Here is a 72089-nt window from a genome sequence, read left to right on the forward strand (position 1 = left end):
CTAACTTCTGGGACAACTTGTTTAGTGACTCTTGCAATTGTTCCATGTTTAGTGTAGGGTGTCAACCAAAATTCAGCAATATAATTGTCAAAATATAAGATTTTTTTTTAAAAAAAGAAACAGCCTAGTTTCTAAAAACGAAAAAAGAAAGTTTTTAAAACAAGTTAGGAAAGTTTCTAAAAATAAAAATAAATAAAAAATTAGGAAAGTTTCTAAAGAAAAGCAACCTAGTTTCTAAAAACGAAAAGGGAAAGTTTCTAAAAACAAATTAGGAACATTTCTAAAGAAACAAATTAGGAAAGCTTCTAAAAAAAATAAATTAAAAAAAATTTCTAAAAAAAACAACCTAGTTTCTAAAGAAAAAGAAAAAAGAAAGTTTCTAAAAATAGAAAGTAAGTTAGTTTCTAAAAATAAACTAGTTTCTAAAAATAGAAAAAAGAAAGTAAACTAGTTTCTAAAAAAGAAAAAGGAAAGGAAATTAGTTTCTAAAAACAGGTAAAGAAAGTTTCTAAAAAATTAGTTTATAAAAAAATAGAAAAGGAAAGTTTCTAAACCTAGAAATAGAAAATTAAGTTCTAAAATAATTCAAATAAGGGGATAACAGAAAATTTCAGCAGCTTATGTCAGGGTTTATGGACCTTTAAACAACCATATATGATGAGAATTGATGCGTAATGGACATAAACAACCAAACCCTAAACATGTAATGAATTCCCCTACAAGAACCTTAGGCTTTGATACCAAATTTGATGCAGGATATGAAAATTAAATATGATATGTGAGATTTCAAGCTTAAGATCACGTTAGTTCAGAAACAATTATACAAATTCCATATCCCACATGAAAATCCAAACATTCAATTAAGGAGAATCTATGCGGGTCTAAGCCTACACATGATAGGGCTAGATCAATAAAAATTATGAAGCAAACGATACTCAAAGATAAGAAATAATCATCCACATATGCATAGTAATCAGTCCTTAATCCAAGAGATTCAAAAATTCCAATTCGAGGAATCCTAGGGTGAGAAAAGGGGCATAAAATTGGACATTTGAGTAATTTAGGGTTAGGTTTAGGGATTTTGGGTGAAAGTGGAGTGAAAGAGAAGAGAGAGACAAACCAGAGAAGTACCGCACACGTGAACAACAACAATGGCCCAAACACACATGCGTGTAATCCCGGCCGCACATGTGTAGGGCCCACTATTTAGAAAAAGGCCACCTTGGCCCTAGTCGGCCAAGTATGGACTCCAACACTCCCAAATCTCAACTCGATCTGATGTACGGTTTGTGCGTGGTGCTCCGCCGAAGTTTCAGCCCTCCTATAGGGTCAGATTCTGAAATTCTGATGTGGGGAGGAGAATTGCTGCAATAGTTGATTGATTCTAAGTGTAGATGATGGGGTGAGATGAGAAGAAGGGATGGTAGAAGAAGAGTAGTAAAGATGGCAATGATTGGGGGTGAATCGGGATAGATGTGCCTTCGCACCACGGTAGTTAACCCTTCGATGAAGGGAGGGCTTCGCACCCAATTAGACTTCACAACTCAGAGAGTAGGAAAACGTAAAATTTTTATTAATCTTCAATTAATCAAAAGAACTACAAGGGGTGCCAATTTATAGGGAAAACTTTATACCCCAAAACTCACACCATATGGGCAACCTATTATTTGGCGATGAAGTAAACTAAAATAAAAATCAATCAAAGAAATCTAAAGTATTTACGATGTTCTAAATAACATAAATATGCAAAACCTAAAATATGAAATCAATCTGACTAGTGGGCCATGATCATGAGATCCCATGATGGGCCTTTCTTGGCTATCGGGCTCACTCTCTTGAATCAAAACTCCGCCTTCTAACTAGAAGGCCCTCCCTAGACATCGTCATCGATCCAGATCGACGGTGGGGCCCTCCTTTTGGCATACGTGTGTAGGGGCGGCGTGAGTGCGCATGATGTCCCCATCAAAATCATTCTACAATCTCCCGTCACAGGAGCTTGGTGCCATGATTGTACCCTAGATGAAGCTCTTATAGTTACTTATGTGTATGAAGCATTCAAGTAATCTTTTAGACTATCAGACACATAATGAAGTTGTTCTTCATCAAAAGAGTGGATATAAACTTTTTCATCATCGACATTTGCGCATAGTAGTATGTATCACTCAAGGATAATAAAAGAAAAGCTCCCATCACCCTAATAATTAACAATAAATTAAGCAAACTGGTCAATGTGATCAACTCGCTTGTTTCAAAAGTTTCATGCATAAACATGCATGAGATAAATTAGATTACTTTAAATATTAATAATTTACCTTTATATATTATTCAAATACCTCATTAGTGCTATTACTTATTTCATGCTTACGTGCTACTCAAATCCACTTGCATTTTTAGACTTTCAAACACTTAAAATGATCTTTTAATGTCTCTATATTATTTCTGATTTTATCCGGATTTGGTTATATGTCTATATTATCCTTAAATTCAATTGTAGCGGTTATCATTTCTTTTTTCTTTATATAATTATCCGCTTTATGACTAATCAGATTTGAACTAATAGTAGCTCAATAAGGATTACATCAATCTAAAAAATACAAATAATACATTTGGATCTTTTTTTAAATGTAACATTTTTTCTGTTTTCATCTTCCAATATTATAATAAAAAAATAAGAAAATTAATATTTATGTACCTTTAAATAATTTAATCACATGTAATCACACGAAGCGTGGTTAAGTGAATCATAAACAATATTAGAAAATGCTTGAAACTAAATTCATTTTAAAGAATACATGGGTAAATAAAATAGAAAATTTTAATATATATTATTTAATTATAAATAACCTTTAGCATAAAATTGATATTCCAAGTTGTATTTATAATAAAATAAAATGAAGTTAAGTAGGTGGATGTTCATCACTTTACATTCTCTCAATCATTTTATCTCTCATTCTTATCCAGCCTTCATTTTGTATTTGAGTGTTGTTTAAAGTACTCATTATTGTGATTCATCTTCATTCTCAACTTTATTGACCGATTGAATCATCATCAACGATTTCAAAATCCAGTTCATCATCTCTCATTCTCTGTATAAAGTTATGTAGTATATAACAAGCTAGCTTGTGTCATTATCTTATATGATTGTGATTGGTTTAATATAGGGAAATGTGCCTTCAACACTTCAAAAGATCATTCAATTCCATTGTTTAAAAATGAATGTCGATAACTAAACAGCTCATTTTAGTTTTTGTTCTACTCTTAAGTGGTAATGTACTACACAATAAGGAGTTAAAAAACTAGAAGTGTTTATCTAACTATCATTAATAACATATTATTTTTCTATATCACAAAGCAACCACTTCTTTATGAATGATTATAAACTTTGTAATATTATATAAAATAAATTATACTTTTAACTACTCCTAACTAGTGGAGACATCAAGTTTATTTTCTCTCGTGAGTGTTGATTGCAATACAATTGTTCAATTGTTAAACATTTCCAACCGTTAATCACATAATATAATTTCAAGTTAAAGAAATAAACGTCATTGTATTTGTTAGATAAAACCAACCATACGTTTATGCCTAAACACATTTAGGAACCTCTGCAGACTTTTAATTTCAAACTTCAACACAATTTAGCTGTTAAATATTGAATCTAACAATTTGAGATCATTCAATTAAGATTTATGGATTTAAACTAGTTTCTAAGGATCTGATCACATGTTTAATGGATTATTGAACACCGTTATCCATGGTCAGCCTACAACATAATCCCTAGCGGTCATACATGTATGTGTGTGTGTGAAACCAAGAATGATCCCGTACTTAAACAGTTCCAAGCAGAAACTTCTCTCTACTTCTTCCTCCCTGTAAAAACTAATGCAACCACGATTCGTGGGAACTACCTTAGACAGATCTGGACTAATCATTAAAAACTCTTGGTTGTCCACAGCTCGTGTACGTGTGTAAGTGCATACGAAATCGGATACGCATTCCCCCTGCACGCATTCCCTCGGCATGTGAAAATAGCCAATTTAAAAATAGAAACTGTAGCTTTCCTTCTCTTAGACGGAGAGAGTTTGTCCCTTACAAATTCAAAACAATAAAAAATAATAATTATAGTCCTTTGTATTTGAAATTCCAACTATTCAAGGCAATGCACACAGATCGTTGACTTTTCAACAAGAAAATTCTCATTGCAGGAAACCGATTGGTGTAAACCATTTTAGAAGCCAAGAAGCTCCCAGATTAATCCAGACTGTCCATTCTCCATAGGGGAATCTTCAGACTTCAAGGAGAATCCGCAAGAATGAAAAACAACCAATGGAAAATGCCATTAAAGGTGCACTAGTGTCCGCAAACAAGAGGTTTGAATGTTGGAACTCTTTAAGCTCCCAACTTTAGCCGGTGTACTAGACAATGTCTATTTCTAAATGCTTAGGTACCAAGCTTCATAAGCTACTCCAGCTTTGAATAACTTCTCAAAAAAAATAAAAATTCAATAGATTTTTATTTCTCTTCCAATTGTTTTTCGAGAAGATTTTACCAAATTCATAGATTTCACAAATCTATGCTTGCATATATCGACAAATTTGATGCAAATCCAAATTCTAAATGGGAAAAAGAAATTCCTTCAATGAAATATTATGTACCATTGCAATAAAGATCTTCAAATCTGTGAATCTGTAGCTTAATTCTAGAACTATGAACTTTGAAATGCCAAATCTACATCTTATGCATATCCATACAATATATATACCCAAATTTATTATTTATTTCTTCTCTGCTAAATCTAAATCCTATGCAAATCCATACCTTCCACCACTGTATATTATTGGAATTTGTGTTTTGTTCACATGAGACTTAGTTTTAGAGGACCACATATTGACACTTTGCAAGGATAATTTCATTATTTCATGAATCCACCTTACAACAAATTTCTTACAGCGTGACAATATTTAAGAAAACAACACCCAATAGTTCGTGCAGGTACGAGCCCAAGAACTCTTTTAAGGTACTATTTATCTAGACTCCATGGATACTTTGATCATGCTTGATTCAAGTATTCGAAACAGGGTCCAGATCTAGAATAGGGTATAGGATTATGGTGGAATCAGGTATTCATGTTCAGGCGCATATCCAGATTCAGGTCCATAACATACACATCTTTTGCAAGTTATAAATAAAAATTATAATCACATAATGATAAAACTTAAAGATCATATATTTGGGTAACCTAGCCAGCCCCATTTCTACTAAGATCGGAATCACTGGACCAAAAACTAGCCTGATTATTAGTCAGGCCCAAAATCTGGACCTAAATATGATTAAACCATATCAGATATCCATAGATCCATGTACACATTTGACAGCCTACTCATCAGACTGATGTGTTGGCATTCTGTGAGATACATGAGGACAACATTCTAGACTTCTTGCAGTCAGAGTGACAAATATTGCCAAGATTTTTAAAATAAGCCGTAACATCACAAGAAATACATTTGATGATACGATCACAAGATCTTCAAAATCTTAGCAAATATTAAAATCTTGAGTTTTTATCGTGATAATTATCTTGACGTTGACTCAAAAAATAATAATAAATAAAATAAAATAAAATAAAATAAGAATTTGATATGTAATAGTTTAAAATAAATATTTTTAGATATTTTTCTTTGGAGAGTTTCTTCTTCGAAGATCTTTTTGGAGAGATTTTCCCATTAATATCACAAGAAAACCCTCAAAATTTGAAAAATCTCCCGAGAAATTTCCATGTCAAGAAACGAGATTTGTCATTGTGCTTGAAGTGGCATGCATAGCAATATACAATGGCATGAACTAGATATAACGTATAAAACAAGTATATAACAAAAACAAAACTATTATACAAATAGAGCAAAGTGAACAGCAAGGAATAACAGATGGTCAATATAAAACAAGTATGTAACAAAAACAAACCCATTATACAAATAGAACAAAGTGAACAACCAGGAATAACAGAAGCTATAAATATATATAACCTTCTCCTACAGCAAACAATTTACAAAATACATGAAGAGAGCAAAATAATGAGATGGAAAAACACAGGCACGTGCAAATTAAGAGGACAGCAGGTCTGGTTTTGCATAAGTAATTAAGAGATGAAGGGATTTGAGCTCTGGCTAAGATTCTATTATTTTAGAGAACATCTATGTTATGAGGTAGAAGATTGGAGATTTGTAAAAGGTCATTCATACAGAGAAGCCATTGAGAGTTCTCTGGCCCAATATGTGAGTTTGCCTCTCTTATTACGCCAAGGAGGTGGTCAAGGGATCTAGTTAGCCACAAACTTTGTCTAGTCATTAAGGCTACTTTTGTAATACAATTAAATAGGTTTAGGTTGGGCAGAAGTTCATGGGTGATTTACAAACCTTATTGAGGAGGCAATTGATCCGTGTGGAATTCAATATCAAATACCTAGGCCTCAAATCGTGAGCAGTCCTTCAACAGTCAGGCTACCTTCGCTGAGATGGAGCTGAATGAGGTGGAACTGCTGATAGTAGGTCCGGAGACGGGAGATGGGGTGGCTTATTTTCGTAAGTTTCATTGGGCGAAGGGTTTCTGGAGGGTTTCTAGAGACTTGAGAGAGAGATATGGGGGTGGTCAGAAAAAAGAAGGGTGGTAAGAATGTGAAATCTTCTATCATTCGTACCGTTGTGGGGCCCGAGGACAACCTAACTTTTCTGTCATTTGTACGGAAGTAGATTGACCGGTGTACTATTAACGTCAGCATGGGTCTCATCATGAGTAATGTATTAGATCCAAGCTGACCATCCATTTGAGGAGCTCGTCTTAAGGCTTGAGAAGGAAAATAAGACATATATAACTATCAAGTGGACCACAGTGCAAAAAGAAGTGGGGATTGAACTTTTGCCATTGAAACCCTTTTACAGGTCCCAAAAGTTTTGGATCAATATTACATTTCTTTTTCCTCTTCATCCAGGTCTTTGTGACCTTATGAACGGTTTGGATATAATAAATACATCACTGTGGGGCCTGCATAACTTTGATCTCCTTTGAACCATTCGTGCAACTCGGAGCTCGAGGAGCGTCAACGCTCGTCTATGCACGACACATACCTACACCAGCTATATGGCTGGTGTGTGGTATACCAGCCAATCCACTTCCTGCACCGTTCGTACCTTTACGCTGCTCAATGTCACTGATGTGAAATGCGATCGGAGGCCAATTTCATGCAGAAACAGCTGGTATTTGTGTTTTCCCTTTAACAGTTGGTATTTGTGTTTTCCCTTTACATCAATGAAATGCGATCGATGACTTCAAGGGATGGTGGTAGGGTAAAATTAAGTGATTTAAAAAAGAAAATGTTTATTGACTAATGTATTAAAAAAGAAAATAAGGGTGGTAGGTCGAGGTCAACCTTAACCTAACGAGCTTGGAACAAAGTAATAATTGAGTTAAAGAAGCATATAGGGAAAGAACTCAATCAAATGCAATCGAAGAATTTATGGGATTATCTGAAGGTGTAGTATACTGTGTAGATAAAGTTAATGAGCATTACGAGACATGGGTATAATGCATCGACGGGCCAATTCGATTGGCCCGAAGAGAGATGGGATGAGTACATAAAGATACTTACGAAATTATATTTTATAGATAAATAAGAATTTACCTTACATCGAATTAAGACATACTTTTATGATATTTTTATTGTAGGCAAACAAAAATGCAACCCAATTTTGAAATAGACCACTAGTATTTGAGAATGAATGAGGGCCTTATTTAAGGGTTTTGTTGCATCTGGTGCTCAAGCTTACACGACACATAAGAACGATATTTCTATAGAGTATTTTGGATCATCATCACAAATATCTTTGAATATACATATGAGTGGCAATGAAATCAATTTAGATAGTCATGACGTTGACATAAATTTAGATATTCAAGAATATGAATATGCTCTATTTGTTGATTTAGAAGCTCATCAAGACAAACGACACAAAATAAATAGGAAGAATGATATTAAAAGCAACGTAGATGCGCCCATACATCAGTTGGAAAAGATAAATGCAGACTGAGCCACTGTCAAATAATATTTTGTGAAATTAAGCGGCATATCATTGATAATAAGAACAGATTCATTATTTTTCAAAGCTCTAAAATCGCTTATCCAAAAGCAATAGAATAGAGAAGTGTGGATGCTTTTAGAAGAAGATGATGATATAAAGATCTAGATGGAGACTTTACATTAGTGTGTGGTTTATTTTCAATAATTTTGACATTAGTCTTATTTTTTTCCCATAATGTTTTCACATTAGTTTTGGATAGAGACTTTAGATTGGTGTGTAGTTCATTTTGAATAAAAATTTTTTTATAATTTTGATATTAGTTTTATTTTTTTCACCCATAAATGTCTTTAATTCCGCAGTACTCTTAATTTGTTGTTACATTGACGATTATTATATGGGTCTTATCGATATTTATCATTATGGTCTATTTATGGGATTTGTTAATGCCAATTATCCAATTGTCTATAACGTATGATTAAAGTTTTTACTTGTAATGTTGATAGAACTATAATATTAATAACAAAACAATGGAGGTTATTGAATATTATTATATTAAAGCTCTTATTTAATTATTTTAAGATATTTACCAACAAAGAACAAACAAGTTTTTCTGAGATAGGTGGATTATATTTTGTGAAAGATTTGCTAGAATATGACCATTTTTCTGTGTGCTACGAATTTTTTAGAATAGAAAAATATACATTAATTAGTCTTTATAACTTATTTTCACATTAGATGATGATTGTTAGATAGTAGGTATGTATCACTCGAGGATAATATTGCCATGTTTCTAATGATGATTAGTCATAACCTCCGGAATAGATTTGTAAGAAATCGGTTCCAATATTCAACATAGATGGTGCACAAATACTTTCACGAGGTATTATTTGTTATGGAAAAATTTGTCAAGGAGATGATTGTCACTCTATTTTTTAATCAAAATATAAAAAGAATCAGAATACACCGATTGTGAGACCCGACCCGAGTTTGCTTGTGTGCATGTAGGTGTAAGTATGCATTCCGTCTATCTTCGTCCCGCGGTCCTACCGGTCGAATCCCGGCGACCCGTGACCCTTGGATAGTGTTTGCGGTCATCCGTGAGCTCAGTCGTGAAGACCCGACTCGGATCGAGTTGAGACTTATGCCATTGTGACCGCATCGTCATCGCGGTTCCAACGACGCGTCTTGTGCGTCCATCCGATGTATGGATCATAAGTTGTGTGCGTCTCATTTGTAGCCTTTGAGCATGATCATGTGGCCCACCTAGTGTGGAGGGCACATTTTTCAAGGTGGCCACCCTCTTTTGTGCAAATTTCAATACACAACACCCATACACTACCTAAACCCCCCATATCCTACACCACCCACCACTCACACACTACCCATCCCTACTCTAGCCTAGCAACATAGTTTATATCACCATAGGCTATGATGATTTTTCTCTTATCTAGGAGATAGAGTGATGATTACTCTCCCTCTCTTTCTTTTTTAGCAAAATTTCATACTCTCCCTCTCATTTCTCACTACTCTCTTCTCTCTTGCAAAAAAATCCAGCCCCATTTTTCCTCTTTTTCAGCCCCTTCTCCTCCTTTTTCTCCTCAATCCCTCCATTGAAAACACATCTCAACCCTTCATCTTGCTTCCTTGGATAGTTAGAAGCTTGGAGTGGAGTTTTGATAGAGATCTTAAGGTGGGTGTGCATGCAATTGCAAATTCAGATTTCTTCCATTTCTTACTTGTTCTTTCCTTTTTTTATGTTGAAGCTTGTGAGGCCCATCAAATGATGGTGGTGGCCCCCAAGATTTCATAGATGGGGCTCATAGCCCATCTTACTTTCATGCATGTTCCATGCAATGGGTCATTCTTCATGGAACCCTATATGGCATTTCCTTCTTTGATCAGGAATTTTTGGGTCATCTAGACCCTTGATCCTTGGTGGAGATTGCATCTCCACTATAGATCTCAAGTAGAAATCCTATGATCATGTAGATCTTGTATATCTTGTGATAGTGGAATGTGTGTGCATGAGTGATGAAGGGAAGGGCCTCAATGTGGCGGAGACCCTTCCCTTGTGGCCGAATCCTTATTTTCCTTTGTTGATAACCTTTTGATCATGAGTGTGTGGCCCACTTTGTGAGCCAAAAATATCTAGACCATCCATGGAGGGTGGACGTCCATGATAGTCCACCCTTGGACGTTGGAGCCCCCTAATCCACCTATATGGGGCACATGCAAGGGGTGTTTTGTAATGAGAAGGGTCTGCATGTTTGTGGGGCTCACTAGGGTGGTCCATACCATGATTTGCTAGAATTAAATTCCCTTTTAAATAGTGTTTATATTTATTTATTTTCAGTTATATGTTGCTTTCCAGAACTGTCTAGACAAATTTTTGGGTCATCTTGAGGCCAGATTTTTGGGCATTTGAAGGGGTGTTTGGTCCCATGTAATATATGTTTCTTCAAGTTATGGACCCCACCTATAAGTATGCTAAATTTCAGCCCCAACTGACTCCATTTGGTTATCCAAAAGGGTGGGCCAAGAGGGGTGATCAGCCTGATTTTCTGCTGTGCAGTCCAGCAATGTAGACTATTGTAAACTGAAATTCATAAATTATTTTGATGATGGTGGGTCACCTTTTTGAGTTTCCTCTTATTGTATACATGATGAGAGACCTTAGCCCTCAATTTCCAGAATTTTGGAAGCCCAGGACCCATCCATTGGAATGACCCAAATTCAGCACAGTCATATTCCAGCAATACTCCACCCTGTATAGATTGTATCCTTCAAATTAATTAAAATACTTTTGGGTATCCTAAAATCATGAAAATTTACAAAAAGGTGGTCCACCCATGTTGAGACCCGCCTACCAATTTTTAGGGCCAATGGACCCCTATGGCGAGGGCCGGACTGGCCCACCACGTTGGGTCGTCCAGGTCTGTCCGATTTTTTGGACAGACTATTTTGTTTAAATTAATTAAAATACTTAAGAATATCCAAAAATTCTGAAATTTTTTTGGGGTGTGACCCACCTATGTAAGTATCACTCTGTAAAATTTCAAACCTAACAGATATTTGACCTGGCCGTGGTGCGGCCGGGAGTGGCCAACTAGGTAGGGACGCCTAGGCTGGGGCGTCCAGCCTGTTTCATGGGCCCACCTTGATGTGTTGTATAACCCAGCCGTCCCATCCATGGGTGGCCCACGTAGGGAGGGTCCACCCTACATGTACATCCCCTGTGGGACCCACTATAGTGTACGTGGAGCCTGCTTTGATGTATGTATAGCCAAGCCGTCCAGGCCTTGGACCGCCCAGGCCCATATGGGACGCCCCATGTGGGCTACCCACTGAACTTTGGTCTAGCAGTGTGGCCCACCTACTCCCTTGTGTCGTATGATGTAACCCTATGTGGTGGGGCCCTCTGGCTTGATAGCTGGACCACTTGGGCTGATGTCCTAATCAAATGAAATAATTACTGGACTCCAATAAGCCCATAAACCTGTTAGGTTAAAAATCTATCAACTTGTTTAATTATGCTTGGCCTTTAGGCTGAAATTTTGAGGAGTGGGGCCCACCACATTGTGAAAATCTTAGAGGGAATAATTTATACCTTTGGTTCGTTAAATATTAGGCTTAATAAATGCACTTTTGAGGCCCACCACAGTTGAATTTAATTGGGTCCATCAATGTAGCTAGTTGTTGAACTCTTTAGGCGCAATTGGGCTAGAACTTTCCAGATAGGCCCATTGAACTCTTGGGCCATTTTTACCATACTATTGTGTTGGGTTAGTGGGCCGGATTGCACAAGTAGATGGGCCCTTGGTTGCCCACCAAATCAACTTTAATACTTGAGCCGGGTTGTAAGCCCAACTTACTTGACTAAGAGCATGACATTTGCCCATATGGTTTGAGCAATGGGCTGCCCACTAGGCCACCACAATATATGGGATTAATGGCCTTTATGTTGGGCCCTAACCTTTCCCTTATGGGCCCATAGTGGTATATATAGGTTGGGCTATGTGTGTTTCCCTTGGACCCATGTTTTGGATAGGCCTTGGGCCGCCTTTCTGAAGCCCAACATGAGTGTTTGTGGTATGATTATGGCTGTCCGTTTCTTATTTCTAATGTTGCGTGGGCCTTGGGCCTTGATCCATGATCAATTAGAGATGGGCTACCTCTTGGTGACCAATTGTGGTCGGATGTCCACATTGGTGGCCCTAAGGTAGGCCCATGGGCTTCTATGGGTGGTTAAAGGCCCACCATAGACCCTTGCTAGGCCCGTTTCATCTATTTAGGCCCATACCATTGTTCTCCTTAGTCTCATGGGCTACCCCAGGTATATGGGCCCCCACTAGAGGTTGTATTCCTTATGAGGAATTGGTTAAGTACCTAGACCCTTCATGGTTAGGTAGAGAGTTCATCTTCACCTCATTGGCACCCCTATCATCTTCATGGTCCACTCCCATACGCATCATATGCATGCTTGGTTGAGGTATGATTGGCCATGGTTGTGTCATTATGTAGGATATGTTGGTATCTCCCCGAGAGATGGATGCTTGGGATTGATGCATGAGTGATTGTGTGATTCATGCATCTGACATTGCATAGCTTGTGGATATCCGCCCTTACTTCATCAGGGCCTTACCTCCACAGGGGTATTCGTGGATGGTCGTATGTGTGGACACTGGAATATTAGTTGAGCATACCGAATGCATAGGATGCCCCTGGGTGAAATTTCTAAAACTTCTATGGTACCAAGGATCTGCTCCAACGCCGTGACCGGGTGGAATATATGAGTGCACGAGGGCCTTATACCGTTAGGCCTCGACTCCCACTGTCGTGTGGTCGGTTGGATAGGGGTGTGGCCTTACCTGCCTGGTGTGAGGAGGCATTGCTAGGCTGAGTTTGATCAGCTTGTAAATGGGTCCGCTACCTTCAGGCCTTATTGGTGATTGGTTGTCCACAGGCGGGTAGTGAGGTCTCTTACGCTCGTTTGACTGTGCGAAGTCTGCAGAGCAGCAGTCATTCAGCAGTGTAATGAACCCCAGTGATTTTCTTATGATTGGAATGTACTTGACTTATGGTTTGGATATGAACACTGACATTACTTGCATCGCATTAGCATTGGCTGTACAAGCCCCTTCATGCATTGCCTTGGTATGGCACCCATTACTCATTGCATCATGTTCATGGTAAGCCTTGGTAAGGCTAGTGATATGCTCATTGATCATGCTTCTTTCCTTATACCTCCTACTATTCTTTTGTGCACTATTGACACATACTTTCACCACCCTCTAAGCTTCTATAAGCTTATGCACATTGATGCGTGTAGGAGACTTTAGGTAGGCGCCGTAACAGCAGAGCGCGGAGTAGAGTTGAGCAGTGAGAACTCCAGTGTTACTGATTTCTTTCTCTTTTCCTTTTATTCTCATGTATGTCCTTTTGGACTTATGGATGATTGTAAAAGTTCAAATTTATAGTGGATTTTGCGATATATGCCTTTGTTATTCTCAGATATACTTGCTGTGATCTTGGGTATGCTCATATTGGAATGATTGTACTACTGTTAAAATCCTCCTTCTAGGATCCTAGGATCGGAACCTGTCTCAAGAGCCGAGAATGGGGTACTACAGAGGCTGTTACGGCCAGAACCGGCCATCGGGTTCCATGTAAGTCCGGTTATCGAGTCTGGGGCGTGACACCGATATCTTTGAAAAATATTGAAAGTAAAACTCTATATAAAAATATAAATTTATTTACTTCAAATTTAATTATTCTGCTCAAGGGGTAACCTTTGATGTTTTGGTTATCGTTGGTACGTTAGATGGGACCCTCGTTCCTGCATGCATCCCGACGGATAAACAAGTACTTTACATGGAAAGAGGAAGAGGTGAATGCACTCAGAAGGTTATGACCATCTATGACTTTACTATGATTTTTACATATGTCATAGCTAGATGGGAATGAGTGACACATGATTCAATGGTTCTTATGGATATTGTACTTGATCCAACAAAAAAATAATCCCACTGCCCCTTCTTGAAAATATTTATTATGTTTTTTCATACAACTCGATAAAATTATAACTTAAAATTTGCTAAAAATCTCATTTATTTATATGTAGATAATATTATTTAGTTGATGTTGCTTACACTCACACACAGGGGTTTATGACACCATGCCGCAATGCTCAGTATTGGTTCTATGATTTTTGTGGTGATGGGCGACTTACTAGTAAAGAAAAGATTTTCAATCATGTGCATGTAAAATTGTGGAATGTAATCGAAAAGGCTTTAGCCATATTGTAGATGCACTTTGCAATTTTGAAACGGATGACACCATATTCCTTATCGACACAAAGATATAGTTATTACATACATGACACTACATAACTACATAGTTACTCTTCCAATAATATAATGATGAAAATGGTCTATTAGAGATGAATGTTCAATTAAAAGATAATATGCATAAAGTGGAAAGAGTATTCAGAGACTTCGAACAAATTATTTTGTTCGATATGCAAGAAAAAATTACTGCCAAACTTATATATGCAAATCATTGTTTTATCTTTATTCTTACTCTGTTTTTATGGAAATTAAATTTTTTTAATTTTCTATTAAGTACTTTAATATATTTGAATTAAAGGGATACTAACTTAATGATTTTATTTTTATTTACTTAAAAAATAAACATTTCGAAATGTAAAGCATCTCCAAACAGGAGACGGGCAAATGTGCCAAATTAACAAATTTAAAACATTTCAGACGTTTGTTAAAAAACAAGTTGTTTCAGATTCAACATTTAATTTATAGATTTCAACACTTCTTTTAGACAATTACCAAACATGTTTTCAAACTTCAGATTCATGCTTCATACTTTAAATTTAACAAACGAGACCTAATATGTATTTATAGAAAAGAAGGGTGGAGAAGTTTACCCATCATACTTCTCCCATTTGAAGTCTTCATATTGTAGGTTTTACATTCGTTCTTAATAACTACGTATAGGGACCACAGTTCAAGCATTTCGCCCCAAACCTATCTAATGATCACAACTATAGTGGGGCTCATCGATTCTCTCAATCTAAATAATCTAACACTTAAATCAAAACCAATGATCATGTGTATAGCCCACCTATAATAGTCTTACGTCCTTGACCGCCAAGAAAACCTTGATGCATGCGCTATTGTAAGTGCTAATGTTTTAAGCATACAAGTAGTTGTCAAATTTCGTAGACAAAATATATATGGTGTGGAACTTCAACACACTTTAGTTCTCTTCAACATTTCAAGACAAGAGTGTGACTCAACATATCAAGATTAGAAGGCTTGGAAGGATTTCAAGAGAAGAATCATTTGTATGCCAACCTACAGGTAAAGATGACCTCATAAAAGACCATAAGGTAAAGTGTATCTTTATGATTTTTTAAGACTTAAAGTATGATAATTTTACTTGAAAAATTAGGGGTGTTCGGCCGGCTTAATATTTCTTTTGGCTAGCCAAACCATCTCGGGTCAGCCCGAGATCAGCCTAGGTAAAGTTTCCATTAACAAAAGACTTTATTTCTTATGGAACTTCGGCTAGCCGAACCCAGCTCGAGTCAGCCCGAGAGTGACCTAGGTAGAGCTTACAGCAATGCAAAATTGTTGATTTTCGGATTCTTAAGTTAGTCGAACCCTGTCTTCAACCAGTCGAAGCTTGCTCAGGCTAGCCAAAGTTTGTCTTGGGCCAACCTAAGTTTGGAAAAAATCAAATCCGGCAAAATCTAATAGCTGTTGGAACAGTATTGAGGAACTCCGGCCCGCCGAATTAATTCTTAGGCTGGCCGAATATTCATATATTTTGGTATAAATAGAGATCATTTCTCAATGTTTTAAAGAAAAAAAAAAAAAGATGGGAGAAATTTTCTAAAAACAAAATAGTGAAATTCTATTCTCTTTTAAGCTATTTGCATTGTCATTCTTATATTGCTTTTGTAACTTATTCAATTTTCTTCTCAAGTAGTGATAAATTCAATTAGAGAGTGTCTTATACTCAACTTGAAATTAAATAGTTCAATTTGCAGCCTTTAGAGTTTTATTCTTTGAAAAATTATATATCTCTAAATCCTTCTTGGTTGTGCATACATTGGTTCATACTCATCTAAAAAAATAAGGATCACTGCATTTACTGAATTTTCAACTTTAAAGGCTTCATTGATATCTTCGTTACAACTACGTTTTCAAGAAGATAAGTTTTTAATTTCAGTTTTGGTTTGTTGAGATTGCCTGAAAATCTCATCATATTAAAGAGTAATAAGCCTGTAAAAATCACTTGAGATTTTATTATGATTAGCCTATGAAAATCACATAAATTGTAAGAGGTTATTGAAGTTAACCTATAAAAATTTTGAAAATAATGAAAAGCTAAAATTACATGGATTAATAATTTTGAGAGTAGAGTACGTGTGTGTTAAACACCGAATCACTATAATTCAGCGTATTATGGTGATTGATAATCTTATCGTTGTTTTTATCATTTTGAAATATTAATATAAAGAAAGTTGTGAAATAAGATTGTCCTACTTAAGATTTTAAGTGAAAGTTGTCATATGAGTCAATTAAAATTAAGATTTCAATATTAATTGTTATTGTGAATTTATTTTTTACAATTGATTAAATCCTATTCAACTCCTTCTATAACATATATAGCTCAACTTACAACTATATATTTACATTATCTATCCATTTTGCCAGCTCATTTTAGAGTATGACCCTAATAATAAAGCAAAGCAAATAAAACAAAGCAAATACAAATACAATCTCAGGTGGACCACACCACAAGCAACTAAGGCCAGCAAACGCCCACCATTAAAAACTTCCTAGGATCGGTCCACCTTAGGCAAGGTGGCCATTGCACTCCACCATTACAAACTTCTTAAAGTCCAATGCAATGTTTATTTACCATCCAACTTGTTGATATGCCCACACTAACTTTAACATAGGAAAACACAAATATCAACTTGACTTAAAACTTTTGTGACCCAATCACCACTTTTCCAGTGGTGTGGTCCACCTGAGATTTGGATCTCTTTAATTTTGGGGCCATGTCAAATAAAGAGCGGGCAAAAGACGTGTGTGGACATGCATTAGAGTTGGGCTCACGGTCAGGGACTCTCCTATTAAGCTGTTATCCTACACTCACCTTACTTTTTTTTTAGTGCCCACGTATCAAGTGTCATTTGCTGTTCAGAGTATCAAATGAGTTTTGCCTAATGCCTACACGAATGGGGAAGTAGGAAAAACCCTACGGTGAACGGAGACGCACCAACTTAGACCATTTATTCCATGGGCCCCACTTCTTATGGGACAGGATGTAAATGAATTGCATGATCCCCAACATATGCTTTTCAGCCACCCACAAATCGGATGGTCAATATCATCCAACATTGGCCAATCCCACAATGGCCTGTACTGTATAAACCGTTCACATCATCCACAATGGCAATCTGTACGGTGGAAATCAGTCGGGTCACAACGTGGGTCCCACCACCGGCCGGTTACCTAATTTCAGTCTCCCTTGGGAGTCTGTACTCCAATCAAAACCTGGAGAAAAAGAAAAGATAAAAAACTAAAAAAGAAAAAGAAAAATCAGTCTCTCTCTGTTTTTCACAGGAAATGCGTATATCCATGCCGTTCATTTGTTTTGCCCACTCATTTTAGGTCATGGCCTTGAAAATGAAGTAGAAACAATCTCAGGTGGACCACACCAATAGACAACAATGATTAATGGACGCACACCATTAAAAACTACCTTGGGTCCACCATAATGTTTGTTTGCCATCCAACTTGCTGATGACGTCACACCTACATGGATTAAGGGAAAACACATATATCAGCTTGATCACCACGTGGGTCCCACCACCGGCCTGTTACCTAATAGGAATCAGATTGCGTAAACGCTGTGGGGCCCACCGTGGATTTATATGTCTTATCCATGCCGTCCATTCATTTTTTCAGATCATTTTAGTGCATAAGCCCAAAATTGAACCACATCCAAAGCTAAAGTGGACCACACCACAGGAAAAAGTGGGGATAACATCATCCACCGTTGAAACCTTCCTAGGGCCCACAGTGATGTTTATTTGTCATACAACCTTTTCACAAGGTTACAAAGACATGGATTAAGGGAAAAAACAAATATCAACTTGATTTAAAATTTTTGTGGCTCTCAGGAAGTTTTAAACGGTAGGCATTCAATTTTCACTTTTTCCTCTGGTGTGGTCCAGTTGAGATTTATATATATTTAAAAAATTTTCATTACATCTAAAATGACCTGTTAAAACGGATGGACGGCGTGGATAAGATACATACATCACGGTGCCCACAGAGTCTACTCATTTCGCAATCCGCATCCCATCTAGTATCCGTCGGTTTCAATGAGTCTTTACTCCAATCGGAACGTGGAGAAAAAGAAAAGATAAAAAAGAAAAAGAAAAAGAAAAAAAAAAAAATCTCTCTCTGTCTCTCTCTCTCTCTGTTTTTCACGAGAAGGTCGTCCTCTCTCCATCTCTCTCTCTCTCTGTTTTTTTTTTCAGGAGAAGGTCGTCGTCCCTTCATCTCGAAGATGAACGGCGGCCCATCTGGTTTCCGTACGTATTCCAAGCCCAGAATCAAAACCCATATTCTATATTTTCAAATTTTTTTTTTTCAAAATTTCTCTAATTTTCTGCTTTTAAAAAAAATCCCCCCTTTTTTCTTGCAGACAATGCTCCTGTCACAAGAACCTTCGTTATCGGATCGGCCCTCCTTACGATCTTCGTTGGAATTCGAGGCCGTCCAGCATTCCTCGAATTGTCTTACCAGGTACCCGCTTTTCACTTTTCTTCCTCTTTATCTCATGAATTTCCTCCTTTTTTTTTTTTCATCTGCAATGAATCGATTCCTGTGTATTATCTGTAATCACAAATGGGTTTTTGATTATTATTTTTTGGTCATGGGGGTCGATTGGAATGGAGATTGGAGCTCTAGAACCTGCTTTTTCACTTCAGTTTTAGTTATTTTTATCTCATGAGTTTTCTGCTTTTTGGTGTCTTCTTTTGTGACAGTAATTAATTGATTCCAGTGCATCATCTGTAATTGCTAATGGTTTTTTCATTTCGTGTCATGGGCGTCAATTGGATTGGAGATTGGAGCTCTAGCACCTGTTTTTTCACTGCAATTTTAGTTATTTTTATCTCACGAGTTTTCTGGTTTTTCTGTCTTCTTTTTTGTTGGTAATCGGTTGATTCCAGTGCATCATCTAAAATTGCAAACGGGTTTTTATTTTTCGTCTCGGGTGTCACTTATTGGAGATTGGAGCTCTAGAACCTGGTTTTTTTTTTTTTTTTTTTTCACATCAGTTTTACTTGTGTAAATTTCTTCTATATTTGGGCAGAGAACTATCGACATCAACTAACAATTTGTAAATATTCAAATTTGAATATTAAGAGAAATCAGCCAATGGTCCAACATCTATTTACATGATTGGCCACCTAATGATCAGATTGCCATGATTGTTGGAAATTATAGATATTAATGTATTTCTGTATAATGTGGAAACCGAAAATTGTAAAATAATCTGAAATCAGGACAAGCTGAAGCACGTCTGAAACGCTGTCCTTAAAGCATTATTTGCCCCTACTCAAGTGAATTGAGTATGCTGATAGGTTACAGGCAAACAACTTCTAGGATACGACGAGCCTGGTGTGGGTCTGCGTTCAACAAACACAAAGGCCTACCAAATGGAACTCAATTATACACTTTCTGGCAGTATTACAGTATAAAAGAAAAATCCCAAAAGAAGAAGAAAAGAAGAGAAAAAGTAGTTTCGACTTCTGCACAGGTCAGTTTAATCTTCAGCCACTGGTTCAGTTGAACCATCCTAGACCACACCGCTGGTCTGTTCTTCAAGCTATGGTTTAAGCCATGCTATGTTGCTGGAAACACTATAATATATGAGTGGAGAAGGGCTGGCTGTTTCAGTTCATATGGGTTTGCTGGTGTGAGTTGAGATGGTTTGGAAACCCATCCAGGCCCTCCTTTTATAGGCTATGGTGGCTAGGGGGTTATGGTCCAAAAACTTAAATTTCATTAAGCCATTTCTGGCTGTTGGAAAACTAGCCGTTTTATGGCCGTTTTCTGACTGTTGTGCATGAGCCATTAATCTGCTGCATGCTGACTGTTGTGAGACAACGACTAGCCGTTTTCTAGCTGTTGAGCTAGCCATGCAGCAGTTATAGCTGGACCCTGCACTAATGGCTCAGCTGTTACAGTTGCTGCTGCAACAGCTCTCTTCAGTCCATCTATTTATACTGAGAGATTTCCCTCCTAGTCCTTTAGTCTCTCTGCTAACCAGCCACCTGCCATAGCCACTTAGTCGAACACGTCTCGCTCCGGTTCGCTCAAGGTCTCGAAGGAGCGACCCTCTGCGACACGATGCGGATGTGCGAAGTGCAAAGTGCGCCACTAGCGCCTCTACAGCCACATTGCCTCACATGCCCACGCCCTCGCACCGAGCCCGTGCCCGTGCCCGAGCGCGAGCGCGCGCGCGGAACATGCAAGGTCCATAGTCTACGGACTAGGTAGGTAAATATTATAATACTCCACATCCTTCATATAAACTACAGTTTTTTTTCTTCCCTTTTCCATGTGGGACTATTCCCAAAAACCTACAGAAAGGTGTTTTTCAAAATAACTTTTTATATATTATATATTATTTTATTATTGAAATATATTTTATTAAAATCAATATTTTTTGCAACAATCCCCCACTTGATTTTATAAAATTATTTTCTCGGTTAAACAATACTATCAGAATAATTAGCTTATATGCATAAAGAAAGATATCTTTCGATTTTAATCTTTCCTTAGTGTAAGTATCTCAAAACTCTGTCGAAATCACTGGTAGCTGCAGCTTTGAACCAATTATTCCTAGATAAAAAAATTGAAAATATCACACACATATTCGTTATGTGTTTGTTAGAGTTCCTACAATCTTGTTCAACACAATTAATGGCCATGTGCTTATCCTAATTCGTGAACGATCCCGAGAGAAAACACCTAACTCTCATGAGAGACGGCACCATCTCTTCGTTCATATAGGTGAAATCCTTCCAGTGTCTCCGTTACTATAAGATACTTGTCCTTATAGACTGGATTTCATTAAGAGTTTTAAGACTCAACCCCTTATCGTAACGCTCAGCACTTATCTATTATGGATGAGGTTTTATAATTTAGTACTGAAAACTTTCCACATATCAGTGACTTGTTCTTACCCATTAAACCCAAAATTAGAGATTTTCTGACTTTAGGTTGGGTTACCATCACTGGTAGAACTTTGGTTGAAGAGTTTCAACCCCATCCCTCTAGATGTAGCCTTTACTACCTCTCTCGGTGGAGGTTTAGTGAAAGGATCTGCCAGGTTATTACTTGATTTCACATAAGAAATAGCAATGATTCCATCTCAAATCAATTGTCTGACATAATCATGTCGAAGACTAATATGTCTAGACTTACCATTATAAGTGCCGCTATAGGCTCTAGCTAATGTGGCTTCACTATCACAATGTGGTGACATAGCCGATATAGGCTTTACACAGAAAGGAATTTCTAATAGAAGATCCCTTAGCCACTCAGCCTCTTTGCCTATTGCAGTCAGGGCTATAAATTCAGACTTCATAGTCGAATGCGTTATGCAAGTCTGTTTCTTGGATCCCCAAGATACAGCTGCACCTCCTAGTGTGAATACCCACCCTGTAGTAGATTTGTTGTCCCTTGCACTCGATATCCAACTCGCATCGGTATATCCTTCCAATACGGTAGAAAACTCTGAATAAAATAGTCTTAAGTCTTTGGTTGCTTTTAAGTAACTAAGGACTCTACTTATTGCATTCCAGTGTTCAGTACTGGGGTTACTAGTAAACCTACTAAGTTAACTCACAGCATATGCGATATCAGGTCTAGTGCATTGCATAGCATACATAAGACTCCCTATAGCACTCACATATTCTAATTATGAAACTGTTATTCTAGTATTTTCTTTTAGCTTGATACTTGGATCAAATGGGGTTTTTGCTTCCTTTATATTTAGATGGTTAAACTTGTTTAGTATCTTCTCAATATAATGAGATTGACACAAAGCATAACCCTCACAATGTTTTTTAACTTTGATACCAAGAATGGTATCAACTTGTCCAAGATCCTTCATTTTAAATACGGAAGATAAAAACCTCTTTGTTTCAGTCACACCTTCCATTTTATTACTTATTATTAACATGTCATCAATATACAAACAAATAATAACAATGTAATTACCATCTACTTTAGAATATATGCATTTGTCAGCTACATTATGCATGAAACCATGAGATAGTATTTTTGAATCAAACTTCTCATGCCACTGTTTTAGTGCTTGTTTTAATCTATAAAAAGATTTAACTAATCTACATACTTTGTTTTCATTTCCTGGTAGAACAAATCATTCAAGTTGTTCCATGTATACCTCCCGTTGAGGTCACCATTCATGAATGCGGTCTTTACATCCATTTGGTGGATGTGAAGATGATGTATGGAAGCTAGCGCAAATAATATCCTAATGGATGTTATCCTAGCTACAGGAGAGTATGTGTCAAAGTAATCTATCCCTTCTTTTTGTCTAAAATCCTTAGCTACTAGTCTAGCTTTAAAGGTTTGGATAGTCCCATTAGTGTGATATTTCTTCCTCAATACCCACTTACAACCTATGGGTCTAGAACCTGCAGGTAAGTTAACTAGTTCACACGTTTGATTTGATAGTGTAGATTCCATTTCATCGTTTATAGCTTCTTTCCAGAAAGCTAAGTCTCTAGAGGATACGACCTCTTTATATGTTTTAGGATCATCTTCTATAGTCATTACTATATGTATTTTCCTTATAACATTTTCTCTATCTTCTTCTACAAGATGGAAAATGACACGTTGTGAGTCTATATAGTCATCTCCTAGACTCTTCTCTATTCTTGTCCTTTGACTCCTACAAGGTTCAATAGGAGCTTCTACTATCTGTGGAGCTGTGCTATCTGGTTCTCTATTAGGAGTTTGGATTTCATTATTTTTTGACTCCAAGGATAGTGAGTTTTCAAAGAACTCAACGTCTCTTGATTCTATTATTGAATTAGACTCCATGTGTAGAAGTCTATAAGGTTTACTATTTTGTGCATACCCTACGAAGGCGCACTTAATAGCTCTTGGTCCTAACTTAGTTCTTTTTGGATCAGGGGTTCTGCAATATGCAAGACACCCCCACACTTTTAGATATCCTAGGTTAGGTTTTCTACCTCTCCATGTTTCATATGGAGATATTTTATATTTTTTAGATGGAATTCTGTTTAGTATATGGCATGCTGCAAGCAGTGCCTCACCCCATAGATTTAGTGGCAACTTTGCTCTTATCAGCATTGAGTTGACCATTTCTACTAATGTTCTATTCTTCCTTTCAGCTATTCCGTTTTGTTGAGGTGTGTATGGCGCTGTACATTGATGTATCAGTTCATGTTCTTCACAGAAGTTATCGAATTCATTGGAGAAGTATTCTCCTCCTCTATCGTTACGGAGAATTTTTATCTTCTTATTCAGTTGATTCTCTACTTCTGCTTTGTATATTTTAAACATGTTCAATGCTTTATCTTTGCTTTTTAATAGGTACACATACACATACTTAGAGCAATTATCTATAAAGGTTATGAAGTACCGTTTACCTCCACGAGTAAGAATATCGTTTAACTCACAAATATCATTGTGCACAAGATCCAATACTTGAGACGATCTTTCAACACTTGGAAAAGGTTTCTTTGTCATTTTGGATCTTATGCACACTTCATATTTTCCGGTTTCATTATCTGTGTATGAGATTAAACCATTCTTAGCTATGAACTTCAAGGTATTATACCCTATATAGGCTAGTCTATCATGCCACAGTCCAGCGGATTCAACCATATACGCAGAAGTGCTACTTTCATTCAGAGAAAACTTAACCATTCCGTTAAAAGCATATCCCTTTCCGACAAAATTTTCATTTTTGGACAAAATCAGTTTACCTGACTCATACACTATCCGTATGCCTTGTTTTCCCAGAAGATCCCCAGAAACTAAGTTTCGCCTCATGTCTCGGACGTGCAATACATTAGTTAGAATCAATTTCTTTCCAGAGGTGAATATCAGTTCAACAGTTCCTTTGCCGACGACCTTCGATCGGATTTCATTACCCATTTGGACTTCTTGACCATCGGTCAATTCCTCATAGGTTTTGTAGGCTGATTTGTCGTAGCACACATGTACTGTAGTGGCAGTATCATACCACCAACCTAGAACTTTGCCTTGGATGGTATTCACTTCAGTGATCATAACCACGATATCGCCTTCTTCTACTGCACTTGCCTCCTTTTTAGATTTGCGATAGCGGCATACTCAAGCATAGTGCCCGGTTTTTCCACAGACATGGCATGGGCCCTTGAACTTTCCGTTCTTCTTTTGGGTGTTCTTCTTGAATTTCCTTTTATTAGGTTTCAGGGAATCGTCTTTCTCGGGATGTTTGTTATTAGTATTTTCTATAGCATGTACCTTGGACGAGGTATTCCCGTTATCATTCTTTCTATCGCGGTTACGGGATTCTTCCTCAATCTTGAGGTATTTCTGGATTTGTTCCAGTGTGTAGTCCTCGGTTTTATGCAGTAACTTCTTTCTATAGTTTTTCCACATCGGTGGCAATTTGGCGATTATAGCCCCGACTTGGAATGATTCAGGAAGATCAATTTTTATCGCTTTGATTTTGTTTACTATTAGCTGCAGTTCTTGGATTTGGGGCAGCAACGGTTTATTATCTACCATGCTGAAGTCAAAATACCTGGCGATGAGAAACTTGTTGGTATCTTCTTCTTCAGCTTTGTATTTGAATTCCAGAGCGGCCCAGATCTCCTTTGCTGATGACGTCTGTTGGTATAGATCGTACAGGTGGTCGGAGAGAGCGTTCAGAATGTGTCCTCAATATAAGAGTTCGTCTTCGGCTCTTTTGGTGCGGGCAGCTACTTGTTCAGGTGTGTCTTTGTCAGATGCTTCAGGTAGTATTTGCAAATTTAGATCTAATATATAATAGATCTTCAGCGTCGCCAGGAGAAATTTCAGCTTGTCTTGCCATCTTGTAAAATTGGTTCCATCGAACTGATCAAGACGTATCAAGTCCTGATTCATCAACTTGATGGATGAAACACTGTCGGCTTCCATCAGAAAAATAACACTTTAAGAAATGTTCGAAATTATACAGATTAATGTATTTCTGTATAATATGGAAACCGAAAATTGCAAAATAATTTGAAATCAGGACAGGCTGAAGCACGTCTGAAACGCTGTCCTTAAAGAGTTATTTGTCCCTACTCAAGTGAATTGAGTATGCTGATAGGTTACAGGCAAACAGCTTCTAGGATACAACGAGCCTGGTGTGGGTCTGCATTCAGCAAACACAAAGGCCCACCAAATGTAACTCAATTATACACTTTCTGGCAGTATTACAGTATAAAAGAAAAATCCCAAAAGAAGAAGAAAAGAAGAGAAAAAGTAGTTTCGACTTCTGCACAGGTCAGTTAAATCTTCAGCCACTGGTTCAGTTGAACTGTCCTAGACCACACCGCTGGTCTGTTCTTCAAGCTAAGGTTTAAGCCTTGCTATGTTGCTGGAAACATTAGAATATATGAGTGGAGAAGGGCTGGCAGTCTCAGTTTGTATGGGTTTGCTGGAGTGAGTTGAGATGGTTTGGAAACCCATCCAGGCCCTCCTTTTATAGGCTATGGTGGCTAGGGGGTTATGCTCTAGAGACTTAAATTTCATTAGGCCACTTCTGGTTGTTGGAAAACTAGCCGTTTTATGGCTGTTTTCTGATTGTTGTGCATGGCCCATTAATCTGCTGCATGCTGACTGCTGTGAGACAACAGCTAGCCGTTTTCTAGCTGTTGGGCTAGCCATGCAGCAGTTACAGCTGGACCCTGCACTAATGGCTCAGTTGTTACAGTTTCTGCTGCAACAGCTCTTTTCAGTCCCTCTATTTATACTGAGAGATTTCTTTCCCAGTCCTTTAGTCTCTCTGCTAACTAGCTACCCGCTATAGCCACTTAGTCGCACCGCGACTCGCACATGCCTCGCTCCGGTTCGCTCAAGGTCGCGAAGGAGTGATCCTCTACGACACGATATGGACATGCAAAGTGCGAAGTGCGCTACTAGCGCCTCTACAGACACACTGCCTCACATGCCCACGCCCTCGTACCGAGCCCGTGACCGAGACCGAGCCCGTGCCCGAGCCCGAGCCTGAGCGCGCGCGCGCGGGTGTTGGAACATGCAAGGTCCATAGTCCACGGACTAGGTAGGTAAATATTATAATACTCCACATCCTTCATATAAACCACAGATGTTTCTCTTCCCTTTTCCATGTGGGACTATTCCCAAAAACCCACAGAAAGGTGTTTTTCAAAACAAATTTTTATATATTATGTATTATTTTATTATTGAAATATATTTTATTAAAATCAATATTTTTTTGCAACAATGATATGTTAGAGTTTCCATTCAATGGGGATCACGTCATGAGCATTTTTTTTAAATCTTGTGCAAACACATGTGAGTCGGCATATAAAGTGCTCTTGGTAGTCGTGTGCAAAGACTATTGATATTCACATGTGTATGCCCAACTCATGTGCCAACATGGCACATTTATGTGAGATCCAAGCCATAAATAAGGTGGGGCTCACTTTCTAAAATCCTTGCCTAAAAATAAGGCCATTCCACTCATGAAATAGAAATGGGTTGTGGATGGGTTGGCTTGGACAATATTTTGAATTGTGTGGGTTGGCCTATACAAACAAACTTTTCATTTTGCTTGGACGAGCCCATTGATAGCCCTAAATGCGCTACAATGCTCACCTAATTTATTTTTGCATTTATTTTCTTTTCCTAAATTGTGGCTCATTGATCAACTCAATTTTTTCCAAGAGCATCTAAATGGTGAGTTCAATTCAATATTGGGCTAGGATCTCATACATCTGTGTCATGCATATACATACATGTAGTGTCCATATCATTACATGTATCGCTGGTTATGGATACGGAAACATGCATTAATATCGCCGATACCTGGAAATGTATCCCTAACTAAGGGAAACATGAGGAAATGGTGGAATTTCTCAATAAAACTTCTTGAGATGCTAAAATACACATATTTGCTTATCTAGGAATCAAATAATTGAAAGAAAAGAAAAAAAAAATGCATACATGATAAGTTTATCTTTAATGGGGTCTAAAAGCCTATAACATTGGCTCATGGAAATATTAAAGAAACATGGGGAAAATGGTGAAAATTTCAATGATACTTCAGGAGATGCTAAAATACACATTTTTGCATATGTAAGAATTAAATAATAGTGAAAAAGACACATATTTGCATATTTAGGAAATAATAAGTTTCCCGTTAATGAGGCCTAAAAGCATATATCGTTGACTTAGGAAAACATTGGGAAACATGGGGAAAATGGTGGATCCATCCATCCATCTATGCATGCACGTACGTACATACAAACACGAATGCATGATTCATCTATCCATCCATCCATGCATGCACGTACATATATACAAACACACATGCATGATTCATCCATCCATCCATCCAACTATCAATCCATGCATCCATTATTGCATATACACACATACAAACATGCATTTCATCATACAACCATGCGCCCATAAAAATAATTTGAAATAGAATTTTTTTAATAAACAATTTTTTGTGATATCGATACATTGGCAATATTATCAAAATATCGACGATATATTGGAGATACAAGAAACGCTTAGAATTTACACTATCGAAAATATTTGTGATACAATCGACACTTGGAATTTACATAGTCGAAAATATTGGTGATACATTCGCAATATCGATGCATTTCCGATACTTAGCAATGTATCATCGATTCCTGGAATTTCAGTATCGTTGAGGTGGAGATATGGATAATAACGGGGATATTGTTGATAATATTGTGGACACTTTGAACAATGCATGCACACGACATGAATATGAAATAGAATATGGTAGTTGGGATCCGTATGATAGATGGCTTGGATCTTGTACAAGTGACATTGTTTGTGTAGATGTACGGGAGGAGAAATTTAGTCAAAGTAAAAGACTTGTGCCATTAGGTGTTAAGATCACATGATTCCTTAATTAAATATCCTTTCATGGACTCATCCATAGCCAACCATGAAACTAGTTGGAGAGATGATATTCTTTGATAGTTGAAACCCAAACATTTTACAGAGTCATCTCTCCACGGAGATCTAAGTTTGGTGGTTGTCTATTGTTTTCTATGTGGGGCCCACCTAATGATTTGACATACCCAATTCTTGGGGGGCTCACTTAATGAATAGTTAGATGGCACACACATGTTATGGTGGGCCCCACAGGCAATATAGTGTTAAGCATTCAAATGAATAGGTAAATAGACAGGTGAATACATAGGTGAAATAACATATTCTACAAGAGGTTTGATCAAATGCATCCTGACGTATTGCAATAAGGTACATTGACATTTATGTGATAGGGCCCCCTTTGGATGCGGATGCCCATAAAAACTCTCAAATTGAACATTTCAACTCTTTTATTATAATAAGTTTATGGTGACCATTCATGTTCAAATAAACCAATTGAGAGCTTTCCAACATGGAAGGGGAGACTCATCATATAAACAGTTTGTATTATTGGAAGCAAACCTAGGCTCAAAGGCTAAAGTTCCGATGTATTGTATTGCAATACTTTGGAGTGTATTTGGGTAAACCTCATTACACAGACTTGTACATTAATCCTCCTCTCTATGGACTGGAATCCTCTGCAACACCTGTTTTATGCAACATGTAAAACACCAAGCTCTGTGGGGTCCGTGTGACATCCACTCTGCACATCAATTTCGCTTTAGGATGATTGGTCATGGGGTTAAAAATCATCTAGACTTACAACCAAGATACTCCGTATCGGTAACGATGGCCATAACGGTCACCACCATTACCGATACGGGTATCAGCCGTAATGGTTGATACGGGAGCGTAATGGCCGTTATGATTATCGTAACGGTTAAAAAAATAATTTTGCCTGAAAAATTCTGAAAAAAAATATCTAGAAAATCTAAAATAATATAAATATTCCAAATACGTATTTGGTTTTTATTTTAAACATGTTTATGGTAGTGTAACAGTCCACTCTTTGGTGCGAGTGTTGTATCGGGATGTCTAGTGAAATTATGAACATGGTTATATGTCTCCAATGTTTACACATTACAATCAAGCATTAGAACTAAAAATTGGAAAAAAAAAAAAAAAAAAAAAAAAAAAAAAGGGAAGAAAAAAAAGAGTACAAATACTACTTTTTTCAATTTTTTGAAAAAACGGCCCTCGGTGCTTCTATTTGCTCAAATCGATTCAATATATGGTTTCAATCCTAAAAACTATAGTAAGAGTTGTTGAAATTTGCTATAAAATGATGTATGAGAGTTTTTCGAATGAAAAAAGTGAAAAAATGAGGAGAAAAATAAATTAAATAGAAAAACTAGATGTTTTTCAACCGTTACAGAGGTAATGGCTGATATGGTCCCAAAAAACCAACTGTCCCGTTTCACTCCCGTATCACGTCACGGTCATGGCCGTTACTTATACGTATTAGCCTCTACGGTCGTATCGTAACATATACGAAACACCTTGCTTACAACTCAGGCGGGCCACACCACAGGGAACGATGGGGATGGGACACCAACCATAGGTTTGTGTGAGGTCACCATGGTGTCAACCTTTCATCAAAGCCATTCATCAGGTGTAACTTACATGGATGAAGGGAATATACGAGAACTAGCCTGATCGATACTCAGGTGGGCCACAAAGCGTGAACTTAGAGGTCTTGGGTGCAAAGCTTTTCATTGGGCTGATCTTTTTCATTAGGCTGATGGATGGAGCGGATTTCACATATACAAAATGGTGGTGGACTCATAAAGCTAGGGTGTTTTACGCACTGCATAAAACAGGCATCTAGACTATTCCACTGCGTAAAACAAATGCTGTAGACAATCTGGTCCCCTCTATGGGCTCTGCAAGGGCTGCACCATTATGCTTGTAAGCTATTCAGCTTGTCCAGAAGGGTTGCTCCACTGTGAAAGTTCAATGGCCCGAAAATCAGTCCAATTGAACCATTATGTGACCACCACATGAATTTGGGGGTTGTTTGGGTGGTTATTAACCGTTTTCTACACGTAGCCCACCTAATGATTGCATTCACCTGATTTTTGCAAAATCCTATCATCATGGTGGAGCTCACTTATTAAATGTTTTGGATGGCACACACACAACATGATGTACCCACATAGGTACAATAGGTGAACACGTTTCATGGCAATAGGGTAGTATGGTCATAAAATTCAGGGGTATTTTAGTCAAATAAAAGTCATGAAAAAATAAGTGATTAAAACAAATAGAAAAATATGAAAGTTTATACCTACTTTTAGTAGTAGTGTAGATCATGGTTCTGAATATCGGTATCAGTATCAGTGGGCATATTGACCCGGCTAAAAAATGATATGATACGGGCATCGTGTATCAATATCAGTCTGTATCAGACCATATCTGCCAACAAAAATTTTAAGCCAAAGAAATAAGGAAAATATCAAGAAAAAAAGAGAGAATAATAAGATATTCAAGTGTCTGTCTGTCTTTTTTTTTTTTTTTTTTTGTATTTTGAACATGCATATGATGGTGTATCAAACCATTCTTTGATGAGAATGTTGTCTATCGGTTTGACTTGTTGAAGGTCGACTAAATGGGCCCTAATTCAACACAAATCAATTATGATTTGGTGAATTAGGGCTCATTACATTGAAATACAACAAAAAGAAGATACGAAGGTTTACCCTCCTTTATGATTTTTCCCGTAATGGCCCAATTCGCTTTGATTTATCGAATCCCATTCAAATAATTTGTTTTAATCCCAAAATGGTCCTAGATCTAGCCTTAAATGAGTTTTTAAGCTTCCTCCATAAAATGAAAAAAAGACGAGGAGATGTGACTGAAATTGTGAAGGAAAATAAAAAATTCAAAAATAGGCTTTTATGGGTGTATGCCAATACGCCCTCTATTGGCCAATGCGCACTGGCGCTGGTCAATTTTTTCATATTGGGCTGATATGGCTCATATCACGTATCATCTTGTGCCGATATAGATACGATACGGCCGTATCAGCCGACAGGATACCGATGTTAAGATCCATGGTGTGGATATGGATCAATTCGCGTATACTAGTAGGGAACCATTTTAAGAACCTAATCAATACACCAAAAGCCCACATCTTTGCACAATATACGCATGTTTTTCATTTTTCCAAGTGGGGCCCATGGTTTGGTGGTCCTGACAATTGTCATGTTTGTCCTGCCTCGAATGGTACCCGGGATCAGAAGATCCTAGCGGCCAATATAAGGACCTCTATTTAAGTTGAATTTCAACCATTGTTGTATTTCTCTAATTTTTTGTCAATCTTTAAGCCACAAATTGAAGGTTAAGATTGTTGTTCAAGGAGATTTTTGAGGCATTGTCCATCGACGGTGACACAGCAGGCTGATGGTTCGGATCACCGAACCAGGGTCCCACATGTCAGAACCGAAAAGTCGTGGATACTGTGCAGAAGATGCTGTCCATGTATCATGTGATTGGGGAAAATTCAGATGTAAACGTATACTTATTCAGTAATTAATCTAATGCAGTCACTTGTCTCTTGATTATGTTCAAACATCTATTTTTAAGGATCTTCACCTAATTAATCTTTATTTTCTTATTTTTCTAACCCTTTTCTTCATGTATCATCTGGAGAGCTCCTTGTCCCACAAATATCAATGTGGAGAGCTTCGTACTATTATATGATGTGGTTTTCTATTTACAGTATGTTTGGATTGCAATGGAAATGGACAAGAAATGGGGAAAAAAAAAATCACTTCCAAATGATTATTTTCATGAGCACTACTACTATCAAATGGATTCCAATTTTAGGAGTTTTGTTTGAATAGTAAGTGGAAATCTCATATTTGTAACTTGTAAGGCAACTGTCACCTAGTTTTTTGTGCTACTACGGAAAAATAAAATGATTGATATGTGGAATGCTCTCTTTTCTTCTAGTACCACATCAATGAAAAACCTTTTCCATTTCCATGGTTTTCCATGCATCCAAAAATGCCCTTAGAGATCATACTTAATGAACTCTTTTAGGATGATGCCGTGTAAACGGTGCCAGGCTCTTTAATGTGTTGTCAACTACAATCAGATGGTTTTTCTGTATGCTTTGATGGGTTTCAAATTATATTCATTAAAAAAAAAAAGGTTACAAAGTATTTTTCGAATTCCATACAGATATATTGAAAGATATACTCAAGTCAAATCCTATTTATTATGGCAGGATATTTTCAGAAAGCTTCAGCTTTGGAAGCTAATCACATCTACATTTGCCTTTTCGTCTACACCAGAGCTGATTTTTGGACTGTATCTTCTCTATTACTTCAGGGTGTTTGAGAGACAGATAGGCTCCAACAAATACTCAGTAAGCAACCATGAAGCCTAAATTCTTCTTGAAGTGATCCAGTTGGCAATATATATGCGACTTTCTATATTACATCTGCCTTATTCTGTCTATAATAGGACTGTTGACACAAAACAGTAATTCATGCATGCCCATGCCTACTCCTGAGATTTAAATTCCTTTCCATGTCGGGGATAATTGTAATGAAAAACTCCTGTTAAATAATGGTTGTTATTGCTTCAATAGCAGCTGTTATATAACGGAATAATGGCCATTGAAGGCCCTGTTATCTCCTAACCAAGGTTTAAAAAAAATGTCATAACACCCACTATAACAGGAACACTCACTCTTTGTAATGTAACACAGAATGGCTGTTAAATATAATAAACAAATGATGGCCATTATCTACAGAAGTTGGTTCTTCAACTACAGCAGCATCACATTATGAATTGTAACCCCAAATTTTGGTTTAGAAAATAGCTGTTATTTTCCACACAGCAGATGTTTTCCTCTTTTTTTTTTTCATTTCATAACGGCCGTTGCTGATTTATGACTGTAACATCAGTTGGCAGTTATGGGGTCATAACATTGTTTTCTAATCCTTGCTCCAAACACTCTTCAAAGAACCTTTACCGATGCCAATTTTTCTCCTAAATTACTATTTTTCTGTTCCCAAGAAATCAAACCTTTTTTTTTTATTTTGTGCTATCATGTCTGGAGCATGACCATGTCATGAATTGGTCCCAGGAAAGTTGTGGGAGCAGTGATGATAGGTACATGGCTTTTGGATATTTGAATTTTCTGGTACAATTCATGTATCCAACACCATCTGCCAATGTACATATGAGTTTTTCTGACGTGTCTTTTAGACAAACAAAACTTGATCAAGCCTGGAATCCTTACGTGGGGAGACTGAGTAGTCAAATTTTCATAGACCCAGTGGTATGCAGTAACTAGATATACCATTGAGCATGAGGGACAGACATGGAATTTCTATGTATCGGACTATAAACACAAGCACCAAGGTTGGTACCGACAGAGACACATGTCGCCATTAGACCAAAAGTAGAAAGACATGCTCGTTGGCAGCAAAGAGTAGCAGAGAGCTTACCAATACATATTTCCAGAACACCACCATGAATTAGTGAAAGAGGATTTTCTGAACAGTTAAGGTCTAGAGCATGCATTGCCAGAGAAGATCACTAAGCATGATCACATTGTAATGGCACATGTGTGGAATTTTTAGCAAGGCCAACTTGCATCTGACATCATCGTAAGATGCTTTTTCAATGTCAATGGCAGACAGGGCGTGTTTCAATATTGAGGTCACGGGTTGGAGCCAGCCTACCCATCTCTGAAAAATAAAATCCTCGTTATAGAGTTATAGTGTTGATTGTTTTCATCCTTCGAAGCATCTCCTTACCACAATAGAAGCGAAGTTGCGGTTGGATGTGCTGCTTTATTTTCTTCCTTCGATTTAGAAATTCATCACCCCCAATCTCCAATGACAACCATATAATGAGCATGCATTAGTCCTGTATTATCTCTGCCCATATCTGTCGTAGCTATGTTAATTGGAACCAAATGAAGGAGTCCTGCTCAATTCCTGGCTGAATTCACGTCCTTATTCTTGTTACCAGTAATCATTCTGGTTCTAGATATCTAGCTGAGGTTATTGATGTCTTCTGCTGTGATTATGCAGGTTTTCATCCTGTTTTCCTTGATAGTGACATCACTGTTTGAATTCCTTGCTTTGGCGCTACTTAAAGGTATGCATGGCCACTAATCTTTTGAACTAATACTATTTGAACCTCTTATGGGTATGGACTAACCACTTATCAAGAAATCACTAGAAGCCCTCAGTCATGTGGATGGAAACTGGCTTTGCCACCTCTGGCATTCTAATCATGTCAGAAAGACGGTGGCCCGTAAGCTTGTCCCAATTCCATTTGAACATCTTTGCTGTCTCAACAAATTCTATCTGAGGCGGTGTGATCATTATTCATTCCATTTAAAAAAAAAAAAAAAAAAGAGGCTTCACATGGGTGTGACATCAGAGCTGTGCATCCGATGTGCCATTGGGTAGTTGACCTGGCCCAGTCAAGCCAGTTGATTCATCATGTGGGCATCACTTGTAGTACAAAAACTATGGCCGGTTCAAAAAAGAAATTGCCAACAATATTCAATGTACATGTGCCCTGCCTGATGATCTGGATCCTGTGTTGGGTCATCTATGGTGGGGTTCGGCTGATGTATGGCTCAGATGACAATGAAAATGCCAGGTTGGCACATGTGGCTGCATATAGAGGGTCTGTGGGCTATGTGAAACCTCTTACTGCCATAGGAGCAATTCCTATTCCACATTCTGCTTGGGGGACTTGTGGTTGATTTTGCGTCATGTTTGCACTTGTGTGCTCTGTCTTCTCTGGAATAAAACCACTCAGCTACTCTTAACGAGGAAATAGTAAATATAATTTAATTTGTTAATTGTTACATTTATCCATCTGGCATTCTATGGTGCTGCTCCTGCTTTGAATCACACCTCAAACTCGTGCTCCTGCTTTCTGGCCTTCCATATTTGATAACACTTCAAAACAAACACCTCTCCGCGACCACACTCAAATATGTTGCAACTTCAGCTCATGCTTCGTGCAACTATAGTTCAGGAATGTCTGCTGGAGTTTCTCAATGGGTGCACTTCTTTCTAGAGGAAATGCAAAGTGGAAAAAAAAAAAAAAAAAAAAAACCCACTAAAAAGCAAAAGGAGTGCATAGGCAAGCAGTTGGTCAAATATATAGAGTGAATCGGGAATTTAATATATAGAGTGCCAAAATTTGCTAACTTGTCCTCTTAAATGTGACCAAATGTTTGAAGTCGAGTCATAAAAGTCTTCTGAAGTTTCTTGTGATTAAGAATTTGTCATTACTCAGAGGTAGCCATTGTCAAAGCCAAGGTTTTGATGAAGATCAAGGCTTCCAACTAGCTTTGGTTGGGATTACAATAGGCAATTATGATTTGGTCATTATTCATCAGCAGGCATGTCCAAGTATTCCATACCTCACCAAGAAAAAGAAGAAGAAGCGATATGTAATGTGCTTGTTGTGCATTGATCACATGGGTTATTTGGTCACATGCTATGTTGCCCAATTACGGGTACCATTATCAAGAATGGTACGGATCAGGTTGATACTAGCATGGCAAGAATTGGTTACTTCTCAATTCTCGTGAATGTAATCATGTTAAAATACTTACTAATGATATCACAAGTTGATTTGTTTTTTGCGCAATTGCACCATTTGCTACAGACTGATAACCATGGTTTTAAGACTCATCCGATTCAGGTGCGACTTAGACGACTTGACTCTGATCCAGCACTACGACCTGATCTGGTTCGATACCATGAGTTGCCCCCCCACCCCCCAGCCTGAGTTACCCTGGGTCGCAACTCGACTCAAGACTGGACAAGTTGATCCAAGTCCAAAAATCGTGCTGGTAACCTTTTTTTTTTTTTTTAAACCAAACCAGAGATAGAACCTATGAAGATGCCAGTTTGGTTCAAACTTCAAATCGATTCAACCCCCAGTTTGAACCATTTTAAACTGTGACATGATCATCATTTTAAAATAGGATGATAATGTCTTTTTGAAAAGCCATCCATTCAAACCAGTCCAACTGCCAGTTCATAATGGTTCGACTTCTAGTTCAGACCCAATCTGAATGATGTTTTTGAGGTTTTAAGCTTAGTTGCATGATTCTTCTAATCAGGTGCTGCTTTTGATTCAAGTCATGTTTCAGACTTGCTCTCCTAATCCTGCTTCCTACTGTTTATGCTTGCTAACATTTTGAAACAGATGCTTCTCTTCTCTTGCACTCGAATCTCTTGTCACTTTGCTTCATGATTCATGCAACTATAGTTTTAAACATTTTTTTTAAAAAAAACCCGGACCGGACGGGACCCTTTTTGGTGGGAAGTTTGTCCCAACTGACCTTCCAACCGATCAGACTTGTCAGACCTGTGCCAACCCATTCTGGACCCGGACTCTAGTTAATTTAGATTATTTAAAATGAAAAGAATTAGTAAATAATATGGATTTGGCATTGTGGTTGGGATGTTTGTTTTCTAAGTGTAGGTTGCGGGTTCAAACTTCACCTATGGCATTAGGTTCTTTTAGGAAAACTGTTAACCACCTGGTTGAGCCAAGTTCTGGTGACTTGGCCTGTTTTTGTGGCGGGTTATGGTCCAAACTGGTCTGACTATTGTTCACTCCCCAAGTATAGGGTTGTGATGTAGTAATAAACTCGGTGAGACCGAGGTCGAATCCCAAGAGATTGAAACTTGTACGTAATCTGAAACTAACTAAAACTAGAACTAGAATGAGATGAAATCTAAATTGAGAATTTGAGGAATAATGATGAAATAATTATCTAAAACTTAAACAATTCGAATTAAGAAACTAGAGATTCAGAGGATCCACTTGTAGAGATCAGGGAGATCTTATGCCTGCTTCAAACATCATAAAAATTAAACTGAACTTCCTCTGATATAATTTTAAAGAGATGAAAGGTATATGAATTAGAATGGATTCCATCACCAAACCATGCCCAGGAGACAAAGTCAACAAAAGAATTAAACTAATTACCAACCAATCAGATGATTATGAAGGTTAGGAAGGGTACCGACATCCAACCATGCCCAGGAGACGATGGCGAACAACAGGGCTTCCTGACGTCATAATCAAAATAAGGAAAAAGAAATACTCAAAGCCATTGCAAACCCATTGTAATTTCAGTCACAACAGGCCATTAAAAACTAAAAATATTTCCATAATAAAATTAAATCAAAAACCCCTTCAATCTAAACAAAAGGCACAAGCAACAAGTTCTCCCATCACGCTACAAGCTTCACCTCTTAGCCCTAGCTAAGAGGTTTTACCTACCATGATTAGGCTGAATTCAAAATAAACAAAAGAAGAAGAAGAAAAGAAAAAGAAAAACCAGGCCCAACCCAAGCCAGCCCGCTTCTCTCTCTGCCTCTGCTCACGTCCACCTTGTTTCCAAGCTTTCGAATCTCCCTAACTCTCTCTTTTCTTCTCCTTTTTATAAGTGTTGCAATCCGTCGCTGGAGTCGGTGGAGAGTCTGTGCGTAAAGCAGTCGGTGGAATGCACAGCAACCGACTTTGAAGCGCACCACAAATATTCCTTGTGTAATTCTATTTACGCAGCCCAAAAACCATGCCAAAACAGCACCATTTTCCTTGATATCCTTCCAAAAACACAACGTTCGGGGGGAAGTTTTTGGATGAGATACACATTGGACGGTTTGGATTATTAATCCGACCGTGATCGGGATCACGAAACCGGCCCACAGCGGCCGTCTTTCACGGACGCAGGCTCTGTACGCGAGCCGACGCTGAACTCTCGGTGGGGCCCACTTAAGATGACTTTTGGAAAATCCACTCCGTCCACCAGATTCCTCTCAGAATTTCGGTTGAGAATGGTCCGTTTGGACTTGCATTCACGTGGCCCATGGGATATTTTACGCCACCGTCCAACCTGCGTTTGAACAGCCGAGAACCCATACTCGCTCCCTTTTGAAATTCCGTCACCTAGTTCTTGGTGAAGATAAACCACGTGAGTCACATGGACGGTCTGGATCAGTGATCAGACTGATGGGCAGGGCCCACTGTAAAAACCCAGTGGATGGCACGTCCGTCACTGGACGTTTCGCATGGCTCTATTTGGAAAGTTTGCAAAAAATAGGTGGAGCCCACTTCTGATGGTATTTTCGAAGATCTACTCCGCTCATCATTTTCTTAATAAAGTATAAGCCTATGGGTCAAAGTATGAAGTAGATCCAAACTCTAGGTGGGCCACACAATCAACCTGTGATGAGTCGATACCGAACGTTGAAGCAAACCTCTAGCTTACGTGCATGCATGCATATGAATTTCGTTATATTTACAGAATTGCCACTCTGCCTTCTAGAAACGTCCGTCGTTCGTTCCTCCCTACTGCACCATCCAAAAGAAGTGAAATTTGGCAAATATCCACCGTTTTTCGTGCTCTTTCCATCAGTTCAGTTTGGGTCCAGATCTCCCAAGGATGTCCAAGATGCTTTCTTAATGGTTATTGTCCTCTGATCTCTCTGTTGGGCCACTTCCACGAGGATCTAATGGCTGAAATTTGACGTGTACGGTTAATTTATGGTCCTCAGGCCATGTATGAAGTTTCGAGCCGAGTGGATGGTGGAAACCCTGTGATCTTGCATTCTGACTAACTTTCAGGCCACTTAAGCTTCAGTTTCTCAATTTTCTCGGATCTCTGGCGTGTATATCCATCGATCTCGGTCCCCTGGAGTCCATTCCTTGCTCTGGTGACTTTGGAGCGTTAAATCCATGCTTTTAATACTCTTTTTCAATCAAAGCTCCTTATTACATCCTGCAACAAAAACACGATTAAATTATAATATTAGGCATTATCGTGTACGTAAAATTAGGCAGTAATCGGGGTCTGATATGCAATATTCGACCCTCAACACAACCCCCAACCAGCATTTTGCTAGTCCCGAGCAAAGTATGTGAAAAATAAGTTGAGAATTACAAGACAATCTCTATGAACTCAAGTGACTTTTGAAAAGCAATCTAGATACGAAAATTCTAAGATGCATGAATGTTGGGCATTACTTCCTCCTGGAATCAAGCGCACAATAAATTTCATAATCAAGTTTAAAGTATTTATGCATTAATTAGAACAATTCTAAACAATGAGTACCATGAGTGTATAATGAAATCTCGGCTTATCATCATTAAGAAATCCAATAGATAATTTCTATGATAACATTGATAATCAAAAGAGCATTCAGGACACTCAAAACCTAAACCAAAACTTGCCTTACAATTCTTTCTTTTCATTCTTCTCGCTTTTGATTTTTCCATCGAGGGAGAGGAGAATCGAATGCGCACCTATAGGGAGCAAACCTATGGTAAAGATCGTACACCCAACCCTTTTCACATATCATCCATGGGGAATTAAATCTACACCTATAGGGAGCAAACCTATGGTGAAGATTATTTGTACAACCCTTTACAAAGGTATCTGTTTTTTTTTCGTAGGTATTTTCTTTTTCTTCAATTGATCATGACGGGCAAATTTTTCAGGCTGGTTCCTTACATGCTTAGTGATTACCAAATTAACCCTTCCATATCAAACTGAAACCTTTATGTGAAAGCAAGATGTGTCTTGTGAAATCATGACTCAATCAATGTTTAAAACCTCTAATCATGGATTAACAATTCAAACTTAACTGTGAAATCTAAAAGATACTGAATCCAAGAGTCATAAATTACCAACATCACTTATCTTGTAATTCTAAATCCAAGATGACCGTCAAAATCACTTCGAATTCATACGAAATTCCAGAAAAATTTAAAAATTTTCACAATTTTCGCGCTTAAGACCAAGAAAACACCGATTAGGTAGCCTAATCTCCCACCCCCAACTAAAAATCTACATTGTCCTCAATGTAAAAGAAATAAGCATGCAATGCACATGGGATGACGAAAATATAAGAGGAGTGACGGAAAGATAGTACCTGGACGAAAGAATCAAGAGGCTTTCCCAAGATATCTACGTAAGAGCGGGTCAACACAAGAGAGAAACCAACAGAAGAAAAATAAAAATAATAAAAATAAAATCCTACCTACACCACTTTCGCAGGTGCTCTCGATTGCATTTAGCGTATGCAACAAGCCTTTAAACCCCTAGGCCCCTAGTGGACGAGTTGTAGTCTCGTGAGGGTTTGTAGCAATGTTACCCACAAACATTGAACTAACTAACTAGGAAAATGAAATGAAATGAAAAGCTGGGATGCCTCCTAGGAGTGCTAAGTTTAACGTCTTCAGCTAGACAAGAATGGACCATGAACTAACCTAGTCCTATGAATGCAAGGAAAAACTACTCGATCATACCGCAAGGTTCCTCTTCCGGCCAATATCTTGATAAGTTTCTTAGTAAGTTCCTCAATAGGATCATCCAAAAGCCCTTTTTGTAATAGTCTTGGACGCTCTGGAGCATGACTTTTCAAAGAAACTTATGTACCTCATAAGAAATTTTCCATTGAATTGCTTGAGGTATCCAGAGTATATACGATTCACTTATGACAGAAGAAGTTTCAACGTTAGTATCCCATGGTGAATCAAAGATTACAAGTAAATAAAGTTTAGAAAACTTCTTAAGAAGTGATGTAGTCTCAACACATTCCGAAGTTCCAAACTTCGGTTCAATTTTCAGCTCCTCTTCCTTTACTGGTAGATGTTTAGGATCAGGGAAAGAATGGGCTTCAGAATAAGGGTTCTCTCGGTCAGTGATGACTACCGAGATGTCGTCTTGCAAGGCATCCACTTTATCTTTTGACATGGGATCGTTTGAATCTGCAAAGTATGCCAAGCAATCATCCAAAGAGTTGGGAAGTTCAGCTGAGTATGACTTATTTTCCACATTGTAGCTCGCGATGATCTGCCTAAGGAAACCATCATCCTTGAAAGTAGCCAGATGTACGCTTTCTTCCTCCAGTCCTGTACAGACAGATTGAAAATCAATAGGGTAAGCATCGATGTGATCACTTTGTTCATTGAGACTACTCAATCGAGGCGTTGAATTATTAAATGTGTATAGCTCAGATGGTGGCCTCAATTGAGTGGTTTCAAATTCCAAGGTCGTAGCGAGCAACTCGTCCTTCTCCTGAATCACATCATCATTCGATTCAGAGGCGTGGTCCAAACATGTTTCACAAGAGTTAGAAGGGTCGGTTGTAAGGAGCTCACCCTTCACCTTTAAATCAGACAGGTCAGGTGAGGGGAGTGACTCATTATGACCGACCACTTTGTGTACATCTTGATCATTGACTTGGACCAAACTTAAGATAGATTACAGGGGAACTATGGCTGCACATTCAGGATCGCCGTCCCAATATTCATCATATTCTAGTTCAGTGCAGTGCACATTTGGGATGGGATCGCCTTCCTCACATTCTATTCCTAAATTCGGTTGAGGTTCAAATAAACTAACTTTTATCATCATTGAAATCATGTGTGTCATGTAAGGAAGGTGTGTCATCATCACTATATTTAAAAGACACTGATGTATCTTCACCATTCCTTTGAACAGTCATCGAGATCTTCTCATCAGGAGATTGAACCGCATGCTCATTAATGGAATCCAACTCCTCATTCCAAATTCCAGATTCCTTCAAAAGTGAGTGAGGATCACTTTCCTTGCATTGTATTTTTGGATTTGGTTGTGGTTGGGATGAGAAAGCTTCCTCTATCCTTTCGAGGCGCGAAGTGAGTGTTTCCATTGCTTTTCTAATTTCCGCAAGACAGGCCATGTCATGTTGAAGTGAATCCTCTTGGGTCGTTTCTGGTTGGATTTCAAAGGTATGGGATCCAAGAGAATTATTATAACATGTTGATGGTTCATTTACCCAATTTTGATGTTCCCACCGGTTATGGTCATACTAATCATAGGTGGGAGAATCTGCTGGTTGGTAATACTTATTATCACTCATGATATAATCACGCATTGTTTTCTTTTTATCAGATGGGTGATAATAATTCTCACAACCATAATTATGATAACCCCAACACTCACGTACTGTTTTGTTAATCCGTGGGGTGTAATTGTTCTCCTGCATATAATCACGTAAGGACTTCTTAGCCGGTGGATCTTTATATTCTGATCGGTTCTCACTGATAGTTTCAGAAAAGTTTTGAGACATAGGTTGATTTATATCTTCATCATCCCAAAATAGGTTATTCTTCTCAGCATACTGACGTTCCCACTCGTGCATATACATGATGAAACCCTTAATCTGAATTTAATCCTAAGAAAAACAGAAGAAAAGATCCTACAACAATGTGTAAAGTAAGAGGAGGAGAAGTTAGAAAGAAGGTACCAAATGAGAAGTTCCTATGTTAAGATCCTGTAAAAGAAAACAAAAGAGATTAGTTTCTAAAATAGAAAGTCTAAAGTTAGAAAGTTCCTACAATTGAAATAGAAAGTTAGTTTCTAAAAAGGAAAGTTCCCTAAACCTAGAAGCTAAGTTAGTTTCTAAAAAGAAGACCTAGAATTAGAAAGTTTCTAAAATAGAAAATCTAAGCCTAAAAATAAAATAAATGAAAGATGAGTTAGTTTCTAAAATTAGAAAGAATTTCTAAAAAGGGAAATAACTAACCTAATTTCTAAAAACAAAAGATGAAAGTTTCTAAAAATAAACTAGCTCCTAAAAATAGAAAAATACTAGAAAATAGAAAATTTCTAAAACTCAAACCCTAATTCTAAAAATAGAAAAAGTAGAGGAATTAAAAAGGGATTACCAGTTTAGAAGTTATTTCAGGATCCTACAAAACAGGAAAACAGGTTAGTTTCTAAAAATAAAAAAATAGTTCCTAAAAATAAAATAAAATAAAAACCTTTAACCTAAAGTTAGTAAAATCCTAATCCTAACCTAATTTTAAAACTAATTAATTTCAAAAAAATGTAAATGTCAATCCCCGGCAACGGCGCCAAAAACTTGTTCACTCCCCAAGTATAGGGTTGTGATGTAGTAATAAACTCGGTAAGACCGAGGTCGAATCCCAAGGGACTGATACCTGTACATAATCTGAAACTAAATAGAACTAGAACTAGCCTAAGATGAAATCTAAATTCAATATAAAGTGATAAATAATGGTGAGAGATTAATCTAAAACTTAAGAGAAATCAGAGATAAGAAACTAGAGATTCAGAGGATCCACTTGTAGAGATCAGGGAGATCTTATGTCTGCTTCAAAAATCATAAAAATTAAACTGAACTTCCTCTGATATAATTTTAAAGAGATGAAAGATATATGAATTAGAATGGATTCCATCACCAAACCATGTCCAGGAGACAAAGTCAACAAAAGAATTAAACTAATTACCAACCAATCAGATGATTATGAAGGTTAGGAAGGGTACCGACATCCAACCATGCCCTGGAGACAATGGCGAACAACAGGGCTTCCTAACGTCATAATCAAAATAAGGAAAAAGAAATACTCAAAGCCATTGCAAACCTATTGTAATTTCAGTCACAACAGGCCATTAAAAACTAAAAATATTCTCATAATAAAATTAAATTAAAAACCCCATCAATCTAAACAAAAGGCACAAGCAACAAGTTCTCCCATCACGCTACAAGCTTCACCTCTTAGCCCTAGCTAAGAGGTTTAGCCTACCATGATTAGGCTGAATTCAAAATAAACAAAAGAAGAAGAAGAAAAGAAAAAGAAAAACCAGGCCCAACCCAAGCCAGCCCACTTCTCTCTCTACCTCTGCTCACGTCCACCTTGTTTCCAAGCTTCCGAATCTCCCTAACTCTCTCTTTTCTTCTCCTTTTTATAAGTGTTGCAATCCGTCGCTGGAGTCGGTGGAGAGTCTGTGCGTAAAGCAGTCGGTGGAATGCATAACAACCGACTTTGAAGCGCACCACAAATATTCCTTGCGTAATTCTATTTACGCAGCCCAAAAACCATGCCAAAACAACACCATTTTCCTTGATATCCTTCCAAAAACACAATGTTCGGGGGGGAGTTTTTGGATGAGATACACATTGGACGGTTTGGATTATTAATCCGACCATGATCGGGATCACGGAATCGGCCCACAGCGGCCATTTTTCACGAACGCAGGCTCTGTACGCGAGCCGACGCTGAACTCTTGGTGGGGCCCACTTAAGATGACTTTTGGGAAATCCACTCTGTCCACTAGATTCCTCTCAGAATTTCGGTTAAGAATGGTCCGTTTGGACTTGCATTCACGTGGCCCATGGGATATTTTACGCCACCGTCCAACCTGCGTTTGAACAGCTGAGAACCCATACTCGCTCCCTTTTGAAATTCCGTCACCTAGTTCTTAGTGAAGATAAACCACGTGAGTCACATGGACGGTCTGGATCAGTGATCAGACTGATGGGCAGGGCCCACTATAAAAACCCAATGTATAACACGTCCGTCACTGGACGTTTCGCATGGCTCTATTTGGAAAGTTTACAAAAAATAGGTGGAGCCCACTTCTGATGGTATTTTCGAAGATCTACTCCGCTCATCATTTTCTTAATAAAGTATAAGCCTATGGGTCAAAGTATGAAGTAGATCCAAACTCTAGGTGGGCCACACAATCAACCTGTGATGAGTCGATACCGAACGTTGAAGCAAACCTCTAGCTTATGCGCATGCATATGGATTTCGTTATATTTACAGAATTGTCACTCTGCCTTCTAGAAACGTCCGTCGTTACTGCACCATCCAAAAGAAGTGAAATTTGACAAATATCCACCGTTTTTCGTGCTCTTTCCATCAGTTCAGTTTGGGTCCAGATCTCCCAAGGATGTCCAAGATGCTTTCTTAATGGTTATTGTCCTCGATCTCTCTGTTGGGCCACTTCCACGAGGATCTAATGATGAAATTTGACGTGTACGGTTAATTTATGGTCCTCGGGCCATATATGAAGTTTGAGCCAAGTGGATGGCGGAAACCCCGTGATCTTGCATTCGACAATTTTTTTGCCACTTAAGCTTTAGTTTCTCAATTTTCTCGGATCTCGGTGTGTATATCCATCGATCTCGGTCCCTGGGGTCCATCCTTGCTCTGGTGACTTCGGATCGTTAAATCCATGCATATAATACTCATTTTCAATCAAAGTTCCTTATTACATCCTGCAACAAAAACACGATTAAATTATAATATTAGGCATTATCGTGTACGTAAAATCAGGCAGTAAGGTCTGATATGCAATATGGTCCAAACTGGTCTGACTATCCAGTCCTGTTCTGGCTGTAAAGCACTGGTTTAAGTATCCTGGATCAAACCGAACCCAAAATGCTCCAGTTGCAGTTGAACCCTGACGGACTAGATGGTCTGGTCCAGTTTTCAGAACAGTATTGATAACTCTAGTGATGAGGACGTCTGACCATTTAGAGTGTACCGGAGGAGGAGGAGGAGATCGGCCCAGCCTTCACTTTGGCTCGATGACTTGTACATGGGCCCGGGTGGGCCACATTGAGGCCCTGAAGACCCCACCTGCATGATCGTGCATCTTCGAAGACCCTACACTAGAAAAATACATGTGGGCTGTTTAGTTGAGGAGTCTTGACCGTTGGATCATTGTGATCCTTGATCACTTTGATCATGAATGTTTGGATTAGCATATTTTTTGTTTTTTACTATTCATAACTTAAGATTAGCATATTTATGTTTTATGACGTCACAAAACATGTGAGACATTTTTATTTGAAGGGCATTATTGTAAAAATACATTATTTGAGACTATAAAGGACGGATGTCTAGCCCTAGCCCTCAGATTTTGGAATAAAAAAACTCTCTTTCGCTTAGAAAAAGCATCTTCTCTCATGTGAAGTGAGAATCTCATGTAAAATAGGCTATTTTGGTGTGAATCCAATCTTATTCTTCTCTCTTATTCTCTACAATTGAGGTATTTTCTTCTACTTTCTCCTTCTCCAATCTCTCTCTCTCTCTCTCTCTCTCTCTCTCTCTCTCTCTCTCTCTCTCTCTCTCTCTCTCTCAATCCCTCTTTATTTCTATATACCTCTTCCTTTTCCTTTTGTTCTCAACCAAAACTCATCCATATCGCATCCAAAACCACCTAAACCTAGCACATTCAAGCTAGATGATTGTACAGACCAAACCCCTAGACCGTACGGCTGTCCATACGGCCAGCTCTCCCTCTCTCTCTTTCCCTCTTAATCCTTGCTCCTTTTTCCCCTTTAAGATCCCTAGCCCTAAGCCTAAAACCCTAACCCAATACCCTAGCTCTCAAAACCCTATTTCTCCACACACTGTAATTCTCCCTAGCCCTAATTCCAAATCGCCAAATTTCCTAACCCTAAAATTGCACCAAATCTGCCCATTGAATTAGAACCATGCCTATGCTAATGTGAGAGTTCCAATCTCTCATTGGGCCTTTGGTTTTCATGTTTACAAGATTCATGATTGTGTGGGATTGTGAATTTAACATAAATCTGAATTTTATTGCCTCTTTGGTACTCTTTTAATCATGGTAGGATAGCATGTTATCATATTTGATTTACTTTGATTAATTTGTTAGTAATCTCCCACATCCAAATAGTTAGATCACGTCCTGCATCATCTAGAGTACAAAATCCTAGCAAATATGCTTTTTAGGTCTTGGAAAAGGGGATTCTTATCCTCACCCATATCCCAATATCCAGGCATCTGACTTAGATAATCCAGCTTTTCTTAAGGATGTTAGTATTATAAGTCACAAGGAAAGCTCTACTGTCAAAGTGAGAACATAATAAGGTTGAAACAACTCAACAGTGTCCGTTTAGAGAAAAGAATTGGTTATCCATGAGAACTAGTCCTGGCCTTGCCATTGAGATGAGAGGCATGGGACCTAGCTGAAAAGTACTAGGGTCCTCTATGTTTTCTATAGGCCCCCAATTTCAGCAGCCAATAAAAGGCTGTAAAAGTTGAGAACTATAGTTCTCATGGACTAGCAAGCTGGTACTCCCATGAATCCTTTTTCTGGTTAATTTGTAAGGACATGTAGGGTGCAACTCAGGCAGGTTGGGTCGGTTGAGGGTGAACCCTAGCCCGATCCACCCTGTACATGTGAATATTACAATCCCGACCTTACCTGATCCAAATTTGCTCAAGCCGAACCAACCCGATTTCAAATCGGGTCGGAGTTTTCCAATCCTAATGGGAGTCGGGACCCAAACTTGGGTTAGGTCAATTGGGTTCGGTTGCAGCCCCAAGAACATGCAATGAGCAGTCTCCAGATAAGGTGTTCATTGTTTTGTATTATGGATTGTAACAACTCTATCATTGCAAACCTTCATTCATATCTGGCTCAACTTTTAGTCATAAATGCCTTACCATATCCTTATCATGTCATTCATTATCACTCGCATGCCTATACAATATGATTTTTTCTAAGCCTGCACACACCTCTACACACAGGCACATTTCAAGATGGCATGGGGACATCGAGCCATGCATTATGTGTTCCCACTGCATAGATGACCTTGCCCAAAAATCAGGCTGGTTTAATCATCAGACGTGCCGCACATGTAGAAAGATGGTCTAAAAACCTCTCCAACTTTCCCTTTCAAGGTACATGTGTGGACCTGATGAATGGACCAGACCTGATCTTTCAGCCAGGTCATCTATGAGGCATGACCCACCTGGTGTACAGCTTGGATGCTGCACACATTCCATATATTATTGGTATGTGTGTCCGTGTATAGAGGTAGCAAAATTTGGTTTATATTGTGTGCCAACACCTGTTCTCTCCTCTCTTTTTACTAGTTAATACACTTTCAACTGAGGACTATTTGGATTTTGAAGGCTTTTCATTCTATAATGATTGAATATGGTGAGAATGGACCATTTAGATGGAAAGGGAAAAAACAAAAACAAAACCCACCAATCTGTGTTTATTATTGTTGCTGCTGCTGCTGCTGCTGTTATTATTGTTGTTGTTTCAAATATTGAGTCAGGTTTCCATGGTTTTCTTGTTCCTGCAGATCCCACCCTAAGCATACTAGCATCAGGACCCTATGGTCTTATCTTTTCTTCCTTTGTACCCTTCTACTTTGACATTCCGGTCACGACAAGGTTCCGTATATTTGGTTTTCGCTTCTCAGACAAGTCGTTTATATATTTAGCTGGTCTTCAGGTAAAGGCCTATTCTCAAACCAGCTCGATTTCCTGGTGATTTACTGATCTTGTTACAAGCAACTGCTGATCTAATTTGAGGAGTTGTTGTTTTAAATCTTGCAGCTTCTTTTGTCATCTTGGAAAAGATCTCTCTTGCCAGGCATATGCGGTCTTGTAGCTGGCACTTTATATCGCCTTAATGTGTTGCGGATCCGCAGGCTAAAGGTGACTTCATTTATGGATATCGATGGTCATCAAAATGCATTTGCAGCATTCATAATGGGAAGAGCTTTTAAAAAATAATAATAATAATAATTTATATGCTTATGGGTGTGCATTTAGGTGCTTGCAATTCCCAGTGCAGCATGATGCTCGCTGCCAAATCATTGTTTGGATAAGAATACAACCTTCCAGTTCTTATATCAATCATGATTTGGACTAAAAAATGGTGGGAAAACAGAAGCTCACTTAAACTCAAGTTCCATTTCCAGTATCGCCCAGGTATACTATGTCCACATGGGAAGCCCGCCAACCATGATTGGGTAGTATTGGTTGGTGCAGTGGAAAAAATTAAAGATAAGGTAGAACCACTCTACCAAATCCGATGCATTGCACCAACTGTCCTAATGGCATCTCACCAAAAGATTAACAATTCCCGTCGCGGGAAAAGAAGAAGAAGCACTCCATTCACTATTCAAAATATTCATTAACTGCTTAATTATATAGGGTATTTAAGGTCTTTATATAGGCCATATTTATTTATTTTTAAAAGAAAAGAAAGAAAAAGGAAAAAAGAAAAAAAGAAAGAAAAAAAGAGAGTAAAAGATCTAAAGAAATCTTACACAAATCTAAACTTTACTATTTTAGACTATGTATGACATAATAAAATCCATAAAAGATTTGACACATGGGCTTCCTACTAAAACAAGAAAGTAGACAACTATTCAAAAGATTCTATATCTAAGAGGGAAACAAAAAGACTCTTAACTAGGAAATACCCAAAATATATCGTTAAGTCCAAGCCGACCGATGTTTTAGAAATCTCAAGGGGGAGGTTTTGGAGGTGTGCTAAATCTCATGTAAGGGAGTGGGTGCTAGCATCAAAGATTATTGCTCAGTTTCCGGATTGTTGGCAAGAGTTGTAAATCTTTTTTTGTTTTGTATACTTGTAAATTTGCTGCTTCAGCCTTTTAGAAATAATATTGTCAATGTAAAAAAAAAGAAAAAAAAGTCCAAGCCATATATGCATGTTCCATCGACACCGTCCCATCATATTGGTAGACCACACAAACCAATCGGATCATTTAATTGGGTCCATATATCAGATGACCATGGACTTTTCCAGATCTGTGATCTGGTCAATTTGAATATTTGAGATGGTGCAGATTAGTTTAATGATCCAAATCTTTAATCTGGCAGTTGGATTGGTCCGATACATGATCAAGATCATTGGATGGGCTCGATCAGGGCTTCATATATGTTCTGATGGCTTGATCTTTGATTGAACAACTTGTGTGACCTAGATATCCTTTTATTACTCGTGTTTGGTCTTGGATGCATCACTGGTCACCTGTGTGCACTGAAAGCGTTGACAAGCTTGCATTATATTTATACCTCAAGAATCTTTTATTAGGAGAGAGCTCTTCTTATAAATAGTCAACCCCAAAAGCATTTCTATGAGTAGAGCTTTGCCAAGCGCACACGTGTTTGCAATAAAGCTTGTGTACACGCCACACATGTGCCAGCATGGCACAACGGGTCCAAGATCCAATCCATCCATCAGAACAACAGCACAATATTGATGCCCTAGCGAAAGAATCAGATCAATCCATGGTCATGTGGGCCATAGTTTGCAAAACAAATCTACGGCTCTGAAAATCTCAGCCAAAGTTTTCTAACCCATACACCTGTTTCCAAAACTGGGGCCTGCATGCTGATTGGACCAGATTTTATTTTTGGGAAAACATGTAGAAGGTTGGAACAACTTGATGGATGGACTAGATCTCACACGCGTGCCACGCTAGCACATTTGTGGCGTGTACATGAGCTTTATTGCACATGGGTGTGGGCTTAGCAAAGCTTTATATGAGAAAGTAATGCTCTGGTGATTTAACATGAGAAGTGTCAAGTTAGCAGGTTATTCTGGTTCCTCTATATACTCTTTCACCAATCAAAAGAGGCCTGCAAACATCCCTGTTGGGAGCTGAATGGATATCTCTGTATACATTCACTCCACTGGAAAGAATATACACAGAATCTCCCCAATGCATTTTCTATCTTTTTTCTTTTCCTTTTTTCCCTTTGTGAAATAACGACTTTATTAGAAGGAAAAAGGTCATACATCAAAGCGAAGGGAACAAGTTCCCAATACAAAGAGAAAATCTAGAGAGACCATCTTTAGCCAATGAAGGGGCCAAATTCTTCGATTCTATACCTGCATGGTGAGGAAAATGTTTAATGTAGAAGCAATGTCCCTAATTTCATCAATGACGAAACCTAAGGTCCACAGCCAAGACTGCTCCTCACGTGTCTAGTTAAAATGACAGACAAGGAGTTTCTTTCCACTACAACCGGCCTAAACTCCTTGCTAAATATCCTAGTCTTTCCCAAGAGAGCCATCACTTTTGCTGTTGAAGAAGCACCACCCTATTTGACCAATGCCATGAAAGTCGCACACCCACCCTCCATTAGGACTTGGAGTACCTTGAGAAGCACCATTAAAGTTAAGTTTCCACCATCCACTAGATGGATGGGTCCACCTAGAGACAACTGCATCCTTTTTCATTTACTATTGGCCACTAACGGGCAATTGAATAGAATCCCTAAAAAAGGTTTAAAAAAGCACTCATTTAATTAGGCTCTCTTTGAGTTTCTCCACCACTTCCTGAAGAGGAGCCTTCACATTGTTAAAGATTTGATTCTCTCCCCTTCTATATCTCTCAAAAAAGAGCTAGTGGGAGCATACACCATGCAGTTCTCGTTTATGCTTCATGGGGCCCTTGCTCCAACTTCATCAAATCACCAAGCTTACGATGGAAGGTCCAATCAACCTTAAAGAGCTTCAAGTAGACCCAAATGTTATGTGTTGCCTTAAAGCATCTCAAGATAACCCTGAGATTTTTTACTTGAGGATCAAAAGCCTCACAAATAATAAAGGTGTCATCACTAATGTTGTCAAATGGCATAAGCAATGGCAATTAACCCAAGGAGGCTGTGCGCATATGCAACAAACAAGGGGAGCCACTCTGAAGATTATTTGGGGTTGATTGGTCAGTGCTGAATGGTTGATGGATGGAGTTTATGGTTTTCATAACCCATGGGGTAAGATTCTTTGAAACATTTTCTTGGTGGTGGTTCCCTGGTTGACATGATAGACATTCTGGAACTAGTCTAAGAGCCAGGACATGGTGATAGAAAAAATAATAATAATGAGGGAGAATAAAATAATTGCATGGACTTTCATTTGTGAGGAGTTCACCAATATGAACTGTCATGATCTTAGAAGACACTGACTAGAAGTCGTCGAAGATAATAGGAACAATTAACGGCACTGACCTAGGGTTTCTAATTAATCGCAAAAGTTCTTAAAATCTCTACTACCCTCATAGACCAAGGCTACTCAACCAAACATTGTTAACTTGCTAACCAATCAAGCAAAAACCAAGAAATAAATGACGAAAACAAATAAACATAGAGGATAGAACAACGTATTTGTGCTGTAGGGCCTAGTCAAATGGTCTACTGGAATGAACCGTATGGCCTCGTCCAGCCCACATGATCTAGACCATCGCTCATGTATGCAGGCCTGTATGGATGAACAGCACACGTAAATATGAACAGTGCGCATGCGTGAGGTCCACAATATGATCGCATGACCTGTGCATCCAATAATATGATCAAATCACCTATGGGGCCCAACAATCTGACTGGACCAACTCCTGGGCTGCTTCATTTTTTTTTTTTTTTATTTTCTTCTAATAAGACTTGAGTGCAAGTGTGCAACACTTCATCTGCATTTGATGTCTACTGAACTGAGTTGCAATAAGTCAGCAATAAAGAGTAAATCTCCAAAGTGGTTGTGGCCTCATTTTATTGAATAGTGAGGATCAAAAGCTTAAGTGCAGTTCTGTGTGTTTCAAGTCGGACATAAAATGATTGTACTGGTGATATGGGTGCTAGTCCTCGTTCTGAATGATGTCAGGCTCCAGATTGGCCATTTTCTTTCCATCAATTTGTGTTATTGCCGTTTTTTTTTTTTTTTTTTTTTTTTAAAAAAACAGTGAGTTGCTGCAATTCATGTCGGTTGAGCACCAAGAATTCACTCTGTTATTTCTCATTGTTGGATGATTTGTGTCTATTTGTATACTTTGCAGTTCCCACAATTCGTAACATCAGTTTTTTCACGGTTATCATGGCCATCTTCGGGAAGCTCATCCTCTACAAGATCAAGCGGGAACATTATAGGAAGTGTACCTTCTTTCGCAGGCCGCCAACCAGAGGCAAGTTCCTCGTCCACATGTGCTTGCTTTAATTCTGATTCTAGAGCTGTTGTTGATGTTTCCATTTTATTGTTCTCTTTGGATTTTCATTACTGTGGCTAATTATCCATGATGAATGATAATGTGCATCATGGCCTAGTTCAACAATGGCCTGTGTGGATTTGCATTTCTCTCCAGTTACAATTTGCAACCAACCAATAGGAAGTAACACATTTACTAGTTGACATGCTTTTACTGTTTGATGCCTGCCTGATTGGGGTTAGGCTGTTTTCAATTCCCTTAGAACCAGTGGTGTCTTAATCATATTTCTTCCATGGATGACCCACTCCTCCCATCAAGAAGACCAAAACAAGGATTGCTTTGTTATGTACTTACATGGACGGATGCATGCTCCGTGATGTGTGATCAGAGACAGAAAACATGCAACCATAGCTAGGCATTTTGTTCAGTTCTCAGATGTGAGTTAGAAAGAAATGTGTCATATATGACCTTGACAATGCTAGATCGGTCCAGCCGAAGTTGCATGCTACAACAATGCTTGGATCATATTTTGTTTTGGATTTTCTTTCTTCCCCATGATTGGGACAGATTACATTCATCAGATCTCATGAACCGATATGCTAAACTGGATGGTGTCTTTTGCTTTCACAAACGTGTTATGCAGTCTGTTCATATTTTTGATACCTGAAAGTGAGTTTGAGCCTATTAATCGAACAGATGGTGTAGTGTTGCATCCTTTTGGTTTGGGTTCAATCCTAGCACATCGTCGTCGTCATCGTCATCTTCATTGTCATTGTTGTGGTCGTCATCGTCATCATTGTCGTCACCATCATCATCATCATCGTTAAAGCCTGGTCCTAGCCAGTGTGAAAAATATCACTAAGATTTTGAAAATCTTGCTATAATATCCTGAGAAATAAACCAAACAACATTCTCGTGATATTTTGAAAATTTCTGCGGTCTTCAAAATGTCGCGTTTTTATTGCAATATTAACCTGAATTTTTTTTTTTTTAAAAAATGTAGGAAGTTTTTATATATTAAAATTTCAATCTATTTAATAATTTACAATAAATATTTTAAAACATTTTATTTCCGGCGAGATTTTCCCAATAATATCCCAAGAAAAACCTCAAAATTTGAAAGTCTCCCAAGAAATTTCCAAGCCAAGAAATTTCCGAGAACAACATTTGTCACTATGATCCCAGTAGCTGGGATCAACTTTACCTATGGCAATCACCAAAAAAGAAAAAGGAAAACAAAACGCTTGCTTATCACAGAAAAGAAAGAGAAACATTATATGATGTTCAGTTAAAAGAACATTTTTTTTTCCTGTTTGGCCCAGCAGTGGTGCAGGTGGGGCCTACCTTTCAGGAATCCAAGTTTTGATCTAGTGGGCCTCATTGTAGTGTTGGCCATCTCCTATATTTCCCCTATTTTAGGATCCTAGTCTACAAGTGGCACAAGGCTTTGATGATGAATTTACAATTGGACCAATCGTCTGCATCTAATGGGATTCAAATCGAATGGCTAGGAATCATCTGGCAACTGCGATCCTATGTTGGCCATCTCCTATTTTGACCCTATTCGATGTTCCTAGTCTACAATTGGGATAATGCTTTGATGATGATGATGATTCTACAATTACAGCAATCGCCTGCATCTTATGGGTATCCAAATCAGAAGGCTAGGAAGCTATCTCTGACAAGCAAGCTTCTGCAATTTGGATCACCAAAAGGTGGACCGAGTGCCCAATCAAACATTTTGTATTTCCTCAAAAATAAAATGTTGTGCGACCTAGGTGTTATCTATGACTTGCAAGATAATCTGATTTAATACAAGAAATTATCTAAAAGCTCTTTGCTGATAGGTTTGCTAGCTCCATGCCTTTTACATGCAGCATATGTGCCAACATGGGTAGTGTGTCAGACATCTGATCAGTTCATAGGATTGCACCCCCCATCCCACCACGGCCCATGTAAAACTCAGGCAGGTCCATTCATCAGGTGGGGGAATGGGTGGTGTAAAATAGGGGGATCACTCTGGTTTTCGCATACGGTTATCTTCACGGTGGGGGCCACCTTACACTTGCCAGATTGGCACTGGTGCTGCATGTGGAGAGGACGCATTTGGGGCTAGCAACTCTCTGCCAATAAACAAAAACTCCCAACTTTTCTTTTCGAAATTTCGTCGATTCCATTTTTCCACCTTATTCTCTTGGTTATGCAACTATTAAATTTTTATTCTAATCTTATTTCAGTGGAATTATCCGACGTCTGTTCCACGGGCTTCAACAGCAGAGCCACCTGAGGATTCTGTTTCTACATTGGTTTCAATGGGCTTTGACAGAAACTTGGCAAGACAGGCACTGGTACAGGCTAGAAATGACGTTAACATGGCCACCAACATACTCCTTGAAATGCAGTTGCGGTGAATCCAAAGACCCACCATTTCTTTTTCTAGGAAACAGAAGTGGGTTGGGGACCTGATGTGCATTGAGAAGATGGGCACAATGCTTGCCCCACTTCAGCAAATGGAAGTGGGGTCCACTGCCTGGACTCTGTTCCTTCCTCTTCCCCTAATGAAGAAGGCCACTGCAGGTATGTGATATTAAGATAGTTCTACATTGTTAGGATAGTTAGGAGCCTGTAAATTTCCTCTTTCAGTGTAGCAGATGGATATCAAATGAATGTAAGAAACAGAAGAAGAAAAAGCTTGCAAAATCTTCTTTCCGAGACTTCATTGGATGATGCGTGAAACCAAAAAGTTGCCTGACTCTGCGAGTTGAATCATGACTCCCATGAGTCGATCCAGTTTTCATGCCCCCAACTAAGTTGTATGCAGACCGATTCGTGTCCTGAGTCATGAGTTTGGCAACCTTGGTATGAAGCTTGACACGTGCAAATCCGAACAATTCTCACATCATTCCATTTTCAGTGTCTTGATCATGGCATCATTGGACCATTCGCCCGGAACTGAAGTTCATGTCTGAGGGAGGGAGCATTTTACTTTTGTTTTTAAAATTTTTTTACCGTTGGATGTGTTATTTTCCATGGACAGGTATTTCCATTTGAATGGGGCTGTCTACAAATTTGAACAATCTGCTGTCCAAAAGGGAGGTTGGAACACAGCTGTCCATGGACATATATAGCCCATATTCCTGGAGAGCGTGTTCATATTTGAAGGTGGGCCCTACTACGAGCCATCCCTGAATATCAGGGTGGTGCATCATCCACTAGGCCCATTGGCAGGTTCTTTCAAGGGCTGTCATTATTTTCTAATTTGGCCACACTTGCTGAGTGGGCGAGCCTGATTGGTTGGTAAGTGGGACCCATCTTCCATAGCACCTGGATTTCCAACAAACGGACGAGGATTAGATACTGACAGGTTGAGTAGCGAAACTCCCTACTGAAGTGACGTCACTAAGTTCTGTGGACCCCACTATGATGTATGTGTTGTATCCACAACGTCCATTCATTTGTATATATTATTTTAAGGCATGACCCAGAGAACGATGCAGATCCAAAGCTTTAGTGGACCCCACCAAAGAAAACAGCGGGAAGATTGATGCCTACCGTTGAAACCTTCCTACGGCCCACCATGATGTTTTTTTTTTTTGAAATCCAACCTGTTCAAAAGTTAACAAAGACATTAAAGAAGGGGAAAAACAAATATCAGCTTGATCAAAAACTTTTGTGGCCTTTAGAAGTTTTTAACGGTGGTGTCACTCTCCCCACTGTTTTCTGTGGTGGGGTCCACTTGAGTTTTGGATGTGACTCATTCTTTGGATCTTACACTAAAATGATCTCTCCAGATGGATGGACGGCGTTGATACAAAACATACATCATGGTGGGGCCCACGGAACTTGGTGACGTCACTTCAGTAGCAGTGTTGCTACTCAACCTGTCAGTAGCCAATCTGCGCCCCCCAACAAACTTGCTAGGTTGGCACGTGTGGATGGTGCATCTGAGATTGGCATATGCCAAAAGTTTGTGAAAAGGAAACATTTTTTTTAATTATCCAATTATAGCTTCGCTTCACTTCATGGGATCATGTTGACAATATGATCGATCTAACCGTCCATCGGTGGACCATAACCATAAGAGAAAAATAAAACACCAGTTATACAGTTGCATATGATGAATAGCCTATAAAATGGATGGTCATTAAAGGAAGGACTGATCAACAATTGGATCCACCATCAATAGCTCGAGGTTCTAAATAAGGATGATGAGTCACATTCTTTATAGGGAGCCATTGCATGTCAGCTATATGTGGAGAGCTGCACATGGGTGAAAGATTGTGCCGATTGGACCATTAGATCATGCCAGACTTCGATGGTGGAGATTTGATCACGATTCCAGCAAGAGAAGCCTTAGTAGGCCTGGATCTGGATGCTGGGCCTTATTGGCTTGAATCCTGGATTGATTGTTGAGTATGTTCTTATCAGTTGGACAGCCTGCAGGATGCACCAAAAAATCCTCTGAGATTGGAAGATCCTAGCCATAGAATATTTAGTTACCTGTCAGAAGGCTCAGTATGCCGTACCCAAGTGGGGCCCACGCTTTGGGTCACTAACCACCCGTGTCCTGATAATTTGCCATCCAACCAGCAGATAATTTCCAACATTTGTGCAATAAAATCAGCTTCAACATCTCATCAGATGGGCCACAATATAATTGCTGCACCAACCAACCTTCTTGATGGATTCATTGGAAATTATGGAGCTGTCCAACCAAACATGAGCCTCTCTCAACCAAAAACCAAAAACATTTTTAAGTTACAACAGTATTAAAACACTAATGACTCACAAATTCCTTACTTCCTCAATTACACCAAGCAGAAGAAAATCACTTTTTTTTCTTTTTCGTTATTGCAACCTTGTACCAAAAGGCTATATGTATTTTCATTTCTCCTTGAGTAAGCAGATACAAAATCACATATACTCACATGCACCTGCACTTGTCTGTACTTGTATTCCTCATATTTCAAGTCCCCTCCATAGAAACAAAGGTCATTATTTGCTTATAATGGGGGGCAATCCATGTTCCAATTTGTAAATTTAGCATTTTGAAATTGCCACTTGATTGCAAACACCAGTGCCCGATACGGGGAGAGGGGCACTGATGATTATCTTATGGCTGATGGGTGGAGTCCTCCCAATTCGCTTGTTTTGCCCTGAGGTTGAGAGTTTACAAAGTGCTGAGGTCGATTTTGCTTTTATGGAGCTGAAAGGCTGGGGTGATCCAGCTCCCGCAGCTGCACTGAATGCCCGACCAGTTGAAGTAGCCCAGGCGAGCTTCACAATGCGCACACAAGAGCTTGCCTTCTAATGCACCTTCTTCAACTGTTCATTCAAATGAGAATTATTAGAACATGAAGCAGTCCCTAAAAAGCATGCTGCAACTCTTAAATCAATGGCCATCGGAAGAACGAAGATTTGAGAAGGAGAAAAGAAAGAAACAAACCTACCGATAGTCCACATTTAACATACAACTGGTAGGCACAACACAGGCAACATGCATGTGTGCAGAGTGTGGGGGGAGGAAAAGGGTGTGGGCTACACTTGTGGGTGCAAGCTATATGCAGAAAGGGGAGAGAGGTGCAGGCTACTTTTATAAAAAATTCAAAATAGCATAAATGCCCCTAGAGCTAGTAAAATCAGCACCACTCATGAGGCAGTGCGAGTAAAATTTGAACTGTTGGTTGATAAGAATGCGGAGATTTAAAACCATAGTTCATGACTCTATGAAGGCTAATTGCATGGGTAACCTTGCTACTCACATTATACATGGTAGAGATACATGGAGGGGCTGGTGGGTGGGACGACTACTTTTTGGGCCAAGCCATCCATTCAGTGGGACTCACCTAATGCAAGGTTGGGATGTGCCACATAGAGGTCATGTTGCTGCATATGGATGCTTCAAAAGATCTTCACTGGAAGGTGCGTGCACTCAGCACAACTCCATGCAACGATCCAGCATATATGATGGCTAGGAAACACTAGAGTCGGTGTCCGAGTCACCAAAAATTGTCTGAGGAAGTTGGTTGCCTAAGTGAAAATTTTATACAAGACCAGTGTCCAACCTAACCTAATGTGCCCCAACTTGATTGAAGTACAAGACGCATTTACTGTATTTATATATTCCAACAAGAACTCGGCAATGTTATGTTCATAATAGAAGTAAAATATTGTTTAAATATGATTCATAATTTCATAATGGGACGCACAAGCTTGGGCATATCATTTAAGTAGGGAATCTTAGGCAAGTATAGCATATTGATTCCCCTGCATGATGCAATGCACCCAAATTGGACACATGGTATGACAGTTTGTGATCCTGACTGTTAATTGGGTGGGCACCACCACAGATGAACTGCTGTCTGCAAATCACAAGGATTTGACAATCCTGCTCCCGATGGATGGACCTCTTCCTGTTCGGTGATGGAAGATACCAACGTGCTTTGTTCTTTTTTCTTTTTGTTTGTAGGTTGCAGGTCAGATGGCTAAGATTGTCTAACCAGTGTGATTTCTCTGCCATGTCCTGCAGATGGACCCACCTGATAGATGGTTCAGATCATGAACCATTTTAATTTATCCAATTAGCACGAGCTCAGAGTAAGCACCAGAGCATGCGGAACGCCACCTAACAGATAGCAACTCAAAATTTTACACATCAATGGGGGTCAAACAGCTTTACCTGTTTTCATCCATCGCAGAGGCTCAACAAATATAGATGAGCACTCTAGCTCATCAGACCTGTTAAAAGGGTTGCCGCTTCTCCGCTTTTGCCACTCGAAGCATGTCTCGCCCTCACCTGGAGTGTGGCCGACAACATTCTCTTGTAATGCAACAACTCTCCGGCACTTTTTGCAGCGGTAAGCAGTAGTTGGTTTATCTCCATTGGGAGCTACTTCAGAAGATACAGCTTCTGTGGATAAACCCGGATCAGCCGCAAATTTGGAACTGTTTATCTTCTCACCTCGATTATAGGAATCTCCTGAAATCAGATCTTGACCGTCTAAGATGGAGTATCTAAGAAACCGATGAATGACTTTTAATGTAACTCTTTGAAATTGAAACTGAGGTGACATGGGAACATAAATAAGCATAATAGCCGCGTGTCCCATGTCTTATACCATACACCATACCAGCAAATAAATATACCAAAGTTTTTAAAAGGATGTGTATAAATGTAGTCTACAATAAGATTGAAAACCTTTCAATGAATGTTGAAACAATACAATCAAACAATAGCATTTAATTATCAAAGATAGACGTGAGAAAAAAGTAGGCAATATCAAGAGTGAAATTGAAATATATGTGTGTGTACATATATATACACATTTTCTTATTGATATTCATACAACAGATCACCTAAAAACAACAGAGAAAATGTGGGCTGAACGATGAGCAGTTAAGCTTTGAATATTGCCATCAAAATATGAATGATTCCCAAGGAATAGGTTACTGTTGAGTTACTTGCACTTGTAAACAAGAACGCCAAATAGTTTTGTTTTTAGGGCATGTTTCTATGCATGGAATCCAAGACAAAGGAAAAAAAAAAAAAAAAACAATAATTATCAAATAATGATTTCCACAAGACCTATAGAAACATGGATGCCAATTTTGAGTGGGTAGCAAGTGGAAATCTTATATTCCTCTCACAATCTTATCTAGTTTATTATGCCAGGATTCCAAATTATGGAAAAGTGTAATGATTGCTTGGTGGAATCCACTATTTTCTTTACTATCCAAACAAACATGAATTGTCACATCAAAGGAGATCTGTTTATCTTTTCTGCACTTTGGCATGGAATCCACGGTTTCTAAACATAGCCTTGAGGAATCCTCCATGAAACAATGGCCTGACTTCATCAACTATTCATTAGCATAGTCATCGAGCTCTTGCCCTCACGCCAATCCTACATTCATCATTATCTTAGCCTTCCTCCTAGCAATTTAGGGTCTACTTTTAAATCGTAGATTGGTAAGAGCTTTATGCTCGGGTGCCCACCAAACATCAACCTCTCTCTTTTACCTTGGGTCTAGAACCGGTCATGGCAAAGATCACGTTGACAACAATCTCAGCATGCCAACACAGGCCTAGTAGTACTCCCCCAAACACACGCACACCACAAATGGAATGAAAGAAAAGGAGAACATGGGAGGGCGAGTTGGACATACCAATAAGCACAAGGCACGTGTGAGCACACACACATGAACTTCCCTCATATCAGGCAATAAACACAGGCACCCGAGTTGGCATTAAGGGACACATGGACTGTCATTGGACCAAAAGTGGAAACGACATACACAACCAGTTGGCTGCAAATAATAGCAGTGAGCCCATTGATACATGTTTACTGAACACCACTCAGTCACTCACATTCCAACCTGATCATTCTTGACACTGCACTTTAGCCGTAATTATAGCGCATTACCAAAGAAGAGGTGACTTACAAACAATTAAAGTCTAGAACCAAAAAAATTCACCAAGCATAGAAATGGCATAACAATGGATAGTGCTAGGACTTGCCAATCGGCACCTAGAGCTGCAGATACCCGAACTATCAAACCCGATTTGATCAGGTCTGGATCAATTTCAGTTTCAATTCATAATCAGGTTGGGTCGAGAACCTGACTCTGGCACATGTTGCATGCCCGAAGATACAATGTTTTAGGTTTTATTCTTAATCATATTTACCACTTAAAAACAATAGAAAAGACATGTTTCGTGTATGGAGCCGAATGAGAATTCAGGCACAAGCACGAGTCCATATCTGATTGTAGACCCAACCCAAACCTTATTTGGCAATGTAATTCGTGCTCAGAACTAGACTCTATAAGACCTAATAGGAGAACTGAATCTGATGGGATTTGGATTAACCTCATATGTGATACCCATATCTGAACTAACAGCATCTTGATCGGATTCCATTAGTTGGATCTGTATACAGCCATAGGGGTACACCTCTGACCTGAATCTGACAAGTTAACGACCCTAGATAGCAGCAAAATGACTTCCCATCTATTTTCGCTTTTCAGAGTTTCTAGTTTTCCATGAAAAACTAGTTATGCAGAGTGCATTAGAAATAGCATAAATTACAATAATGGAGTTTAGTCAGATTATGGGCCCCTTCCTCCCTCCCTGGCATGAATTATAGCATAAATTACAAGAATGGAACACCAAAGAGTCCTCTCTATAAGGACAGCACCTCTGCCGCCTTGCTTTCTTTCCCGGCTTTGAGAGGATGGGCTCAAGTTAGATGAGGACTATGAGCAACCCCAAAGAGTCTTTGACGGTTTATGTAGTGATGGGTCCTCTAAAGTTGCAAAAAACCAAATGTTGTTGGAATTTACCATGGTATGTTGGCAATGATTATTCCTAGTTGTAAAGGGACCATTGGGCATCAAGAAGACAAATGTGTCTTATGGAGCAGTGACATCAGGATTTCTATGGACATTAATTGGGATTGGAAGTGGTAGAATCAGCACTGGAAGTGGATCGGATGGCACTCTGAACAGTTATGCAACGAAGCAAAGAGATTCTCAACCCCTTGGTTTCAAATACCAGTGAAAGGTCTCCCCACCACTTAGAATATGCATCTTCTAAACATATTTTGAATGGCTTCTTTTACTTGGCCTTTGTTTTTTATGCCAGTACTCATTGTTCAAGATTGTAAACTTTAAAACCCATTCTAAATAGATGCAATTGCAGAAAGGTGAAAGTTTCTGCTGTTCATCTCCTCATTTCCAGGTCTCTTAGAAATAGCAGAAAAATTATCAATCATGGAAGCATGCCACTGAGAACTAGGAGATTAATCACAAGAAGAATTTAATTTCCTTATTTAAAAAGAAAAAAGAAAAAAAGAACTAAATGTGAGAACAATTCCTAAATCTGTCTGTAGCTTAATATATAGGGTTCTGAATTTCGAGAGAATGTCCTACCTAACACATTTTTTTGAAAGGTAACACTACCAGGGATTGAACCCTGTCTAATGAGCAGGAGACATCCTACCTAACATATATGGAGTTGAATGAGTAAACTGTAAAATAATACTTCATTTTCATACAAAAGTGGCATGTTTAGACATATTCATATTCATATATTTTAGGAAGTAGAACTCAAAATATGCACATGCAGACAATATAATAATGAAAAAAAAAAACCCACCCAATACTTTCAAATGAAATCGCTTATATATGGGGCTGGCATGATCTACTTTGAACCCCATGTCCTCGAACATTTTTAACTGCAATGGAAATACAACAAATGAACCCTGCTGTCAGAAAAAACACATTGCAAAATAGTATCCTAAAATCTTGAAGAACCTGGTGCCATGAATTATATCCAAGTTCTAAGCACTCACCTCCATAAATGTGGCATGTGTTACAAGATCTAGACCATTCATCTACCAGACACTATTATGGATAGGCCATACAAAAATCACATTGGTTTAGATGATTCATCGATTAGAAGACTGATGATTAGAATGGATGGTCAGAAGAATTCCAATCAACCGTTGACCTTTAAATTGGTCAGAGGACTTAAATGGTTACAACGGATGGTTGGAAGAAGTCCAATCAACAGTTGACTTTCAGTGGGCAAACATCCTCCAATCAGCTGCAAGGATATCCAATCATTGTGAATTTTGAGGTATGGTCCTTTTTTACATAATTGGCCAGGATATTTATTCATCCAGTAGATGAAAATCATCCAATCTGCTGCAGGGCCCAACAAACAGGCAATCAGATAATGTCCATGTGTGCCATGTATATGGAGCGCTTCATAAAAATTAAAAAAATAATAAATATATAAATATATAAATAAAAAATAAAAACTTAGATGTAAAGGTAGCACCGAAGTCTTTCCCAACTTTTTACAGGGATAAACACTTAAACCCATTGTTTTTTTATACCCAAAATCCCACACAGACACATTGTAATGATTGGGATGCAGTTTATTGAAAGAGAAGGGTCTTTGTCAAAAAATACGGGGCATGGTTAAATTGCCTTTTCTACTTCTGTCTTTTAAAAAAATGCCAAATAACCTTGTCTCACCTGTTCTAGAAAACCATCATTGGGGCATACAAACTCACAGCTTTGCCTTAAAGATTCAAGTGCATCTGCAGGAAATTGTAGGACATAAAAAAGAAGAAAATATTGAAGATGAAGCAAATATTGTATATGAATGCAACAATAATATTCCCAATATCTTCAAACCAATCAGTAAGAAAAGCTAGGCTCTATCAAAAAACTTAAATCAAATCAGAATGACTAACACTAATATATAAGAAGAATGATGCTCTCTCACTGGTTTGCACCTTATTACAGTACAAATGAGTTGTCTTGGCTACATGAAGAGTCCAAAACATTAATCTGGATGTACCATGAAGTCCACCCACTCTCCATGGACCACCTTGCTAAACTTGTACTAATCAGAGATCCTAAACATCCAAAGGATACCACTTTTTGTTACAATCATCTATATTAACAACACATTGATTGATGGTTCTGATTGTCAAATCAAAGCAATTCTAATGCAGGGGCATTTTCACACTAGGCTTGAGTAAGGTGGCATGTGGGATGCAGGGGCATACTTGGGATGGGTGGCCCATGTGAGGCGGGTGACTCATGTGAGGCAAAACCCATGTGATGTGTGGCCCACAAGGGAGGTTCGGTCGCGGATCTAATCCATGGGAAGTGGAGCCTGTGCTATGAGATAATGGGATTAATTCGCTACACTCTATCAATTCGAGCTTTTAGAGCAAGTGGTTAGTTGTCCTGTGTCAAGTGGTATCAGAGCGGGACGTCTCGTGTTCGAGACTCCTCGTTGGGGGTTGAGCAAGTGGTTAGTTGTCCTACGTCAATCTCCTAAGAAGCGGAAGCATGAGCAATCCTCGGGGGGGTTGATACCACGAATTTTGTTCATTGGCCTGTGAAGAGTGGGATGAACTCAATGGATGGTCGAGGTAGTGATTGGATTATCCATGTGTCCTGTGCAACTATTTTTCTTTTTTCTTTTTTGTAAAGTATCCGGTGCAACTCATTTGCATCAGAATATGTTTAAAACTAATGTAGCATCAGGTCCACAGTATATAAATTACAAACCAACAATAATCCAAAATGAACAGCTCGGATTTGTTCAAACCTTCTTGAGATAGATGTTCGGTTCTCATCAGATACGCTGTAATGATGGCTGCACTGCAACGACACAGATGCAAATATTAATGTAAATAACCCTGAAGTTGATAGCTATAGAATAGGAAAAGCAGACATCATGTAGTCATGCTAACTATTCCAACCCAATTGTAGAGCTGCTGTTTGGGAAATGCTGCAAGATAACTTTCAGCTACAACCAGCATGAACACAAAAGTAGTTTTCTTGTTATGTACTTGGAAGGATGGCAAATTCATAAAAGGAAGTGAATAGAAGAGTCAAAAGACCAAAAGTTTCTGCCTTATATCGAAGTAGAAATAGTCATCAAACAACAAAGCACATAACTTGAGACAGCTCACCAATTAGGCATTGTGTGGTATAGGAAATTTTGGGGAATAACCCTATCCACACCAGGCCACATCGAAGCAACAGTCTGGATCTCCAGACCATAAGTCAAAACTTGTATGGGCAGTCCTCATCAGGGCCCTACAAGTATCCGATGTGCCAAGTCGGCATCAGGGATGATCCAAACCATTGATATAACGGGCCCTACCATGGAGAGGCGATACCCAAATATCTTCCAGAATTAAAAACATTAGCAATTCAGGCTTTAACCTTTTTTTCTGAACCACTGCTACAATTTTCAGCCATCCATTTATAGCCCACTTACAAAGGAGTTAGGATCTTCCAAATTGGGAACATTTTTGGGTCATCACCCATCCATGAGGGCCCCATCAAATCAACGACCTGGATCTACAGACCATAACTAACACTTACATGGACAGTCCACTTCAAGGCCCTACAAGTGTCTGACGCGCCAAGTAGCCGTGTGAGGGGTGATCCAGAACCTTGATATAATGGGGCATGGTAAGCCCATTTTTTGCTCCCTCTATTGATAGATCAGGGGCCCTCCTGCCGGGCGGAACGAAATGATCTTTCAGGAAGTAGTCCCATCACCGTCAGGCCGGTGCCTGACAAGAGGAGGCAGGGCTCTCTCCAACCATTCCGGGGATGCCCCAAATATCTTCCAGATTTAATAACCTTTGTTTAACCATTTAATCTTTTTTTTTCGAACCATTGCCATAATTTTTCAACCATCCATCTATAGGCCACTAAGGAAGGGGTTAGGATCTTCAAATCAGGGACATTTTTAGGCCATCACCAATCCACGCCGGCCCTCATCAAATCAACAGTATGGATCTACAGACCACAAGTCAAACTTGTATGGACGGTCCACTTCAGGGCCCTATAAGGTCTGATGAACCAAGCCACCGCATAAGGGCGATGCAGAACATTGATATACTGGGCCCTACCATCAACAGGGAATGCTCCAAATATCTTCCAGATTTAATAACCTCAGTTTAACCTTCTTCTTCTTTTTTAATCTAAACCATTGCCATAATTCATAATTTTGCAACCATCCATTTATAGGCCACTAAGGAAGGGGTTAGGATCTTCCAATCAGGGGCATTTACAGGCCATCACCAATCCACGCCAGGCCTCATCAAATCAACGGTCTGGATCTCCAGACAATCAGTTACACTTGCACCGGCACCAAACAGTCCTCATCAGCAAAATTGCCTCTTTTCACTTTCCACTCAAGAACCAACCCACAAAAGCTACGACCAATAGCTAAAATTCCACAATTGGAAAACAGAATAAAAACCCAAATTAATGACAGAAATTACGAAATTACCTCCTCGAGACGCCGGCAAAGCAATGCACTAATACCGACCCTTCTTTCCGGCTCTCATCGATGAAATCCAAACACACATCCAAATAATCCAATAAATTCTCGCTTTCCATATCCCTCAGCGGCACTGCCATCCGCACCAGCTCGAGTTCCGGCCCCGCCCGTTCGAGCGAGTACAGGAGCTTCTGTGGGGCGGCGGGAGCTTCGCCATCGACCGGAAGGTTGTCGTCGGTGCCGACGTAGACCTTGCGGATCTCCTTCGTGGGGATGGAGACGGTGGACCTCCAGTCGGAGAAGAAGGAGATGGAGGCGGAGCTGAGGAGGGAGAGGACGTGCGTGACTTCGGTGCTCCCGCGCTGCAAGATCTCCGCCGCGTCGTTTATGTCGCTGATGAAAAGGTGGTCACGCACCAGATACGGCATGACCGCGGGTCACTGGAAATGGTATGCCCTAACCGTCTCTCTCTCTCTCTCTCTCTCTGCTTTTCTTTTCGGCGTTCTCCGTCTCCACCGAGTCCGTCCTCCATTTATATGCTTCTCGCACGTACGAAAAATCTCCACCAGGAGATTGCACGTGTAAACCCGCTAGCCAATGACTAGCCCACACGTGTTGAGACGATAACGTGGCGTTTGTCGTGTTTTCTCTTTCCGTTAGAGAAGTTATTGATAGACACGGGAAGTTGAAGTACACTCGCTCGAGTGCACTCTACAGGTGGTCGCCTCTCATACATGCATATTCGTCACACGTGTGATAGATCCAAACCGCTCATCATGTAGTTTGCCCCGTGTAAGTACCAATTATCAGCCGTTGATGTGCCTTGAGTGTAGGAAAATTGGAAATATAGATTAACCATCCATTTCTTTATCCGTTGGTATCTGTGGAATACATATCATTTCCGTTGAATGGCCCACCTAATAATCAGATAATCCTACCCGATTGCCTGATGAGAGGTTAGGATTTCTCGCAGGTGGGATACCTTGCCACTTGCCACTGGAGCAAGTGCACTGCCCACACTTCCATATTTCCTTTATTTCTCTGAGAAATGATCCCATACACCATTGTGTAATACGATAGCATACAACGTTTTATTTTTCGATTGCTCGTTACATAAGTAGAAAATCTGAGCCGTCAAGATGGTGGGCCATACCATCAATATCACTTGGGATGGAAATTGGAACAATCTACTCATCAGGTGGGCCACATTCATATACTGAGTAAAACTACAGGATTTACATTGATTTCAATGGTGTAGCCACGTGACTGATGGACCTTCCTAATTTTCTTTCAGGTGATCTTTTTTATGAGGCCTACTTTTTGGACGTCTCAGATGTTATGATGCAAAAGTGACACGTCAGCTGTGTGTGGCATACATGTAATTCAATCTAAACCGTCCAAATTGGATGCCCATCATGAACATGGCGTATATGTAAGGACCCCACGTACTAACCACGTTTTTTCATGGACCTAAGCAAAACCTTAAGCACCAAAGTAAACCTCTGTTGGTACGGATATACTTGGAAAGACAAAAATATTTCTCCTTTTTTAAACTGCTTTACACTAACAAGCGGAAATATTTTTGTCAAAAAATCAACATATATATCTTAAAAATTATCTTTAGGGAGATAAGTTTTCCGGTGGCAATTTTTTAACTGCTTTACACTAAGAAGCAGGGATATTTTTGTCAAAAAATCAACGTCCATATCTTAAATATTATCTTTAGGGAGATAAGTTTTCCGATGGCTAAAAAAAAAGGCGTTATACGGACTCGTCTACGGTTCTAATTTTTTCTATATGTAAGAGAAATTTACGACTGTGGACCCCACCTTTTATCCAGTGGTTTTTTTGAAGCAATACAAACTTAGAATACGCACTTGGACCTCCTCGTACGGAGTCAAAATTTCAAGATGAAAATACCCCTGCCTTCCTTTCAAGACAAGCGCTGACAGTCCTCCAATCGAGAGTTGTACGAACGGCTCAAAAGAGATCAAAGTTACATGGCCCCACAGCTATGTATTTATTATATCCACAATGTTCATCCATATTTCGAGATCATTTCGGAGCATTATCCCAAAAGAAGATCAACTAGACCACACCACAGAGCAGTGGGAAATTTGATTTTCACCGTTAAAAATTTTGTAAGGCGCACCATGACATTTATTTTCCATCCAATCTATTCATAAGGTCACAAAGGTTTGTATGAAGAGGAAAAACAAATTTCATAATAATCCGAAACTTCTGTAACCCCTAAAAGGGTTTCAATGGTAGACGTTCAATTCCCCACTGCCTTTTACAGTGTGGTCCACTTGATAGTTAGATCTATCTTATTTTCCGTCTCAAGCTTTAATATGCGCTCGCCAAATAGATGGATGGTTTGGATATAACATAGACCTCATGATGGGACCCACAAAAGTAACATTGCAAATATATATGTGTGTGTGTGTGTGTGTGTGTGTGTGTGTGTGTGTTCACAGGCTGCCGCGGCACTACCGTCGGCCGCCGAACCGGCGATAGTGCCACGGCAGTCCGACGTTTTTTTTTTTTTTTTACATGGAGAATTTTTTCTCTCTTACATTTTTCTCTAATACATAATTAAGTAAATATGTATATATAAGTATATAAAAATATTTTTCTATCTTTCAATTCATTTCTTTGTCTATTTATTTAACAAGCATATCTCCTAAGCTAGAATGATTTACTTAACGTACCACATATGATTTTGGGGTAGGAGAAGCTAATTTAACCAACCAACCTAGTTATTTTCCAAGATTCCATCGGGTCGATGGTCGAAAATCCATTTCATTCAGTTCATGGTCAATTTCAATCACTTCGCGGTCAAACTGGAAATTCAGCGAGGCAAACATGAAATTGAGAGAGGCAAACATGAAATTGAACAGGGCAAACATGAAATTAGGGTTGAAAGTCAGGCCGGTTGGTTCGGGTTGGTGCTCAACCCTAACCCAACCCAAGGTTCCTATACTTAAACCTTGACCCAACCTAACCTAATCTTGGGTCAGGAATTTTCAACCGAAGCCCAACCCAAGAGGGCTCGACGGGTTGATTGGGTTGGTCGGGTGTATACGTACAAATATTTTCATGATTACATTAGTTTATTATATTTCAATATAAGACTTATTTTTTGTATCTATGATTTTATTAATTATATACGTGATTATTCATCATAAAGAACTTCAATTTTTTTCTTTAAAAAACCAAGTTAAAATATAGGACTACTCCTTTAAAAAGTCATGTAGCATAGCACGCAATCTATTTGGGAGAGAGAAATCCGACATATCTTGTTAGCTTGAGTCCTTGGAAATGACGTGGATAAATAAGACCCGACATCACTAGTGTAACTTCTACACAAACAATCCACACTCAATTATAATTTATAAGTAACTATTATATTGATTGGGTTCGGGTTGGGTCAGGCAACCTGAGACCTTAACCCAAGCCCAACCTAAGTTTTATCGTGTTGGTGTTTGTATAGCCCAAGCTTGAGATTGGACCTGATATATCCTGCCCGAGCCTGACCCAATGTCGGGTCGGTTGGGTTGAACTCGCCTAACTTTCAGCCGTACATGAAATTGAGCGGGGCAAACTAGAAATTCAGAGGGGCAAACATGAAATTGAGTGGGGAAAATTAGAAAATCAGCGGGGCAAACTAGAAAATCAGTGAGGCAAATTAGAAAATCAGCGAGGCAAACTAGAAAATCAGCGGGGCAAACATGAAAATTAGTGGGGCAAACTATGAAATCAATTTCATGTTTGCCCCTCTGAATTTCTAGTTTGCCCCGTTGTTTTTCTAGTTTGCCTCGCTCATATTTCAGTTTGTCCCGCTGCTTTTTTAGTTTGCCCCGCTGCTTTTCATGTTTTCCCCGCTGATTTTCATGTTTCCCTCGCTGATTTTCTAGTTTGCCCTGCTCATATTCAGTTTGCCCCGCTGTTTTTCTAGTTTGCCCCACTGCTTTTCATGTCCACCCGCTGATTTTCTTGTTTCCCCCGCTGATTTTCATGTTTCCCCAGCTCATATTTCAGTTTGCCCCGCTGTTTTTCTAGTTTGCCCCGCTGCTTTTCATGTTTCCCCCGCTGATTTTCTAGTTTGCCCCGCTGCTTTTCATGGTTCCCCCGCTGTTTTTCTAGTTTGCCCCGCTCATATTTTAGTTTGCCCCGCTACTTTTCATGTTTCCCCCGCTGATTTTCTAGTTTGCCCCGCTGCTTTTCATGTTTCCCCCGCTGATTTTCATGTTTCCCCCGCTGATTTTCTAGTTTTCCCTGCTGATTTTCTAGTTTACCCCGCTCATATTTCAGTTTGCTCCGCTGATTTTCTAGTTTGCCCCGCTCATATTTCAGTTTGCCCTGTTGTTTTTCTAGTTTACCCCACTGCTTTTCATGTTTCCCCCGCTGATTTTCTAGTTTACCCCGCTCTTTTTCATGTTTGCCTCGCTCTTTTTCATGCTTGGCCCGCTCATTTTCATGTTTGCCCTACTAATTTTCATGCTTACCCTCTCATTTTCATGTTTGCCCCGTTAAATTTCATATTTGCCCCGCTCATTTTCATGTTTGCCCCACTGAATTTCATGCTTGCCCCGCTAAATTAGCTTCTCCTACCCCAAAATCATATATGGTACGTTAAGCAAATCATTCTAGTTTGGATCCTTACTCTTGCTTGGGTGGTAGATTCTTAGGAGTTTCAACACCTGGTCAAGCGTTCGAGTATCCATAGGCGGTGAAATTCCACTAGTGTGAGTATGTGGGGGTGTGTGTGCATGTGCAACAAAAAACAAATCATTCTAGTTTAGGAGATATGCTTGTTGAATACATGGACAAAGAAATGAATTAAAAGATTAAAAAAAATATTTTTATATACTTATATATACATATTTATATAATTATGTATAAGAGAAAAATGTAAGGGAGAAAAAGTTCTCCCAGTAAGATAGATCTAACTATCAAGTGGACCACACTGTAAAAGGCAGTGGGGAATTGAACGTCTACCATTAAAACCCTTTCAAGGTTACAGAAGTTTTGGATCATTATGAAATTTGTTTTTCCTCTTCATCCAGGTCTTTGTGACCCTATGAATGAACTTAGACGGGGAGGATTTCTCGCAAACATCACAGTGGCCTCCTCCTGAGTTTCTAATGGTTGACGCTCATTTAACATTGTTTCCTGTAATGTGGTACACTTGAGACTTAGATATACCTCATTTTTGGTCTCATACCATAAAATGATCTAGGAAAATATATGGACGGCATGACTGAAAAGCAAACATCATGGTGGGGCCCACATACCTAGACAAAGAAATGAATTA

At 38.9% G+C, this 72089-nt stretch overlaps 2 protein-coding genes across 3 annotated transcripts; one reads left to right on the plus strand and one right to left on the minus strand.

Annotated features, from left to right (window-relative positions):
* The first annotated feature begins 18562 nt into the window (after positions 1-18562).
* On the plus strand, positions 18563-55663 carry LOC131227115 (rhomboid-like protein 20). 2 transcript variants are annotated; one of them, XM_058222829.1, is made up of 8 exons: positions 18563-18702; positions 18816-18916; positions 32586-32726; positions 34408-34474; positions 48292-48443; positions 48548-48649; positions 52798-52923; positions 55182-55663. In XM_058222829.1, exons 1-8 carry the CDS (start codon positions 18678-18680, stop codon positions 55353-55355), a joined length of 888 nt encoding a protein of 295 aa, XP_058078812.1. In that variant the 5' UTR covers positions 18563-18677; the 3' UTR covers positions 55356-55663. The 2 variants fall into 2 exon arrangements, with proteins under 2 accessions (XP_058078812.1, XP_058078813.1); XM_058222830.1 differs by having other exon boundaries at positions 18571-18702; positions 32597-32726.
* Positions 55664-57764: 2101 nt separating this feature from the next.
* Positions 57765-67287, minus strand: LOC131228220 (uncharacterized). Its single transcript, XM_058224111.1, has 6 exons — positions 66782-67287; positions 65078-65130; positions 63988-64052; positions 63101-63179; positions 59624-59923; positions 57765-58269 (listed from the first exon to the last, which is right to left on the minus strand). The coding sequence occupies exons 1-6, from the start codon at positions 67198-67200 to the stop codon at positions 58115-58117; spliced, it is 1071 nt and encodes a 356-aa protein (XP_058080094.1). The 5' UTR covers positions 67201-67287; the 3' UTR covers positions 57765-58114.
* Positions 67288-72089: the final 4802 nt, after the last annotated feature.

This window comes from Magnolia sinica, chromosome 15 (genome assembly GCF_029962835.1).
Source record: "Magnolia sinica isolate HGM2019 chromosome 15, MsV1, whole genome shotgun sequence".
Classification (NCBI taxonomy): Eukaryota; Viridiplantae; Streptophyta; class Magnoliopsida; order Magnoliales; family Magnoliaceae; genus Magnolia; species Magnolia sinica.

Bases quoted from the DNA above. Each gene is read 5' to 3' on its own strand.
- LOC131228220 (XM_058224111.1), bottom strand. From the start codon at position 67,200: ATGCCGTATCTGGTGCGTGACCACCTTTTCATCAGCGACATAAACGAC. The intron at 64,053-65,077 runs GTTTGAACAAAT...AATTTCCTGCAG, and splicing joins CGAACATCTATCTCAAGAAG to ATGCACTTGAATCTTTAAGG. The intron at 63,180-63,987 runs GTGAGACAAGGT...TTTCCATTGCAG, and splicing joins ATGATGGTTTTCTAGAACAG to TTAAAAATGTTCGAGGACAT.
- LOC131227115 (XM_058222829.1), top strand. From the start codon at position 18,678: ATGAACGGCGGCCCATCTGGTTTCC. The intron at 32,727-34,407 runs GTAAGCAACCAT...GTGATTATGCAG, and splicing joins TAGGCTCCAACAAATACTCA to GTTTTCATCCTGTTTTCCTT. The intron at 34,475-48,291 runs GTATGCATGGCC...TTGTTCCTGCAG, and splicing joins TGCTTTGGCGCTACTTAAAG to ATCCCACCCTAAGCATACTA.